This window comes from Benincasa hispida, chromosome 12 (genome assembly GCF_027475165.1).
Source record: "Benincasa hispida cultivar pf3 chromosome 12, pf3_genome.v1.1, whole genome shotgun sequence".
NCBI lineage: Eukaryota > Viridiplantae > Streptophyta > Magnoliopsida > Cucurbitales > Cucurbitaceae > Benincasa > Benincasa hispida.
Genome location: NC_143489.1, coordinates 81,651,169 through 81,723,257, shown reverse-complemented (window position 1 = coordinate 81,723,257; position 72,089 = coordinate 81,651,169). Strand labels below are relative to the sequence as shown.

The 72,089-nt window shown below is 35.0% G+C and overlaps 3 protein-coding genes across 6 annotated transcripts; 2 read left to right on the top strand and 1 right to left on the bottom strand.

Annotated features, from left to right (window-relative positions):
* Positions 1-10,411: 10,411 nt before the first annotated feature.
* On the bottom strand, positions 10,412-16,017 carry LOC120068399 (Fcf2 pre-rRNA processing protein). Of its 2 annotated transcripts, none has more exons than XM_039020153.2 (6): positions 15,288-16,017; positions 14,955-15,184; positions 14,726-14,786; positions 11,648-11,725; positions 11,404-11,519; positions 10,412-10,946 (listed from the first exon to the last, which is right to left on the bottom strand). In XM_039020153.2, the coding sequence occupies exons 2-6, from the start codon at positions 15,182-15,184 to the stop codon at positions 10,838-10,840; spliced, it is 594 nt and encodes a 197-aa protein (XP_038876081.1). In that variant the 5' UTR covers positions 15,288-16,017; the 3' UTR covers positions 10,412-10,837. The 2 variants fall into 2 exon arrangements, with proteins under 2 accessions (XP_038876081.1, XP_038876082.1); XM_039020154.2 differs by having other exon boundaries at positions 15,343-15,506.
* A 1,317-nt stretch (positions 16,018-17,334) lies between these two features.
* On the top strand, positions 17,335-26,828 carry LOC120067951 (uncharacterized). Of its 3 annotated transcripts, none has more exons than XM_039019599.2 (14): positions 17,335-17,643; positions 18,292-18,365; positions 19,687-19,764; positions 22,219-22,294; positions 23,791-23,855; positions 24,223-24,324; positions 24,511-24,600; positions 24,674-24,748; positions 24,852-24,884; positions 25,025-25,105; positions 25,478-25,540; positions 25,668-25,742; positions 26,164-26,217; positions 26,295-26,828. In XM_039019599.2, the coding sequence occupies exons 1-14, from the start codon at positions 17,601-17,603 to the stop codon at positions 26,502-26,504; spliced, it is 1,119 nt and encodes a 372-aa protein (XP_038875527.2). In that variant the 5' UTR covers positions 17,335-17,600; the 3' UTR covers positions 26,505-26,828. The 3 variants fall into 3 exon arrangements, with proteins under 3 accessions (XP_038875527.2, XP_090164741.1, XP_038875528.2); XM_090308615.1 differs by having other exon boundaries at positions 17,360-17,654; XM_039019600.2 differs by having other exon boundaries at positions 17,402-18,180.
* A 2,306-nt stretch (positions 26,829-29,134) lies between these two features.
* EMB2813 (DNA primase, large subunit family) lies at positions 29,135-38,213 on the top strand. The gene is made up of 19 exons (XM_039050686.2): positions 29,135-29,310; positions 29,683-29,744; positions 29,856-29,959; positions 30,056-30,137; positions 30,243-30,302; positions 30,472-30,529; positions 31,517-31,536; positions 32,525-32,608; positions 32,767-32,831; positions 33,089-33,137; positions 33,226-33,273; positions 33,353-33,442; positions 33,601-33,660; positions 34,294-34,353; positions 34,883-34,957; positions 35,589-35,674; positions 36,915-37,008; positions 37,087-37,194; positions 37,833-38,213. The coding sequence occupies exons 1-19, from the start codon at positions 29,175-29,177 to the stop codon at positions 37,848-37,850; spliced, it is 1,359 nt and encodes a 452-aa protein (XP_038906614.2). The 5' UTR covers positions 29,135-29,174; the 3' UTR covers positions 37,851-38,213.
* The last annotated feature ends 33,876 nt before the right edge of the window (positions 38,214-72,089 follow it).

Here is a 72,089-nt window from a genome sequence, read left to right as displayed (position 1 = left end):
ACAATTTAGGATCTTATCAACCCCGACTTCAAACTAATACCTATAATAATGGTATCAATTTAGATATAAACTTGTATATAAGTAAATCGAATTTGATTTATAACTATTTTCACTTAATTTTGTTTTTTAATAACATCTATTTTCACTTAAATCTATTAAAAATCAGCCCAAAATCAGTTTGGTATTATTATTCTAAGTCATAATTCCTCCAAAATGCCAGAGAGTACAGAAAAATTAGATGAAAGAGAGTATGAGAAACCATTTGTATTAATCTCAATATTATATCCATCTTATTCCAAAAGTTATATTTAATATCACGTTAATCATTCACTTATTCAAACATAACTCAACTAATATCAAGTATGCACCAGTAACCTTGAGTTCGTACATTCATCTTTATACATCTCACTTTCATAATATAAGAAGAATTTGTCATGTGACAAAATACGACTGAACAATTTAGTGAAATTTACAAAGATAAGTGCTACCCAAAATGCACTTAGTATTTTTGGGCTTGACATACTTTCTCCTCTCGACTTACCACAACAGATATCCTCATAAATCCAAGTCCCATTAAAAATGATTTTAAAAATTCCATAAAAGAAAAAGAGTCTAATATTTATTTTATTTTATTTTTAAAAAATATCCATTAATATTAGAATGTGTTTGAAATACACTTTCAATTGTTTAATTTAAAAAATAAATCATTTTGAAAGAAATTGGAGTGTTTGACAACCATACAAAGTAGTTTTTGAAGGAACTCTTATTCAAGAGTACCTACAAGCAGAAGCGGATCTATCCAATTCATTGTGACAGAATTACCACATATACATTCAAACGTACTAAAATGCATTCATGATGCTAAAGAGATCGAGAGATCATACCAGTTGAAGATTTCTTCTTCACAGCAAATCTAAAACTCAATCGTCTACCTCGAACAGTCTCCACACGAACAGAAGAAAACGGAGATGACACCACCACTCAGAGCCCTCAGTATTCTTGGAGTGAGAATCTAAAGTGTGGGCTTTGTTCGGATTTGGTAGAGGAAAAGAGGAAGAGGGATCGTATACAACGATTAAGCAAGTGAGAGATGAGCTCGTATATCGTATAGACAAAATGCTTGATCGTTTAGATGAAGTATACGATCGTGTAGGAAAAAGGTAAGCGATCGTCTAAACGATCGTGTAGGAAAAAAGGTAAGCGATCTTCTAAACGATCGTGTAGAAAAACTAAGCGATCGTCTATACAATCGTTTAGTAAATATCGAGAACTAAACGATCGCTTAGAAAAAGGTAAACGATCGTTTAGTAAATAGCGTGCGTGGGTGTAATCGTTAAGCGATCGCTTAGTAATATCATATAGGTAAGCGATCGTGCAGGCACTATCGTATAGACATTGATTTTCTAAGCGATGACACACTTTTTAACACAATGTCCGCGCATCTCATGCTTAACACACCATGAGCTATTTATGCATCTCAAAGTGATCTTTCAACTCACTCATCCGTTATTAAAACAGAAGAGACACCTCATTTCCCTTTTAACCGTCCAATGAATGTGATCACATCATATTTATAACATATAAATTAATATTATACATTAATTATAGTATTTTTCCTCCACTAGTTATCAATCAAATTTATATCCAATTTCCTCTAAATTAATGTATCTCATACATAAAGTTAATTATATCATATATAATTAACTAGTTCAATTATATCATATATAATCAAACTCCCTTTTGTCAATTTAAACATTTCAAACTGACCCAAAAACTAACTTTTAACTTGTATCCAAGCTACCAGTGGGATCTTATGGACCTAAGGTTCGAAGCTCTAACGGTACGTGAATAGTTGACTAAAATCTTTAGTCACGATATCCATCATCCGTTAACTACCAGACATTCCACTAAAGACTGATAGTTGAACTCTTCTTGCTATAGATATATTTCTATGTCCATTAGATATAACCAATCATCAGTACGATGACCTTTCACATATGCTCGTAATTACAGCAACCAATTTACCATTTTTCCCCTGTAATTACAACTTCCTCCTTAAGTACCACTGATCCCTCTAATGAACAATACAATATAGTCCTACTATGTGTGAACACCTCTCGGGCTATGAGAAAGGGCGTGGCACCACATCGTTCAAGCCGGGATCAGCCCTTAAGAGAGCAATCTATCTACTTACCCCTGCTTCGAGGAAAGAGTGAACTTCATCTTGTGAAGCTGAGTTCCCAGCTCCCAAATTAGACAAATCCCCAAAGTGGTAGGTTTGAGTCAACGCTCTGGCCACTCACGCACATGCAAATCAAAGGACCGTACTCAATGGCAAAAGTTCCCAACTCACTTAGGATTGAGGTCATATTTGTTGGATTTTATGTCCTAAAACTCGTAGTTTGTAAATTGATAAACATATTTTGTTTTGTTTTTTGATAAAACTGTTATTGAAAATCTTTAGTAAAATTAAATTCTATATACATGAATCCAATAAACTAAGGATCCGAGGCTATTAAGTTTAAGTTTGAACTTTATGTAGTGACATAAATGTGGATCAAGTTCAAATATATAGCCAAAATGGTTATAGTATATGAATAAGATTGGGCGCCTTATTCTGGGGACACTATGGATGCGGCCCATTTTGTAGTTAGTACAAACGATGTGATCCTAAACCGTTCATATGGAGACATGAAAGTGGGGGCATCCTATGTAAAGAGTTTACATAAGACTGAACCATGAAATAGTCACTTTTTACGTTCTAAATACCGTTTTATGTATAAAACTGACTATTTTGTTAATTGATGACCTAGGTAACTTAATCTTAATCCTGAGCTAACTATGAACTCCTGTTCACTCGGAATTATCCTTAGATCTGCATAGGTGAGGGCAGCTCATTATCGCTGGCCCAATAAGCCTCCCATTTCAGGGGTAAGATCAGGTGGATAGCTGGGAACATAGGGTGCAAGACGGAATTCACTCCTACCCGTTATAGGGATAGTAGATAGGTTGTTCCCTTTAGTACTGAATCCAGGTCTTGAACAAGGGGCCCCACCCTCTCCTTGGCCCGAGAGGGGTTCGGTTTATAGGTTGGACCTTAAACCAATTGTTCATTAGAGGATCAGTGGAACTTAAGGAACAAGATGTAGTCTTGGGGGTAAAACGGTTTTTATGACCCAGCCGAGATTATGAACAACTTGTGAAGGATTAGCTTACTAATCATGGTTATATCATATGGACACAAATACATCTATAATGAGGGGAGTGCTATAGTGGAATGACCCGTTAGTTAACGAATATTGATTAGTTCCGTCTAAAAGAGTTTTAGCCCGCTAATCTCAGATCGTTGGAGCCCATGATCTATAGGTCCATTAGGTTCCCCTACTAGCTCATATGGAATAAACTTAGAACAGTATGATAGAATGATTCGAATTAGGTAAAAAGAGAGAAACCGAAAAGTATATGTGATATAGTGGTCGGTTTTCAGTTTAGAGATCCAGCTTTAATGATTAAATGTGATTTAAATATCAAGAATATGAATATGTTCATATTCGAAAGCTCGAAAATAATGGAAATGGTCAAAGATGTAAAAGGTCAAATAATTGAATTTTGACTTTGAAAAGTCAAACTTTAACCGGCCTTATATTCAAATGTGATTTGAATTTTGAGAAAATGAATACGGATTCATGCTCGGGAGGTCAAAATTAGTCAACACAGAAAAAATCATAAAAAGTCAAAATGTTAGTGGGAAAATCCAAACTTTTGTTGGATAATTCCACTAACAAGATAGTGGGCTAGGTGTTGGCTTATAGTGGAGACATCAAACCCACTTAGATAGTCGATTTTAAGGTGTTGGGTTTCTATGAATTTGTTTCATGCAAATTTTGCATGGCTTTTTTCTATAAATTTGGGGCTTTCAAATTGGATAGAAAACTTTTGACATTTTGCCAAAAATTAGTTTCTAAATTGGGCTGAAAAAAAAACCAAAACCAAAACCAATCTATTTCTTGTTTCCATCTCTTTCTCTCTCTCGGTTTCTTCATCCATCGGGTCCCACAACCTGGTTCTGAGTCCAGAGGATAGTAGGTCAGCTCTAGTGGTTGTCTGGTTCGTGTTCGAGCGGAGATAGAAGCGTTTCGGGAGCTACAAACGTTGTATTATATCCCTTTTTAATTTACTTTTTTTCCCCTATATTTGCATGCTATTTTCCTTTTATTAGAAGCAAATAATTAGATCCTTATTCCATTGCATATGTCTCTTGTTCCATCATGTAGTATCAGAGCATGCTTTAATTTTACTCAATTGCATGTGATGGGTATCATTTTATTAGATAAAATTGAGATTGAAAACTAAAATGGTTTTTAGGTTTTGGCAATTAAATTAAGTTTTTTTTGTAGTATTAATTTGTAATTACTCACATGTTTATGAGCATTAATGTGTGAAAAATGGTCTGTAATTTTGTTAGAGTCATTAGAGTTGAAATTAGGTTGTAATTACTCGGTTCCGGGAGAGAGGATAGCTTCAAAATGAAGGAAATTTTTTGTTCCAGACCTGTTTCAGCCATCAGACTCGACGACCCGCTCGCTAGCCCGAGATCCGACCCGGTTCGGAGTAGCCCTGCGCGCCAGCTATCGACGAAGCACTCCGGCCCGTTTCGTGACCCGACCCAGTTTCTCCGCCAGCTCCATCTGACCCGGTTCGAAGCTGCCTTGCGCGTTCGCCCGCCTCCGCAACCCGCGCGTCCGTGCAGTTTTCGTCAACACCTCCCCCTGCGTGCTTCCGTTGACCGCGCTAGCGAGCGTTAACCAGCCAGTCTGGATCGGTTCTGTTGAGTCGGTTTGACCATTCAACCTAGTTTTTGGAATTTTTGGGCCGATTCGGGAGTTTTTTTTTTTGCCAGTTCGAGTTGATTCAAAAGTTTTGAAGCTAGTTCGAGAGCGATTTTTTGTACTACACCAAATTATTATTGTAATAATTTAGTTGTTAGCTTAATTTAAAAGTCATAACTAATCCATTTTAGGGTGTTTAATTAATTATGCATGTTGATGTATGCTTTAATTATTTTTTGAATCTTGTTGTGCATATAATATGCCATATAGATTTAAAATCCCACCATAGGTTAACATGTACATGCATTTGATATATGTTATAATTGTTATAATGTATATAGTATGAATGTTAAGTTTTTTTTAATATAAAGTGTTATATTAAAGCATGATCATTGAGTATGGATGTATGTTATAGATGAATGCTCTAGGGTTATAATTGTTATAATTTATTTTATAATTGTTATAAAATAACCTAGACTTCTAAAATCTATAATAAAGATAAGATGCATGCTCACTTAGGGTTAACCATCGAGCAATCCCAAATTTCATAGAAAATAGGTCGATATCTTGTAAAACCGAAGTTACAAGAAAATCACCGGGCAAGATCTTGGCAAAAAGTCAGATAAAATGACTAAAGTTGAAGGTTTTTAAGTTTACGATTTACGAAACACCTATTACCTGGAGATCGAGCTAGCGTTTGAGTTAGGTTAAAGCGGTTTTATGAGCATGCGTGAGCGGTGTGAGGTAATAAAATTTGTTTATCACATAGACATCGTAGGTTAAAAATCCAGTATAAAAGTTATACTCGGATGAATCACCTAGACTTAGGATATGTTTAAGTTAGCCGAAATGTATCGCTAAGTATTTTATACCCTAACCGTTTAGAACATTTCAGCTGGAGAGAAGTAATGTACTTTTAGCTCTAGCAACCCTAAGAGTTCACACCGTGAGATTCATGCTTGGCTTTGGGCCGCCCTGGGAGCGGACTCCATTTGGAGAGTGTTTGCATGAGTCAATACCAAGGTGAATAGAGGAAGTTGTTCATAGTAAGTGGGAGAAGGAAGTGTGTCAACACATCCTATGGTCTCTTCCATTAGGTCGCACCGTGAGATTCCTATAATGCGCCTGCATGTCTGCCCTGGAGCGACCTTACCAATCGGAGGGCTGTATTATAGGATTTGGAACTCCGCGAATTCTAGAAATTGATAGGGTCTCTCAGGTTCGTTTTCATTCTTGTCTTTCCAACTTCGGGAGCATAACGATTTCGATCTTTGAGGTCTGAAAATGGAGGGTCACACTTACGAAAATTACCAAGTGTTAGTAAATTCTCGACCAAAGTAGCGATAACTAAAGTGCTATAAGAATAAAGAGTTATTCTAGGGTTAACATCTAGTCAAGATTGCCTTGGTTCAAAAGAGGAATAATCGACTGCCCTTCGGTGGAGGTTACTCTAAACTTTTGAAATATCGTTGCAAAATATAATAATGAAGGGTACATTATTAATTTTTTTTTTTTTTTTGCTAAATTAAATTGGTTTCTTTGTGATTATAGTTTTTTTCCTAAAAGAATATGTTTATCCTTTTCAGCATGACTAGCTCTTTAGTTCAACTATTAGCTTCTGAAAAACTAAACGACGACAACTACTCAACATGGAAAATAAATCTGAATTCAACACTAGTAATAGATAACCTGAGATTTGTCTTAACTGAGGAATGTCCTAGGCCCTTACCTTGAAAGAAGTACAAGGTAAATATGATTTACTAGTTGCTGAAACATGTTTAGTGGAGTATGATACCTCAACCTAGATATTGGATTCAGGAGCCACTAATCATATTTGCTTCTCTTTTTAGGAAACTAGTTCCTGGAAAAAGCTTGAAGAAGGCGAGATCACCCTCAAGGTTGGAACAGGAGAGGTTGTCTCAGTCGAAGCAGTGGGAGACTTGAAGTTGTTTTTCAACGATAGATATATCATACTTAAAAATGTTTTGTATGCTCCTAAAATGAGACATAATTTAATATCTATCACATGTATATTGGAACAAATGTATAAAATATCTTTTGAAATTAATGAAGCGTTCATTTTCAGAAAAGGTATTCAAATTTGTTCTGCTATACTTGAAAACAACTTGTATAAGTTAAAACCAACTAAAGCAAAATTTGTCTTAAATACTAAGATGTTTAGAACAACCAAAACTCAGAATAAAAGACAAAAAGTTTCTTCTAATGCCTATCTATGGCACCTAAGACTTGGCCACATAAATCTCAAAAGGATTATATGACGAGACATGAACGGAACCTCATAAATTCCATCAATATTACTTATGGTCATCCTAGTGAAGTGAAGTCTCAGTCATGAACAGAGTTATATGACGAGACATTAACACTTCGAGGTTAGGTCTTATACAAACTCTTTAAATAAGACGCCCCCGGTCGCATGTCCACTATACGAATGATCAGGATCAGACCATTTGTGACAAGTCACAACACTTGTAACAATTCCACAAAGCGAGCCTCGTCCGTAGTGTTACCAGGATAAGGTTTCCCTTCTATATCCATATACTACAGACTATTTTGGTTGTCATTTAAGACATCACTTAAGACATTATCTACTTGTATGTCACTACATACATGCTTAAGTTACATAAAGACAACCAATGATATTAAGTTTATTGGTTTGTGGTAAAATAAAAAACATCTAAATGTGCAAAGTCAAGAAGTGGGGTAAATATCATATATATTATACATTACAAGTATTCTTACAAAATTGTTTACAAACTACAGGACACGAGACTTTAGGACACAAACTCTAACAGTTTTTTAAGTGTATTTTAATCATTTTTTTTATCAAAATTGTTTAAATAAAAACAATTTGTTTGAAAAATACATTTTTCTCAAACCAATTCAAACGAAACTTTAATCTCTCCAGAAGTGGAAAATTGGCTATTAATTGTACCTATACTTTAAAGATTAATCATAGGAAAATTAAAATTGCATGCAATGCACTCTACTCTATGTAACCATAGTTTCGCATTGGTTAGATGTTCTAATTTTCTTCTTTTACAAATATAATATGATGTTGATCTTTTGGGCAAAAATCAAAAGAAAGTGAAAAGAAAAATCTTCCGGATTTTTAATAGTTTTCAAAATATTTATGGGACATTTGGAATAAGGAGTTGGTTATTATTATAGTTGTGTTGGGATGTAGATTATTTTAGTTTGGATTATAATAGTACGTGTTTGAGGTGTAAAAAATAAAAAAAAATGATGAATGTAAAATAGTAAACATTGTTTTGAAATAGTGTTGACGGTAGTTAATTGAGAATACAAAATAATATTTACTGAGGTGATTATTATAGTCTTAGGATAGTTCTCGTCCCAAACACACTCTAAAGTTATATCTATGCCTATTCAATTTATACATTTTAAAATTTCTAATAAGTCTTTTTTTATATAGAAAAATCAATTAATTTTTCATTGTATATTTAATAGGTCACTTCGAGATGCCTTAAATTATTAACCACAAAAACTTATTATAAAAAAAGTGAAAATTCAATAACTTGTACACTAACTAAATAGATAAAGCCAAAATGCACAAAAGTTAGAAACAGACTTCTTAAAATTAGGTATAAAAATTAAATAGTCACAGCTCAAAAAGTTAACAAAAAGTCGAATGCTGATTTATACTTTTAAAGAAAATTGCAAACATACCTCTAAATTACAAGGACAACCATAACATCTTTAAACTTGCAATTTGATCCATCATCTTCCTTAAATTTATGAAATTTTATATTGAAGCCCTAGGATATTGAAAAATGTACAAACTAATTAATACAAAGTCTCAATGTAGATTCACATTGTCCAGACATGTAATATCAAGAGAAAAACTCTAAATTTCATAACATGACCAAACTTAAGGCATGTTTAGTTGTGATTCTAAAATGATTAAAATCACTTATGTTATTTTTAAAATTATTTTGAAACATGTGTTCGTTTAAAATCAATTTTGATGGTATGAAAATTACATTAAAAAAATATAAAATTAAACAATTTTACATGATTACAGAAAAATTTCAAAATGATTTTAAACATAATTAAAATGATTTTGAACCGTTGACAATTCCAGGTGAACTGCCGCCAACTATTATGCAATCTACATATGGCAGCCAATCATAGAAATTGTAGTGACTGTTGAGCAATAAACTGATGTAACAATGAAGACTAAAAATTGAACCACAATAAATAAGTCATGTTGAGAGTTAGGAAAAACAAATCGTTTTTTATCGTTTTTCTTTTTGTAATTGATGTTTCCATGACTGAACCCACTTTTTATATCGTTTCTATTATTTTCATCACAACTTAACTCTTCCACCATAAACTCGTGATTATATGTTTTACCCACTTGGCCAATACAAAGTCAACAATAGTAATTGAAGCAATTATAATGAACACCAAACACCAAAACTGACGAGATAATGAGCGAGTGGCCCAACCTATATGCATAACGTCTACACGCGAATATGACGTAAGCAAATGGATCAATTTTAAAAATTAAAAAGTAGATCAAATCTCATTTCAATCCAATATTTTAAACCATTTGAACGACAATTCCCTCACACTAAAACTTTTAATTTAATTTTAAAAAAGAAAAAAAAAATCTTTTTGATCCCGAACTTTTTAAAATAGGTGCATTTAATTCATAATGTTTCAAATTGACCACTTGGTCTCCGAGTGTTCATAAAATTGAGTAAATAGATGATATGGCAAGATAATTTGAAAAAAATGTATTTTTTAATATTTACCACCTCTAGTTGCAACAAATAGGTTATGGCCACACTCCCTTCTCTCTGACTTCATCTCTTTTACTTTGGAGCCTAATTCTAACTTCATCTTTTCTACTTTGGAGCCTAATTCTCTGTTTTCGGGGCTCAATTCTCCAAAATCTCAACCTCACTACTATTCCCTTTTCCTCTAAACTCCCAAGCTTCGAATCCCCATTGCCTGTCTACACTACTTCTCCCATTGTCTACCAAGAGATTTGAGCCCTATTAGATAAGTTATGAAGCTCTTGAAGCAATTCTTATAATGCATAAATACAGCAATGTTTTGAATGGCAAATTTAGAGTTAGGAGATAATTGGACTGTCCAACTATTACTCTAGGATTTTGATAAAACGAAGATGAGGGGAGGGAGAACAACAGAGACGAGAGAAAGAAGAGAGGCAATAAATATTAAAAAATACATTTTTTTTCAAATCATAGATGTGTTGGTTGAATAAACCTTTTACGCCTATCTCCCTAAAAACTCACCATCGAATTGGCCAATTTGAAACACTAGGGATTAAATGCACATATTCTAAAAATCTCAATGACCAAAAGATATTTTTTCCTTAAAAAAAACAAAACAAAACATAGTTGAGTTAAAAATGATAAACAACAATCGTAACAAATCTACAACTTTCTCTTCCTTTTAATCGTTATCAGGCAAATCTACCCAACAATGACGACTAAACCTTAGTAAAGTTGGACCGAATAACTCTTGAAATCAAGAGTCATCACCAATCAAACCATCTGATTATCAAACTGTTACCATTTAACTTTTGTCTTCTCAACTCTATAAAATTCACTTTTAAAAACAAAACGTCAGTAATGAGCTATGTTCGTAGTTCTACATGGTTTATGGACAGCACGTCCGTTCCCCAAAAAGCACTTTCTTCCAAACCTTTTTTCTCCAAGAATATGTTACACTTAGAGACAGATAAGCATAATTTCTCAGTTACAGGTTGAATAAAAAACCTGAAGAACATTTCTACTCCTATTACAGATCATCAATTCAATAGGGGGAGGAACATTTGGAGGACTTTATCTAGCCCATAAATCATGTTGAGCCGGCAGTACTAATCATGAATTCACATACTTTTGTATCACACTGGGTCACAGCCCCCACCTAACTTGGTTTTTGATCCTGCTGTATTTATCTGGCTTACACGTCAAAAATTTGAGTGAACTTAACTAGTTCCTCCTATCCTTTGCTCGTTTTCGAGAATGACGACCCCTTATTTTCCATTTATCATTGCCGGCAGGTCGATTCTGCTCTTCAATTTCTTGAACTTTGCGTTTTCTGCAAGAGGTTTTTGAAAGAACATAAGCACAACAAAATGCTTGAGATAATGCACCAGAATTGTTACATTCTGACTTGAAACAAAAGAATCTTCGAAATTATGAAGTGAAGGTCAATGAAAGGACTGGTTAAGGAGACATTATCACTACAATCTTTATTGATAGATACAAAAATGATAAGATAAAAGTCGGATCAAGATTGTATATAGTCGCTTCTTAAATTGCGCACATGCTTTACCAATGTTGCATTAGAATACGCTTTACATTTTACAGATCTAAGTTTAACTTCTTCACGTGCATAAAAAATGGCGTCCCCCATGCAAGTGATTCTTAGGTCGCAGCCATAGCTTAGGAATGAATAATTTGTAGAATTCAAAATGGGTAGCCATGTACTTCCCCATTTCTTTTCCTTCACTGGAACATTTTGCAATAGCAAGAGAACGTGATAAAGATCAAACCTGTACTGAGTGAGGGCCTGGTCGGATAGCAGTTCGTCTGCAAGCGTTGCTTTCCTTTCCTTCTTTGTTAATCTACCCGAGAAGAAGTCCAAAGAAGACTCAACCACAGTTCCCACCTGATAAATACTTACAACATTATATAGGTCTAAAGCAGATGGACACTGTGAATTACGTCTAATTAGAAAATTTTACTTTTGCCCATGTATAAAATTAGTAAAATACTTGTGAAATATTAAAAGCTTGCCTGGAAATATTTGGGAAGTGTTTTTGATTTTGAATCACCCTTCTTGTAGTGTCTCTTGGGATCAATGACACTCCTCAGCTATAATCATCAAAAGAAATAGAGATGCAGAAGTCGATCAAACAAATTTTCTTCAGTGGGGAATAGATGATAATAGACACGTAAATAGATAGATGGACCACTGAAATCAATTACAATTGTAAATATAAATATTATCCACCAGTTGAATATCTCTCTTTCTTCCACAAATTCAAGATTACAAATGCAATGGTGAGGGAAAAAAATCTACACAAGCTAGTCCATATGCACTCCGATGTCCAACATCAGGTTTAAGAGCCCCACGAAACAAAGGTTCAACAACTTTTAACAAGAAAAAAATGAAAGAATATAAGAGCATACAACAACATTAACAATAATAAAAGTTATTATTATTATTATTATCTAAAAAAGAAAAGAAACTGCAATTCTGTAGAAAAGAACTCCAATCAAATAAAATAAGACCTAGCAAATAATTGCAAAAGGAATTTGTCACCAATAGCAAAGAGACATTAAATTTCAGAAGGGATCAACCCCTTTAAAAATCCTATTATTCTCTCCACTCATAAACCCCACAATAAAGCGCACACACCAGCTTGCCCTAAAAAAATTTCCTACCCCAAAACGGTGAATGGAGGAGAAACTTCTTGATTGTATCACTGAAACCTCAAACACACCAAAAAAAGTAATTCCATACTGAAACAATAATCACAACTCCAAAATAGATTATTCAAATCTTCCCTTGCCGATGCAGCATAAGGTGGTAGGAACTAGTACAATATCAAACCATATTAAAACATAAAAGATGAAAACTTACAAGATAGCTAAGGCCCTGTTTGGTAACTATTTGATTTTTTATTTTCAGTTTTTGAAAATTAAGCCTACAAACACCCCTACCACCTACAATTTTTTTACTTTGTTACCTGTTTTTTTCCCATGTTTCCAAAAATCAAGTCAAATTTAAAAAACTAAAAAAACTTGTTTTTGTTTTCTGAATTTGGCTAAGAATTCAACTCTTATACTTAAGAAAGATGCAAACCAGAGTAAGAAGATGAGATAAAATAAGCTTAATTTTAAAAAATCAAAAACAAAAAAACGAAATAGTTACCAAACAGGGGCCTAAGAAAATTTGAGGTACTTAGACCCTCGCCTCTTGAGATCTCTTTCAAGCCCTAATTCACTCACCAAAACAATGCTAACTTCCCCTTTCTTCATCCTCTCTCTTTATAACCAAATACACCAACAACTTTTCTTACTTTTTTTTTTAGTGTCCGGGCTAGCATACACGCACATCGACTAATCTCACAGAACAACCACCTGACCTTACAAAATTTGGATATCAAGGAAATTAATAGGATATTAAATTCTAGGTAGGTAGCCACCATGAATTGAACCCACAACCTCTTAGCCCTTTTTGAAGATCATGCCCCCATGTTTACCACTAGGCCCATCCACGATGGTTACTAACAACTTCTTTAACTAATTGCTAGAATACCCTTAATAACATTCCTATCATTACCCGCCTCTCAAACACACCTTGTGACGGCCTATTAGGTACCTTTCCTTTTTATTTTTCTTTTCTTCTTTGTTGTACATCCCCGATCCCTCCATTGCCACTTTAGTCTTCACAACGTTGGCGCCAACGTCTCTTTCAGGTTTTCATCCCCAACCTTCAAAACAATAGTCGTCAATGATCTCCCTTTGGACGTATTTGTCCAATGATTCTCCTTGCTGACATATCTCCCTCATATACTTTGCCTCTTTCGCCTTGGACGTATTTTGCACCCTTTGTTAGGTTTTCAAATATTAGCAAATTATCGACTGACTTTCTCAATCCTTCATCCTCGATGTTTTTCCAATCACCCTGTCTTTAAGTGAGTCATACATCCTCTCTGCATGTTTTCTTCGCTTTCGTACAACCTCATTCTTCCTTAACAAATACTTACCCTTTTTCTTTTTCTTTTTTCTGCTTCTATATGAGGACTTTCCTCTTCAACCAGCTCTTATTTCTTCTTTGCTTGATTGATTCCCCTTTCACTTTGCCTTGGCTAGATACGACACTTGATTCTTGCTTTTATTCCTTTGCTAATTCAATTTCCCCCTTCAATCATTTGAGTTTATCTTGAAAAGATTGGAATAACGACTTTATGTTCTCTTGCCATCAATCTATCAACTCCTTCGACCCTTCACATACACCCTTCACTATTTAATCACTCAAACTTCATGGCCATAACCAAAGAACTCTATACCAATTTGGTAGGGAGCATTATAAGATCAAACTATCTTGGAATGTTAATGTAAAGGATGAAAGCTTACAAGAAAGCCAAGTAATTCAAGGTACTTGAACCCTCCCTAGAGATCTCTCTAAAGCTCTAATTCACTCTCCAAAATATGTGCAACTTTCCCCTTCTTCATCCTCTCAACTTATAACCAAATACCCTAACAACTTCTTTAACTAAGTGCTAATATGCCCCTAATGACATGTCTATCAAAAGGCCCAAGTATAGAAGGCATCTTCCTCGAGAGCCTATCAAAGTTATTAATTCTTCCATGAATAACTTGGGAGACAGATAAAGAACTTCATCTTTTTAGATTTTCACCTTCCAAATAAACGAGAAAATGAACTCCATAGAAGAAGAATGGTATGGTAAGTAATAAAAGAAAGAACTACAAGAAAAGCCCTCTAGAGGTTAGGGGCGCCGAATACATATGTCTTTCATGTGGCCTCAAAATGTATTATAATTTCCCTATACAATCCTAAGAAATCAAATATGTAGAAACATGACACTCTAATTAGTCGTTACATGCATCATAACAATCATATATATTCATTGTCCTCGCTCTAGAATAACATTAATTCTTGAAGGTTTAGAACCCGATATATTTACATAAAACACACAAAATAAACCCATCTCACGGCAGAGGAGCTCTGTAGCATGATTATAACTCTCGACACGAGGTCAAAGTTACCAGCTTGCTATCTATATGTGTGGAATAGAAAACTGACGAAGAGTAAAATGGATAGTACATCAGAGACATTCTCACCTTCAACAAGCGCAAATCTTTTTCCACTTCAGGGGTCATGGTTTGTGCTGGCATGTCAAACCTAGTTACAATAACAAGCTTGTAGGTTACAGAATTTAGAACATCGACTACTATGGTTAATCAGCATTCAAATGACATTAGAACCGTGGGAAAGGAGAAAAAAGCCTTTGTTTTTTTTTTCCAGGAATCAATAGCAAAACTGCTGAAATTTATAGAAAAGAGCATATACCAATTCCTCCCAGCCGTGTCGCGAACTTGCTTTCTCAATAACTTGTTCAGCTTTTTTGGGTTGTTTGGTGGAACAAACAACCCATCTACAAGCTCTGAATTGGTTTTCCAAACAAGACCGTTTTCTGCTTGAGTATTTGATTTGTCACAAGCTTTAGTTCTGATCCCCGATGAAGAGGCTGGCAGCTTTGGCTCCCAAGAGAGGCCAATGATAGGCTTTTTTTCTGACATCTACAACAAATAAAAGAAAAAAAAAAAAAAAAACAATCAACTCCTGGTCAGTTCGGTTTTTGGTTTCGGGCCAATATATTTTTAAAAAATTTCTGCTACGCACGACTTCCACGACGAACGGTGGACGGCGGCTAGCACGGCAACCCCACGAAAACAACCTCCAAGTGAACAAACCCACGGCTTAACCCGTCTGGCCCAGTGCAAGATCGGGAGACTGAGGAAGATTGAGGGAGGTTGGGTAGGAAACAGCAAGAGAGTGAGAAAGCGAGGGTTTGTGACGCCCTCTTTTCACGAGGGTTTGCGAGAGATAGGAAGCGGTCTTCTTTTTTCAAAATAATAATAGTAATAAATAATTAAAATAAATTGTGGTTTTTTTTAGTGCAGTAGGGTGGAAGATTTGAAAATAAATAATAACTATTGCTGGTTGGACCCTTTTTTTTTTTTTTTTTTTTGTTAAACAGAGATTTCATAAGGCCATCGAATAGGAAGACTCGAACGAAAACAATCGACGTGAACTGTATTCACCAACTAGCCATAAAAATCAGAATCTCAAAAGTCTCGAGGAACCAACAATAACGTATGTGATTTTGTACAACATATTGATCTTGGGAAGACAGGAAGTGAACGACAAGATACCCAGCAAACCAGTCAAACTGTTGATCTCGTCCAATGAGTTTTTCACCTCTAATACAATCACATAGAACCTTGTTGATTGAATCCACCACCTTTTGTGCATAACAATAGACGGTGGTCGATGGGGAGCCCCAAGAGAGGGAGAGTAAAAGTTGGAGCCATTCACAAATAGTTTGAACTTATCTTGACGGGGTACTCATAAAATGTTTTCTTTAAAATCAAGCATATTGAAGATCATAAAGGGTAACATACCACCCAACCCAAATCACTTATTTTCATATTAGAGTTTTAAATAGTGTTAGACATTCGACTTCCAACTCATTTAGAGAGAGGGACTCCACAAAAGCTTTACACCCACCAACGCGTTAGGTATTCATATAGTTCCACAAACACCAACCAATCGTGATAGCCTTGTTCGAATGGTCAACTAATTACTAATCCAACCACAAATAGTCTGTTGGTGTCCAGTCTCCTTACTCGTTAATAAATTACTTTTCATTTTAAATTTTGGGTCACTCCACTATAAACATATCATTACATTGTCATACACTGTGGGATAAGACAATTATCTACAATATGTTAAAAGTTATTGTAGGGTCAATGATTTGTTTCACATGCAATAAATATTATATGTTAAGTAATATTCATATGAGCAAGATGTTCGTGATACAATACCATATCAGGGAAGAAATTAACGAGTAATATGTATAATACAACATATTACGATATGCTATTATAAAAATAATAATTATACAATTTACGATAGAAAACACGTTCATAAAAACTTGCACGGTATTATATCTTACATAGGTGGAACCCATAATCTCGTAGCGTTTTATCAAAAGAATGTTCCTGGTTTACCAGGACCCATGATGATTTTTTAAATAGCCTTGTGATTAAAGATATATTATCACTTAAAATTTCAAAACCATTTAAATTATAATTTAAAATTTAAATCTAAAACCAATCATTGATCAAAATCATTGTTTCCAAATTTATGTATTAGCAAATCAAATGCACATTTGAAAAACACAAGTATCTAAAAAAACAATATTTTTTAATAAAGAAATTAAAAAACGAGAAAAAAAAACCAAGGACTAAAACTACAACTCCGTGCATCACAAAAAATAATGTAAGCCAACGAGGGAACTATCAATCCACTCTCTTGAACATTAAGAATAGTCCAATTCAATAACTTACGAACAACCAAATTAGGAGAATAAAGAATAAATCTAACCCAAAAATATGATTATATAAGGTTTTATCATCCACACTATAAATCTTCTTCAAACTAACTCCATATAAAGAGTGATGCGACAGAGTTAACGTGAATATCATTATAACTCGTAAATTAATTAGACAAAATTTTAAAAAGCCGTTTCATATTTAAGTCAAGAACAACTATGTACTTGAAATAACAAATAATTTTGGTATCATCCCTTTATCTTAAAAAAATTAAAATAAAAAGGATGATGAATAAATAAGAAATAAAAATGTTTAAAGTAAAGAAATATAAAGGGGGAATATCGTAAATTACCAATTAGCACAATTTGATTTTTGCGAGGTCTCATTAATTTCCTTCTTGGCGAATAGGGTTGCTACGTTGCAAACTTGCAGCTTGGGTGAAATTTTGCCACCGGAGGCTCCTCGTCGTCCACCGACCACAATCCGCCGTGACTCCACTGGGCGAGCTTCCATTTTCACGAACGTTCCGATGCTCAACCTCCACTGCACCGCGTAGTCACCGCAGCACCATTCTCATTCACACATCGTTGCCACTTCCATGGCGATTCCTTTTGGGAAGATCACCATTCTCGTTGGAGCTGGTTCATACACAGTAAACTTAGTATTTTATTTTTTCTGGTTACTGAATGTGACACGCTGTAATTTATTGCTTGCTTGATCGTGGTTCGGGGCAGGGAAGTTTGATGAATAAAAACTATAGTTTCAGTTGTGTGGGAAGGTCGATACTTGGTCTGATTGCGTGGTTTGATTGTGGCGATTGGTTGTCTTCTGTGCCGGAATCTTAGCATTGAGGTCATGTGTTAGCTCGAGGATCTTCCAATATGATCGACGTATATAGTGAACTCGTGCTTGTTTAATTTTCCAATGTCGATTTTTTTTTTAACCCTAATACGAGTGGAACCACTGTTTGTTTGAGTTTAGCATCGGTGTCTTACTTGACTTTATAGTTAAAGCTTTCGTGTGCTGTAGTCGAGTCTGCATACCATGAATTGCCAATCTGTTTGTCTGGTTGAGTTTCAAGGAAGTACGAGCTTGAGTTTCAGATGCTGAAAACATTGCGAGTGGGAGACGTCTTGGATTTCTGTCGTACTTGCACTAAATCATCATGCCATTTGACGGTTACTTTTTGAAAATGCATTGTTAATTGTATTGTTTGCAATGCTAGTTCGTCAGCTTTACCCGAGTCATAGAGAAAATTGGTGCAAATCACGCATGGTCTATTATTTCAGGTATTGTTGGCTCTGTTCTGGCAAAAGAGGGACGGCTACCATATGTATCGGATTTTGCCTCAGGTGCCTTTAAGGTAATCTTCTGTATGATAACTTTCTTCTTATTTCTAGCACGAATGGTTGAAAAATGTGAATTTTGCAGTTGAGTTTTTTTCTTCTCTCTGGGGGGTAAGGATGCTGAAGCAGAGTGATAAAAATAAAATAGAGTGGAAACCAGTAGAATCCTCTAGAGCATCTTAGAAACTGAACTAGTGCTTTAGACTCGAGTAAAGTAAACAAATCTGAACACATATATTATTGTTGGCATCTGATTACTTTGATTGACATGCTTACCAAAATATTTTACAAAAGCTATATTTAAAGAAGAACATAGCTCATCTAGGGACAAGCAAACATAATGAATTGAGACTTAGATGTGGAAATTCAATTGGCATTGGTACCTAGTTTTTATCCAAAAAAAAAAAAAAAAAAAAAAAAAAAAAAAAGAAGAACAGGAATTAGTATCCAGTCAGAACACAGTTTCAAGTCACTGGCTGCTAACTTGAGCTTTTCGTTATAGGTTTTGTTTTGGCAGATTTCTTATTTCCCCTCTGTATAAATGCACAACTATTAAAATGGTTTCACATATATTTCTTCTCCTTTGATAGAAGGTGTTCTTTTCTCCCTTTTTTTTTTTGTTATGCATTAGTCTCATTTGGACTTGATAAAAAAAACACAGTCTTTTCTGTTTATTTTTTTTAAATATTATACATAACGGTTGTTTGGTTGGAGATGCCTCTTTGTAAACCTTCCAACTAATCAACCGCCAGTTTTCTAATATTAAACCAACAAAGAACGGACAGTTTGGTCGATTTTTTCGGATTCTTACCTTCATTTAAACTTAGGATCTTAAATAATTTACCTGCTGTTAAGAAACTGTTTTCAGCTCAAAACCATGCACTTGCATTGTTTTCCATTTCATAACCAAAGGACATGACATGCCTTGTACTCAAAGTAGATGTGGATTCCAGTTATGGCTCATGGGAGGGTTATTGAGACTCTGCTGTTCTTGACTGGAGAATGATTGAGTAATAATTTAAATTACTGGATTAATGCAACCTAGCAGCTTAAATATTAGGATCAATAGTGATGGGATGGGTTTTTCCTCCTATTTATCTCGGTTAATTTGATGCTCTGTGATTGCATATTGATGTTTTGTTCTTGACCTTTGTTTGTATTCTCTATGAAATGAACCTTCTTAAATTGCAGACGTTGTATCTTTTGTTTTTTGTTTTTGTTTATTTATTCATCTGTCTACATATTGTCTGCCAGTACATTTTCCCCTCACTTTTCCAAATTGTTTGTCATTCCTGTGAATTTTTGTGGTCTTAAATTTTTGCTGTCTTCTATTCACAGATTGCTCTAAAGCGTATTCGTCAAGATGACTCTGGCACTACAAAAAGCAAACCACGGAATGATTCTTTAATGGCTCAGGTGTGTTCTTGAACTGATGATCTTGAACAAAGTGATTTAATTGTTAATTGTTTCAAACAATTGTGACTAGCTACGGTTCTCAATGAAGGAAAGGTTCCAACTATTCTCTCTTACCATTAACAATTTCCATAAAATTTGAGATTGCCATTTCTAGTCTATTTTTTAAGTTTCTTTCAGCAGCCTTTCCCCCTTCATTTTACCATGTGCTCAAGTTATAACTTTTCTTATGAGTTTTTGGCATTATTGATGCAAGAACACAAAGTATGAGGTTTACATGCTTATTACCAAATTGTTGCTTTCTATTTTTTGCGCTCTGCTAATGTTGACGTGTTTGCTGTTGTCAAATACAAAAGAAATCCTTGGGATGACCAAGAAGATATTTGTTGTACATTGTAGCAATAAGAATCCACCGAAGTCAAGTCATATTAAAATATCTGTTGATTTCTCTTTGGAAAACCAGAGAGTAGCTCAAACTGCACAATTTTGTAGAATTTTAGCTTTGCCTTTAAGCAACACCTCAAGGAATTCCTGAAGCACAAACCTAGATATCTGGGGAAGCAGAGCATTATATCTAACTGAGACAAAATGAAGGACCAAGCCTCATAAATTAGAGATATTTCTTATCAATGGAAGTTGGAAAGGTTTGCATAAAGAATTCTGAATAGAGAGACTCAGCTAGGTCCATCCCCTGCCCTTCTTGGTTTTTGGGTTTGACAGAAACAAGGCCAGATCGCAGTGATATATATATATATATATAATTAAATTTTTTGAAAAATTTAATAGCTTTTTTCCATGATAATTGGGATTGTATCGAAATGAAACTTTTCTTTGCCTTATTCTAAAGAAGGAATAGGCTACGGAGGTTTGGGCTTTAGACCTATAGGTTATAGGCTTGTGACTAGTGTGTATAAGGTCAGTGCCAAAGTGTTGGCTGATAGATATAGTAAGGTCTCAGGACAATTTTTGAATTGCAAAGGGCTTTTTCTGTGGGTAGATAGATCTTAGATCAAGTTCTCATTGCCAATGAGGCCATAGTGGATTATAAGATTCTATTAGTAGGAAAGAGTTATTATTATTATTTTATTTTTACAATAAACAACATAATGAAAAGGAATAAATGTTTAAGGGATACAAACCCCCAAAGGGAGTGAAAACAGAGAAAGAAAAAGAAAAATCATGAACCCAGAGGCAATTACAATCGAATAGAGCTTAGCCTTGGGAATAATTAATATATAAATGCTTCATGCACCATTAAAGTGACTCGCAAAGAGGTTTATCATTCACCCACCAGTCTTCCAAAAATGCATATTGGAGCCCTTCCCAACAAAGCATTTAATGAGGTAAAAGATGAAAATAATAAATTTATAAATGCTTCATGCATTATTTAAGTGACTCACAAAGAGGTTTTTCAATTTTCACTCACGCACCTGTCTTCTAGAAGTAGACAACCAAGGACTCCCCAACGAAGCATTTAATGGTTGAGGTAAAAGATGGGAAGCCAAAAGCCATCACTTTTGAGAGATTTTTATTAGGCCCTGTTGCACCACCATGTGCAACCCTCAAAAGGGTGTGGATCATAACTTTGTGCCACAAAGTGTCAAGCTCCATGAAGAATTGCCACAACCATTTGGCTAACAAAACAAAATCTCATTATGCGAACTAAAGCTCCCAGTCTCTAGGTCGTCCAATTCCCCCAGCTTCACCACCATTTCCCACTTAACCAAATGTGACCCTCCCCCCTCATCTGCCTCTTCCCTCAAGAAATTCCTCCTCACTCTTCAATTACACTTGCACACAAAGATCAGACTCGTAAAGAGAGATAAGAAATAACTAGGAAGCCCACTCAACATCTCCCTCTTGAGGTCTTTCTCCCAGAAGACAACCATTTCCGAATCTTATCCACCACCAGATTCCAAAACATTTTGCTTCTTGGGTTACATCCCAATGAAAGCCCAAGATATGAGGATGGAAGCTAACCAACCTCGCAACCAACCAAATAGGCCCAAGCACTTAGCTTAGAATGAAAAAAGTTAAGGAATAAAATAGAACATTTCCCCTATTAATCTCAAGTCCCAAAATCATTTCAAAAAAGGAAGAAACCATTGGTTGTTGATAACTCAACTAGAAGGCTGCATTTGCGAGAACCAAATGGTTTACTTTCATAGGTTTTTCATTCCTTTTCTAAAGTTTTATGACTAATATGATAGTCTTGTTGTTTTTTGCAACTTCAATAGTTGGTCTTGTTAGAAATTTTACTTTATTTTCTTTTAGTTTGAGTAAATGTGCCAATTAAGATCCACCTTCTTTTGTAATATTTTTTTCCCGTTGTTGTAACATGCTAACTTGATTATCTTTTCCATGACAATTTCATTTTGCATGTCGCCATATGATGTTTGTACTGTTCTTGTTGTTTCTAGAATGGCAGTTGGTTAATTACCATCATCTCACTTACAGGTAAAAAGCTTACGTGAAGAACTGCAAATGTTAGCATCAAATCGTCAAATGACAATTGTGACTACTGGCGAGAGAGGTCTTCTTTACCTATATTTAAGATTGCTTCTTGGTTCTTTCATGATCAAATGATTTTTGTTCTCTTAAAATTCTTGTTTTAAAGTTCCTTTTTGACAAAAAAAATATACAAGAAACAACTGTATCCAACTTTTCAAATTAGAAATTCCCCTTGAAACATTTCTGGGATAATTATTACAACATGCTTTCCTTTTCTTTTTTTGGAAAGAAACATTTCATTGATGAATGAAATAAGGGGAGGACCCCAGAAACCACAACATGCTTTCGTTTTCAAAAAATAAAAAATAAAAATTACAACATGTGATCAGCGATCTACGCCAACTGGAATTCTTTTTTGTAAATCTTTGGGGTTGCCTCATCTTTCCTTCTTTTGAAGAAAATTTCCTTTTCTTTAATAAAGAAAAAGTAGAAACAGTCGAAGGGTTACTTTTAATTTGGTTTTTTTTGGATGAGAAACATGAAACTAAAGGGCAAAAGATGCCGTGAAGAGTTGGTATATACATTTGTCCATTTGGAAGGTTTTGGTTTTTCTTTATATTCGTCCTGTTGCGTTTTGGGATGAGCTGCATTCTTTACCTTCTTATTACTTGAATAAAGTTTCAGTTCTCTATTAGAAAGTCTAGATGCTATATTTCTATTTTAATATGGCAAGAGATTGCTAACCTAAATTTTGCATGATGCTGGCAATCTGTTACTTCTCTCTGATTTGTTTTCAATGCTTCTGATTTAATGTAAGGCATGTTTTCAGAATATCTTAGCATGTCCATTGTTTAGGTTATTTAGTTTATTACATAATTGCTGGTGCCTCTATGTAATAAATAATAATATTCATTTTTCTCAATAACTTTCTTTTATAGTAAAAGAAACATTTCATTGATAAATGAAATCAGGGGTACACCCTAAACACCTAAAGGTGATTACAGAAGAAATTGCCAATTGATAACTAAAATAGATAAGCTATAATGTTTGAAAGGGTAAATCTGCCAAAAAGATTCTCGAAAAAGCTGTCCATTTCTTTCTCCCCACAAAGTCCAAAAGAAAGCACGCAGTAGGGCCAACCAAATCGTCTTCTTGGTACCACCAAAAGGATGACCCATCATTATAGAAACCAGAAGATCAAAATAGTATGGGACATGATATCAACCATCCAAAGGCCTTCAATTCAATATTCCAGAAACCAGCAGCAAAAGGGCATTGCAAAAATAGAATATCCAACTTAAGTTTGAATACTTGAATATTTCTCACTAGCTTTCTTTGCAGAATAATAATAACAATAATATTAATGAGTGCTTTCTGTGTATAATTAAACTACGTGACTGTTTTGTAATGTTATATGAATTTCTAATTTATGTTTGATTAGTGGCTTTTAATTCACAATGAGATTTCATGTCTCAGGAACTGCAACGTTTTCTTTTGTTTCATATTTCTTCTCTATAAACATTAACTTTTTCTTACCTTGCTATTATCTTTTAACTTTTGTAATTTTTTTGTACTCAGGAGGTAGAAAATATGGCGTAATAATTCTCGTGGTTGTAGTAGGATATGGGATCGTTTGGATGAAGGTAATTGTGTGATTCGTTTGTGTACCGTGATATTCCCGTAAAAAGTTGTTTCTTTTACAAAAAAAAAAGATATTCCAGTAAAAATTTGTTTGATATTCTTATTAAAAAATTCCTGTGATAACATGTTGTATTACTTCCAAACTCAAGTTGAAACTGGTGTAATTGATCATTTTCATATATTTATAACACCAAGACTCAATATTTTTAATCAGACAAAAAATGGAATATTTTAGTGGTAGTATGGACTAGCCTACGATTTCCTCTCTCTTGATTCTATGGCCCTTTGGACGTGCTGTGTTGCAAGTTGGGATTGTTTGCCTCTTTAGAACCTTTTGCATATATAAGGCACAGTACAATTTTTTTTCAGGGATGGAAACTTCCTGATATGATGTTTGCTACAAAGCGTAGTCTATCTGATGCTTGCAGTTCTGTTGCTAGGCAGCTCGAGAATGTTTACTCATCCATTTCGGTAATATCTTCTGCCTGAATGTACTTTTTATCCACAACAGCATTTTTTACTTAATTCTTGGGCTTGCAAGATTTTTTGAAATCTCATTTAAATTGCTGAACTCTGAATTATTGTAGAGTTTATTAGAAACATTTTGATTATTTCCAGTGAATCAATGGCTTTGTGACTTGTTATGTGATTGTCCAGGCTACAAAACGGAATTTATCTTCAAAAATGGACCACGTTGACAAAAGTTTGGATGAATCTTTGGATGTCACTGCTGATACAAAAGAAAAGGTATTGTTTTTCTAAAGATAGAAGGGTTAAAGATCATTGACTGAACATTATATTTTCTTTTTGTCCATGAAAGGTATCAGAACTACGAGGTAGATCGGATACTTTTGGCAGGGATATTAAATCCGTTCATCATGCAGTCCAGACTTTGGTAACTACTTATCGATAATTTAACTTTACCTTTTATTATTCCTTCTTTGTTATTTATCTTTCAAGTTTGAATTCAAGATTGACCTGTTCTTTGTATGCTATAGGAAAATAAACTTTGGAGTTTTGAAGGAAAGCAGGTGAACCTTCTTTTTTGTTTTGTTTTCATTGCAATATTTCATTTGATGTTCTATCGTTTTACTGTTGTTTCCAGGACGTATAGCCTAGGCAGTTGGTGGTGTTTAATAATGATTGTTTTGGATTTTGATTCTCTGCTTAGGACCGAACAATTGAAGGCCTTAAGAAATTGTGTAATTATGCTTGGAACATGGAGAATCGAAGGACTGTGGAGCGTACTCAGGCATGCATCAAATCCCTTGCTGTTTCTTTTTCTTCTTCTTTCTTTTTTTCTTTAATTTGAGGGGAGTGGACCTTCTTACGTGGTATCTTGCATTTCTTGTCACGCAAATGTAGAATTCTCACTGTGAAATTTGTTATTAGTTACAATTGTTTTTCATCTTGTAGAACTCCAGTGAAGTGATATTCTTGTCTGATATTCATTATTTTCTGAAGTGTCTTTGTGTCTTGCTCCATTAATCTGATCTGTATTGGTTCAGATCATGGTTCGATCATTAGTCGTTGTCTGGAAAATTTACATCATTGAGATCTAGAAATGTGAATCTTTAAATACATACATTCACACACCTTTTGCATATAACTGTGAACTTTGCAGGCAATTCCTTCTAGTTCCTCCAGGCAAGCTCCTGAACTCCCTCCAACAACACCGTCGCCCAAGGTAAATTATGAGCATTTATCTGTTTGATCATGCTTTCACAGAAATAATATCAGAATGGTGAGAGATTTGATACTAGATAGGCGTAAATAGCACTTTCTGATTGTTGCATTTTTCTGTTTTTCATCAGCAAAATCGGTCGTTGCCGATTGGTTTTTCACCAGAAGCGCTGTCTCCCTCCGAGTCAAATGCTTCTTCTAACCAGGTTAGTTAATTTTACCCTTGAATAGATGACTGCATTCTTTGAAAACGTGAAAAAAAAAACTGGCAAGATTTCGGGAAATGAATTCATATCATGTTGGCTGCATGCCTAAGTTATTTAAGATTACAAGTCTTTTGATAACCAAATATGACAATGTTAGACGATTGATTGTCCCTTCAAATCTGTACACGTAAGCTATCTAAATATTAAAAAGAAATACACCAATTTTCTCATGTGCAAATTTGTTTACGAATTGTTTGACTTGCAATAATTAATGTTAGCTTTTACATGCTTCGAATTTGAATTGCTCGAGCTTTTCCTCATGATTTATGGAACAGAGAAGCACACTATGAGTTTGGCTTGTGTCAAAAATACAATCATAACTTACCAAAACTGTTACACTTACGCTATGATTCAATCTCAGGCACAAGTTCAAAGGCGATCCCTTCAAAATACCGTCTCAGACCCTGGCTTGATGGTTGTCCTATATTCTGAATTCATTTCATAGCATTAATACATCTGTTCAATTCTAACACTTATTGGTATGCTTGGCAGTTAATAGGAGCTACAGATTCAACTGCTTCATCCGCTCCATCTGCTCCATCAAGCGGTAGCCTTGATACAATGTCGAATGGGACTGGTACATCCGATCCCGCCAAAAGTGAGGCCGGGAATTCTGGTCTTTCTGGACTTGGATTTCTTACCAGAACGAGGAGTGCAATGAGTGCAGTATTCCGACAGTCTCGCTCAAGTGTTCAATCTTGAGTAACCCTTCTTTTTGTAGAATTATCAATCAACCTGACCGGTCGCGGGTACTCTGAGGACTTGTTATATATCTAAAGCTAGCAGTGCCTAACCCAGATGAAGAAGGTTTCGTATAGTTTCTGGTGGGTACAGAATTTTGTAGTTATGATTACAAAGCTCCTTTCTTTTTCTTCATTTTCTTTTCTTCTTTTTCTTTTTGTTTTAGGTTTCAAGGTGGTTATTCTATTTTTTTTACTGTCTTAGATAATAAAATGTTATAAATTGTAATGTTATTGATGGATTCTGAAGCCTTTTCCCCCTTCTTAATCTTTGGGGTTCTTTGCTTGTTCTTGGTTTTGGTCCGTGGAGTTTTGATTTTTTATCCTTTGGCCTTTTTTCCCCTTGGTATTTTGCCCCGTCAAATTATTTTCCTCGTTATTTTGAATTAGGACAATGACCTTAAACAAAGTTCTGTAGGTTGTGCAACTGTGTCCTTGTGCTTTAAAGAGAGATTTTGAACCGGATCATGACATGTTCATAATCTGCAAATTCATGTAGAAAAGAATGCTGTATTAAACTGAAAGTTCTCAGTACCATGGTTAGGAATCCATTTGATAAGGTTTTATCTATTAGTTTTGTGATCAATAAATAAATGTTTGTCTAACATATGCTTAAAATAACGAATCAGTTTCTTGTCTCAAATGTATATGTATTTATTCCATATTAACATTTTGAGTTGTCTTGTTCTTTAACTACAAAAATTCTGTTTAATTGGTCCCTGAACCTAAAATGATGGACAAATTTTTATATTGTCAATTGTGTTTACTACATGTTATTAACAATTATTTTTTAGCATATAAGTTTGGTTACTAGAATAATTTTTTTTTTAAAAAAAGATAATTTAAAACAAACACAATTAAAACTAAACCATACGCCCAACTATTTGATAATTTTAAATTTTTTTAGAGCAAGTTCATATTCAAAATTTAGCAGATATAACACATCTATTAGTTGAGCTTTGCTCTCAAGTTGGGTATGTTTTGAAAAACAACCAAGTTTGCTAGTTGTAAATTTTTACACAATATTTATAAATTATTGAATTCTTAGTCAATTGATTCTTAATAATAACTTAAAACAAACAGTTTGTTTGGCTTTTAAATTATTTTAAGAAAAATATTACATAGTACAAAATCATGAGTAGATAAGCTTATTCTTAAAATTTTTTGACACTAAAAAGATGGTCATGATTTATGAAAAGGTTAAATTATAAGTCCAGTCATTAACTTTCATGTTTGTACCAATTTGGTTCATAATTTTTAAGAATTGTCATATAGATCACTCAATTAAAATATTACGAGTTTTCAAATTTGTAGCTAAAATGTTTCTAAACTTTGAAAAATATAATAAGTCTTTAAATTTTATTAAAAAAATTATTTGAAGTTTTAAATTTGCATATGATAAATTGCTATGATTAATCTTGAGCTTTTAATTTCATTTTTTTAGTATAATAGGGGTAGAGAGTTCGAATCGCAAATCTGTTGGTTCATAACACATACTATGTCATCTAAGTCATGTTCTCTTTATCAATTTTGTGTCTATCATTGAACTATTTTACATTTTTAAAATCTATCAAACCTATTAAACAATAATTGAAAATCTGACGTCAATTCTAGGTAAATTGATTTTTTAAAAGAGGTTGAATATAGCCAAATCTATTAAGTCGAGAGTCCTATTTTATATTTTTAAAATAATAAGACCTAATCAACACATAAAATAAAAGTTTTATCAACTTATTAAATACATTTTAAAATTTGAACACTTATTTATCACAAACGTGGAAAATTAGGGACTATTACGTAATTTAATCGTTTTCTTCCACTCAAGAGAGACTTTCGGCCCATTTAAGAGCCCAAATATCCAAAGCCCATCTGGCAAAGGAATCGTTTCCCGCCTTTTCCAATTCCCGCCATTTCCAGGTGCTAAAACTCCTACTGAACCGGAAAAACCCGACCGGCTTGGTCGGTTAGAAAGAAATCTGGACTTTAAAAGTGAAAAAACCGAATATTTTGGTTTGATTTGGTTTAATTTTCAGTTTAAAAAATTAATAAATCAAACCTAATTGAATCCAACTTGTATAAATATTAAACTAAAAAACATACTACTTATTAATAAAACAATGTCCTTTTCTCTAAAAGGAACTTTTATTTCACATTTAATTATTTGTCATTGCAAGATTCAAATACTAAAATATTAATTATGCTTTTCGTTGCAAGATTGCGTAATCTACAAGCCATCTGAAAGTGTTTTAAAAGAGAAATACATGATATAGAAATTAAGCAGATTCATTTAATTCAATAAATATAAAAATAAAAGATTTAGCATAAACAAACTACTAAACACAAATATATATTTTAGTTTAGAAAATGCAAACCTTCCTCACCTTCTCCTTTCTTTTCTATTTCTCAATGCTAGCTTGTATTGTACCATCGGTTAGTGATCTCGAGTGACGACACCGAACCAGCCGTTCGGTTCAAAATCTGAAGATCGGTTCGGTTATCTAGTGTTGAACCAACCAAGCCATGGGTCCATCCCGGTTCAGGCGGAACCCACGATTATTGGTTTAGTTTTCTATGGCGCGTTTTAGACTCCATCAATTCACAGCTTCAGTGGCAAAAATCAGTAGAGACTGCCATGGAACCCCATCGTTCTCAGAGAAAATCTTCCATCACAACCACTTCCACTACCACTCTTCCCATCTACCGCTCTGCTCCTCCTCTTGAAGTCAGGCTTGAAGATTTCGAGCTTTATGCCATAGATCGTCTTCGAGGTTCCACATTTCTCTCTGCCTCGCTTTTCTTTTTCTAATCTTATGCTCATCATCTTCTTAAATTTCGATTGCTGTTTATTGGGTTGGTGGAAATTTATGATTTTGAGCGATTTCGATGGAGTAAGATTTGCCTGATTATAGCATTGCTAAACGAAGCAATATAATTTTGGGGGTGGGGAAATGATGGGAGTTTGAATTGTTTTTGTTAGTTAGAGATTTGAATTGAGGGAGGTTGGTGGCTTTATATTTGGACGAATTGGTGGATATTCATGAGTTGATGTTATATGCCATAAGTGGTGTTATCTTCATCAAATGCTTTTCTAGAAGAATTCTGAACCGTAGTCTTTACCCGCCATCGTTGTCTGAGTGCAGTTCTTAAAGGGATTTCTGATGGGTTATCCAGAGGAAAGAAATCTGAAGAAATGGAGAAACTGGTGATGTTTGATTTTTATTTTATTTTTATCACTTTTTAAACACTAGTATTTTTCCAACTCTTGTTTGTTTGTTTGTTTGTTTCTTTATATTGTTATTTTTACACTGTACAGGTTAGAGAATTGTTGAAAACCCATATGAAACATCCACAGGCATCTGAGGTTGTGAACAAGGATATTATATCTCACTTTGTTCTGCGCCTTGTATACTGCAGAACGTAAGCTTACCCCCTTCTTCTTCTTCTTCTTCTTCTCTCTTTCTTTTGTTTTTTTTGGCTTAGCTTTTGTTTATCATTATTTTGGCTTGGTTTCAGGGAGGACTTGAGAAAATGGTTTCTTTCTATGGAAACTATGCTATTCCGACATCGTTTTCTTTCTGAAAGTCCTGAATCTCAGGTAGTTATTTTATCCATTCTTTAGTGCTCTCTTCATGCTCGTTCAATTGTCCAATTTAGCGATGGGCTATGGCTCAGTGTACATTTTTTTTTTCTTCATTTGCAGAAGCAGGTCTTTGCGGAGCTTGGTCTCTCATACAAAGCAATCAGTTATGCAGAATTTGAGGTAGTTTAGATATTTAAATTTCGTTGGCGATAATATCAAATATTTTATAGTCCCAAGCTATCACATTGATCAAAATGATACAACCTTCTTAGCTTGTGAAATGCGGTAGGCCTCTCCTTCTTGTTCATGAGTCTTCTTTCAAATAACTTCGACATTTTCCTTCTTTTAGGCTGTAAAGGACAAATTGGTTCAAGTTGCTCGGTTGATTGATCAGCCTGTACCAAGTGGTAAGAATCACAGGTTTCACTTTTAATCTTCAGTCCCGTTCAATTCATCTTGTGAGATAATTTTTGAGGGTATATTGAAAAACCTCTATGTATTAGCTTAAGATTTTGGGTTTAGTGGTTATGTACCTTAACCTAATAGATAAACATAACATATGTAGTTTTTAAAATAAGATTGCAAACCTCTATGTATTAGCTTAAGATTTTGGGTTTAGTGGTTATGTACCTTAACCTAATAGATAAACATAACATATGTAGTTTTAGTTTTTAAAATAAGATTGCAAACCACTCTACTTTTAGATAGATAAGAAATTTTGATGTTCTCTTGTAATATGTAATATGTAGGAGTTAATTTGTAGTTTCTTTAGGTATTGTTTGATTAGTTTAAGTCTCAGATTTTCTTGGTTTTGTCCTCATTGTGCTGCATTGAAAGCAATAATTGATTATGGATAAATGGGAATGTTTTTTTTTTTAATCTTTCTTTTATAATTTGTGTTCTTTTGTAATCTTTTGTACTTTTTTGAGTTTGGTATCGTTTTATTATATGAATGAAAAATTTTGTTTTCTGTTTAATAATAATAATAAAAAAAAGAATTGACTGGGTAAATCAGCCAGTTGGATATTGTCCCACTCGATTCCCATCTTCCAATTCTGTCATTTTCATTTTTCACCCACATGTTTCTACTTCTTCCCTGTCTCCTGTGTCAAATGCTGTAGATTTAGTCGCATCTGTCAACTATATATGTACTTTTTATATCACTTTAGTAGCAAAACTTTTAATTATCTTACTAACTTAAATCATCGCTAAACTCAAAAGTTCAAGTTAATCATCAAGTTCTTTTTCTTTTTGGGTGGGCATCCTTGTATCTTTACAGTGTGTTTGCTATCATGGTTTTGTGGACTGTAAAGTGTGTAAGTTTATTTTCATGAGGATGCTTCCTTGTATTGTTGTCCTTACTTATGCTTATGTCCTATTTTCTGTTTTTGCAGGTGATGCTATATACTATAAGGTTTGTCTTCTGTTTAGTTAGGGATTTCTCCTAATATACATCGCGGCTGCTATCTCAATGTGATATTAAAATTATTTTATTTTAGTTCAGGAAGTGGACTGTAGGAATCGGTAATTCAGTTGATGTCCATATGAATTGTAGAGATGAAACTGTCCATCTTTAGATAATATTAAGATCCACTGTTTTCTCTGGGTCGAAAATTGATATCCGACACTAAATTTTGACCATTGTATCTATTGTAACTCAAGGAAAAAGAAAAGTTTTGTAGATAGATGGATTGTTTTCTTTAGTTCTGTGACTTCTGTCATCTGTTTGGAAAAAGGAAAAAGGCCCTGATGGATGGATTATTTTACCACTGATGACTACTTGAAAACGTTGGTGTCATTTGGATAGGATAACATACACATGCTATGACATGCATGCATTCATACATGGATGAATGGTGGATCCAATTTGGTAACACGACCCTTTTCCTAAGAAAAAGAAGTAATGGGACCCTTTTCTTGATCTATGAACTATGTAGATGGTTGCTCGCTTTGATTTTGTAGATCTGTATGGACTGTTAAATGTCCTATGGAAGTTTGAAGTCTTTGGATAGTCTATTTTTTTTGTTGAGAGGGAATGAGTGCACACTGCACACAATAAAGTTCCATGGAGCCTACAGAAGAATCTTCTTTGTTGTAGATGAGCCTGTTACGGAACTATGGGATCTTAATTCCTTCTGTTGCCTTTTATTGGAGTGCTGTCTCTAAATTTTTCTTAAATTGTTCTGTTTGCAATATTGCACCTGAATTTCTTGTATCCCATGTCTGGGTAAGTTGGATGTCTTTTGTTCCTGCTGATGTGGATGCTTGGTTTTTTGAACTTCCAAGTGATCGTGATTGAGTATTTTGTGTCCCTACAAAAAGAAGAAAAAAGAAATGAAAAGAAAATCCAGCTTGTTGAATGTTCTTCTTTTCTAATCTTTTTCCTACCTAATCTTATGAAGGTTCCATGGGAAGAAGTTTCAGGACTTGTGGCTGGCCGAAGAGTATTTCTCCATAAAGGATATGCATATATTGCTATTTATCAGGTTAATATTATGCTTACAAATACGTGTAGATATTTATTTTCATTTCATCAATGAACTTTTTTTCTTAAAAATAAATGCATATATATCCATATTCAATTTTCTATGCACTTACTTGGTCTTAAAATAGTTATTTCTAATTTCCTCCATATAATTCTTAGGTGGTTTCCCTTGTTGCAACACAATTCCGCAGCTACCTATCAAAGGCCCTAAGTCTGACAAACAGGTTGTTAAAGAGAGCTTGAATTGGATCACGTTAAATTAAAATTTCCATCAATTGCCAGCTCATAAATAATTGCAGCATTTATGAATGGAACACTTTTTCTTATTACAGAAAGATAAGAAAATAGGGATGGACGACGTAGGATAATTTCATTTTCTCAAAATTTTTATTTATATTATGAAACTTCGAAAGATCCAAGCAAGTACATGATGAAAATTTTATTTTTTAAATGTCTAAAAGCTAATAAATTTTGTTGCCAGGAAGTGGACATCTACGATAAGAGAACAAGAGAAAGATCGGTTGACCCCAGTGAGTATTATTCATAGTGAACCATGTGAAGTGTATTGTAAAGAACTATTTTATTTGTGGTGCTTGACGTATTTTAAATGCTGTATAGATAGTAGAAGCCCTTTGCACGAGCTACCTGGGTCCTGACTACTCACAGGTAGTTTATTTAATTAAAGTGGCTACTTTATCACATGATGTAATCTGATCTGGTTCTTTGTCGCTTAATATCTCTCCAGCCAAGAGAGTATGCTGATATATCAATAAAAGACCTTGACCAAATAGCTAAAAGTTCATTTCCTCTTTGCATGCGGCACCTATTTGAAAAGGTTAGAAGACTGGCCCTAAAACTTGGCCTAGTTAATCTGGAGTTACTCTCTCTCTCTCTCTCTCTCTCTCTCTTCCTTCCTGCTATTTCTTCTTGTTTTTGGTACATAATATTGAATATATTGATCAATTTTTATTTCTTTATTTTACTCACGCCCAGCTGAAAGAAGATCATCATTTGAAGCATGGAGGGAGGATGCAATTAGGTCTCTTTCTTAAGGTTGTACAATGTAGTTATTTACATTTTGAAGTACTTTTCACTTTTTCTTCTGTTTGGTATTATAATCACTAAAGGTTCGAGTGAATTGAATAATTATCTTTCATTCACTAAATATATATAAATAGACAAATGCTGAATTGTCTCGTCTTTCTAAATGAAGAGCTGAATTGCTCTTATAAATATGAAATTGTGCACATGTTCCTCTATCCCCTTTTATTGATCGGTTAAGATTTTCTTAATGAATGAATAATGATGATATCAGCTACTTTTGTTATCATTTGATACAAAACTAGCGTTCCTTTCTAGGAAAAGATATCAAAGCAGGAATATCACTTTTTGTACCTAAACTAAAAGCTACCGAGATTACAGAAAAGCTGTATTTCTAGGATCAAAACCATAGGAACACCCCAAAAAAAAAGTTATCGACTGGTTTGAAGGTTTAAGCAGTAAATGCTGTTTAATTTAGATGATCAATGATATTTGTATCGTGAGGAGAATCAACCATTATGAATAAATAATATGTAGTTGATTGAAGTATGGTTGGTATTGTTGATAGAAGTATTTATGTGCAACGCTCCTCTTATTATTGGTATGAAGCCTTTCAATCTTCACTCTTCAACTCTTCACATGCAGGGTGTTGGCTTGAAGCTTGATGATGCCCTGGCTTTCTGGAGAGCTGAGTTCTCCCAGAGAGTAAGCATAACATTACTCTTTTAAGTGTTCTGCAATGGAATAAACATCCGTAAATACGGCAGTACAGGAGCATGATGGTTTTTCTTTTTCTCCTTTACTTGTTCAAAGATGAATATTAAATATTTTCTTTGTTTTTTTCCTTGATAAGCTATATATTGGAACATGATGACCAGTCATGATTGTTTATTTATTTATTTTTATCAATTGTGTTTCTTTTCGTTAAAGTTATAATTATGTTGCACTTCAATTATATAAGAAGTAAATTTATATCCTAATTTTCTTTCATAAATATCTATTGATACAAGATTTCAAAGTTTCTTCATAGGAGTTTACATGAATACTCTCAACTAAAATTAATTATAATTGGACTATGATTACAAAATAAGTTAGATTAAGAGCACTGGGAGGTGCAATAGGACTTAGTCAGCTTTTCTTGTCACTTAATATTATACTTTATTTCTTCTTAGCCCTGTCCTCACTGATCATATTCACACTCATTCGTAGCTATTGCTTTATCCTTATATTGTAGGTTGGTGCCGAGAGGTTTGACAAAGAATATGCATACGGTATCAGGCATAATTATGGAAAAGAAGGCAAGAGAGTGGTAAGAGACAACCTTTGAAAAGTCTTTAAGAGGCAGACTTGTTTTTGAAACAGGAAAATATTAAGATGCAGAATTAGTAGGGTCTACATATATAAATTTTTGTTTTAGAAAACTTCAAATATTTTTGTATCTTTTTTGACATTTTTAATGACCTGTTTCTCTAGGACATTATTCAATTATTTCCTCTTGTTATGTTTGATTTGGTCTCTCTTGATTTATATAATTTTGGGTTCTCTCTTGATTTGTATCTATAATTCATCCATCTTTCTCTTCTACTTTATTTGACTTCCATTTCTTATCTATGCCTCACATCAGATCTATTATGTTGTTTGCATGACCTAAGCTTGTCAAAATATTTACTAGTAATGCAGTATGATAATAACAGATGTCAGATTTAAGTTTTTAATATAATCTCTTCCATTAATGTTCCCCTATTTTGCCTTTTTGTGGATTAAAAATTCTGACAGAAAGTTGTCCACATACATAACTATGTACTTCAGTACTGTGATTTATTTATATCATCGTCCGATTATGTTATTTTTGCTTTTGTATGTTGGAAGAGCCATTGAGGAACCTCCTGCGTACAGGCAATTTCTATATAGAATTATGATCTATTTCCTATCTTTACTAGGATTATTCGCCTTATTCCTGTCAAAAAATAATCTCATCATCACCTAGTGTTGGAGATCATCATGGATGTCCCTATAGACATTTCAGGTACGCTTCTTGAAACAATTTGCTGATATCTTGAATTTTAGGCTGAAGAGATTTAACCAATATATTTGTATATATGTTGCACAGAAAGGAACCCGTGTTTTGTATTCACAAGTTGTTTTTATGATAAATTAATAGACCTTTAATTTGAAATAGTAGAAGATCACGAATAGAGGTTTAGAGCAACAACAAGGCCTGTCAGGAAACTAAGTTAATTAGGCATGCTAAAGGTAGTTTGGGATTTTGGTGCATGATTCTATTAGTAAGGATTATACTAGAAGCAGTGTTTTAAAAGCCCTCCTGGGCATGCACTTAGACGCTAGGCGTAGGTCTTGCACCTCACCTTGAAAAGGTGAGGCTCACAATATAAGGCGTGCATCTTTTGTGAAGTCCCAAGGCTTGAGCCTTGAGCCTTGGGGCTTTTTTCATTATTTTTCAAAATTGAGCCTTGGGGCTTTTTGTATTATTTTTCAAAATTAGTAGCAATTAGGATTTTTTCTTCTTTATTAACTAAAAAAATCAATTTTACTAACGCTAAATGCATTTTTTTTCACTTAAACCACTTTTTCTTTATTATGTAGTACTTTTATATATCACCTCACAAAAAAATGTCCACGCTTTTTTTGCACATTGTGCTTAATCCCAAGAATACTATTGCACTTTATTGTGCCTTAAGTTTTAAAAAACACAAGTCAGAGGCACATGCAGAGAAGGAAGAAAAAAATATCGAGTAGGTAGGAAGAGAGGGTTAATTTTCATGCTAATTATGTAGGAGTTTTGTAGGCTTGAACATTCCTAATTAGTTCTTTTCAACTTGTAGCCCACCTTGAGCTAGTTTTTATCTCAAGGAAGCACTAAGAAAAGGTAGCAAGGTTTCAGGTCTAACATCTTGATAATAAGTAAAACCAGATATCCAGTGATATGGCAGGATAGAAAGTATAGAATTTAAGTTATAGAATTTAAGTTGGTAATTAAGTCGCTCCAAATGAATGTGCATTAATTAACTGTGGCTGTGTTGAAAAAGCTAGCTATCTTTTAGTGAGGGATGGTGTCAATACAAACGATTCAATGATGCAAGAGCAAGTAAATCTTCATGTATCTACTGTCTGGATGATGTTTTTGCCATTTTCTGCTTCACTTTGTTTCATTATTCTTGATTATCAGTTTCTTAATTACAACGTAGAAGTTACACTACTTTCAGATTTGTTTTTCTCATTGTTTGACATATCAATTTCTTTAACAGTGAAGATAACTTAAAAGCAGCTCTTGGTAAAATGGGAGTAAATAACCGGACAATGGACGAGATAATGGACAAAGTGCAAAATAGACACTACCAGGTTCTCAATTTACTGCCTTTTAATTTTTATGTTATGTCAGTTGGGAATAATGTTAATAGTTGTCTCATGTATCTTTAGTTGGCATGTACCTTGACATTTGAATCGATCTATGGCTCGTCGTGTGATGCTGGGATTAATCATCCAAACCAGTACTTCATTGATAGTCAAAAGGTCCTGCAATCTAAGGTAGAACATTGTCCTCTACAAGTGCTTTAGTTTTCCTATTGTGGATAATATTCTGTGACCGTGCCTTGATGAGTTCTTCACATCTTAGCCTTGTTTAGTTGGTAGTATTATTGGTGCACATACCAAAGCCTACCTACTGCAAATTCAACTACGCATGCTCCATTGTCGTGCTGCTCATGTAACTTCATCATGTTGTAATTTTGATGTTTTCTTCTTCTATTGACAGTGAATTTTGTTACCATATGCATCATATTGTCCTTGTGAGTTTGACTTTTGTATGCAACTTAGGCTGACCGCATGATCCATTCTGAACTCAGTGGCTGCTGCCCTACTATGAGTTACTTATTTAGTTATTCAGGGAGATAACGTAGGTAAATTGAGGGTCATCAATATGTTCTCGAGTTGGCCACTTTGTCAAGAAATACCATTCTGTGAGATGTTCTCCCATCAAAGAATAAGTTCACTGCTTTTATTCTTACACAAATTAAAACCCAACAGCTAAAGTGTGTAACCAAGTTATATTATTTAGCTACCATGAACCAAAGTTAGGGCCTTATATCTTGTTTTAGGCAAAGTTGTCAACAAAGCATACAATTCAAAATTGAAACTTAAATAATACCTGCACTTGTTATCTGCAGAACAATTCAACAGCCTAGTAAAACACGTTCAAGCACCTCAATTGGGAACCTACTTGGGATTCTCCAGGTTTGTCCTTTTTGATACCTACTCATATTGTTTGGTATCAAATCACATTTCATGCAGCCTTTTTGTTCCACTGGGAAATTCTCTTACAAGGTGAATGGGTCAAACCAGGTGTTTTTCCCATCAAGATCTTTAACCTTAAAAATAGAATTGTAAATTTATACATGTAAAGTTCTCAACTGGATCCTAGATGTTCTTTTTCCTTCAAGGTGGTAGCTTGATGGATGTGGTTTTTGTTGCTCCAGATAGTTGTATTGTGGAAATCTTCAATATTTTATTTCATCATGCTCTTGTAATATTTGGAGCCTTCTACTCTAGTTCTTTGGTCCTTGTTTCATTTCTCTAGCAGTTTGTATCCTTCAACATTTTGTTTTGGTAAGGATTGCATAGACCCTTTCTAATTGTATGTGTCCATCTATATATATGACTTTAGCATATGTGAGGAGGATGAGGATTCAAACTTTTAACCTTTAGATGAAGCATACGATTTATTTGTTATTTTTTAAGCTGTGTTCAAGTTAACAAAATAGTAATATTTATGATTGCTAGTTATCACGGATTTTAGATCCATATGATAATAATTATTATTTTACCAATATGAACAAAATAGCAATGTTATAGCATGTTACTTGTTTGTGCTCGTATTTGTGTGAGTTAAGTATGGTGTTGTGATGTGTGTTGTTATGAGATGCATCTTGATGATCTATGATGTATCTTATGGGAATTTTCTCTCTTTCTTGGCTCCAACTTTGTGGTACCTGTTTACGTTTGAGTTGCTTTTGTTGTCTAAAAAGAGAACTATTTATTAATATGATGTTTGTCTTTTAAAATATAAGTACAAACTTTTACACCGTTCTAATTTACTTTGAAATTTATAATTCTCTTATTGCAATTTATTCCTAATTGTCTTTCAATATCTGTAACTAATATACTTTAGTTATGTAAACAATATTTAATTATAATTTCAACTCGATTATTAATAACAAAATTAAAATAGTACTAATTATATAGGGGCAATACAAAAATCTCCAATTTAAGAAACTTTTAACATTTAATATAATACAAATACTTAAAACCAAGATAATATTGGATAAAAGGAAATAACACCAAGATTATAATGAAAACGAACTAGAGTTGTACTTTTTCACATGAGATTAGGATGAGATGGGTTGAACTCGATTCATTAAGTCCATGGTCTTTTTAGCTTGTTGCCAACTTTACCCAAAGCCCTAGTTGTGTAATGTCTTTATGCTGATTGAAACCTTAGTTTAGTTCACCTTTGACCCGAGTTGCCTCGACTTTAATCTATTTTTACCTGAGTCCAAATTCACTCCTAACAAAACTAGTTAGGAAATTATTACAGATGCCAAACTGTGCATTATTGAAATGTACTTTTTTTAAGGTGAGATATTTAAAGCCTCCTACTCTATTATCAAAATGTATTATCCTGAAATAAATTGATAAAGTAAGTTCTTAAACTTGTAGTTTTAAAGTTTCGACTGTCGAGTAACTTAGAAGAACTATGTTTTTAGGAGTTTCATCTAAAACTTTGTGAATCTGAACGAACATAATTTAATCAGTTTTTGGTAATTAATAATGGTTCAATTAAAATTTTAAAACTAGCACATAAACATTATTTCCCCCAACCCTTGAATAATGGTAAAAGAATGGTTGAACATAAATTATCTAAGTGATAAGTCATAAAAAATAAAGGTACATTTTGTTGATATAGATAGTAGTTATCAATTCTTTTAAGTATTTTTATTTTTAAAATCTTACTCATTCAGATGTGATTTTGGTTTATTCATGTATACCACTCATCAAATGTGATCTTCACTTATTCATGTGCTCATCTTAAACTAGAACGTTTTGTTCGAAACTCATTTCTATCTATAATTTGTTATGATTTTAAATTATTGTGTGAAGTCCAACACTTCATTTAGTGAGATCTTTTAAAATTAAATTTAGTATTCAAGCTAAACCTTGGAGAGCAATTATTGTAGTATGGACAATTTATTGTACTTCCCTTATTGTTGAATCACATTAATGTTTCAATAGATGGTAGGTGTTTTTTATCCGTACCATATTATAAACCGTCACAAGTTGGTGACGTCATAATTAATGTTTATTTTGTTTGTTATTGTTGCAATCACTTATAAAATTGTTGGAGGGTGTGTGAATAATCTCACCCATAGATTAAAATATTGATGTTGGTATCGATATTAAGATTTCTAGGACGATCATTCAAACCGTGTAAATTGAATAGATTAGGAAATTGAATCAAAACTGAATTAATGTGATTTGGTTCAATTTAATATAATTTTCAAATCGATTTTAGCGGTCCGGTACGATTTCAAAATTGAAAATCGAAATGAAATCAAACAGAACCGAACTTCTTTACTTTACACTTGTCACTGCCCACACTCCCTTTCCCCTTTTCTTCAAATCCCAATCATCTCTCACTCCCTCCGCCCAACCAAGGAATGTCAGCCGTCAGATTGGAGATCGTCGGAGTCCTCCCCTCCTCCGTCAGTTTGTCTCCATCCAGCCAAGGAACACTTAGCGTTTTCATATGAGTTTCGATCGTCTCTCACTCTTTTGTTGAGTATTGACGGTATAAAAAGACTTACTGAGCTCAAATTTCTCAAATTTCAGCCAGGAATAGAAGACTAATTTCTCAAATTTCAGTTTGCTAAGCTTGATATCAATGAGCTTGACCGCAAAAATATGAAAAAAAAACATTCATTTTTATAATCCATTGTGTCTTCTTTGAAATAATTTTGCTTCACTCACCTTCATTCTTTTTCATCTTTCTACTTTTACTTTAAGAAAGGAAGAGAGAGGCGTCTTCCCTCTGCTTTTACTTTAGAAAAGAAAGAGAGAGACTTCAATTTGTTGCATGTTTTAGAGAAAACCCAAATTTGGTAAAACTCTTTTAATGTGATTATAATGATGATTGATGTGCTATTTTTAGTATGGCAATCATAGTGTGGGCATTTTAATTTTCATATTTAGAAAATATGAAAAAAAATACAAATAAAGCAGAATCGTGAAACCAAATCCACCGCACCGAAATTATGCGATTCGATTTGGTTCTATTTGAAAAGAACAAGTGGTTAGGTTCAATTTTATATAATAAATTTTTTAAAATTTGTTCAAACCGAACCGAATTAAACCGTGAATATCTTTAGAGATTTCAATATTACGGACACATATCGATAATATCGATATCGACAAATATTCATGTTAGTCACAAATAAAATTTATTCAAACTAAGTCACAAGTATTGTTATTAGTATTTATATTCATATTTCACTAAATAGATAATATTTTTTCTTTATGTTTAACAAGTATTTATAAAAGACGTTAGAGATATTAATAGATATTTAATATCCATATCGAACTCTTCGATTTATGGATATACTAATAAATATATTGACATGTCAACGAATATTTTCATCTTTGATCTTGCATTAGTTAAAAATAGCGAAGGTCATAAAAAAAATCAGGCAATAGATAAGAGTTGTTCAAAAATATGAATGTAACACCTTCACTCGTATGAAGCCCATGAAATTTGTTAATTGAAAGCTTAAAGTTATTCATTTAGGCCCTGTTTGGTAATCATTTGATTTTTTATTTTTGTTTTTAAAAATTATTTCATCCACATTTTTTTTACAATAATTTGCATCTTTTTTAAATACATAACCAAATTCCAAAAACAAAAACAATTTTTTGAAAGTTACTTTTTTTAGTTCTTAAAATTCTGGCTTGACTTTTCAAACCATTGGTGAAAAATAGATAACAAAGGGAGAAATTTGGAGGTGAAAATAGTGTCAATAGGCTTAATTTTTAAAAATAAAAATAAAAAATAAAATGATTACCAAATGAGACCTTCATTTTCTTTTGAGAATGTAATCATGCATTATTTTGTAGGGAGGACTAACTTCTTCACTAATGGAAGTCCAAGGCTTTTTTTTTTCTTATTTCTGGGTGGAATTTAACAGTAAATTTTGTGTGAGGTTGTTTAAATTGAAAATAAATAATATTATACTAGTGTAGAAATATCGAGAGATTAGTTGTTCTATTAAAAATGTATAGTATTGTGAATATTATAATAATAAATAGATGCCCATTGCTTAGTATCCCAAAGCCATGTGTCACCCTTCATATTGTCCATGTACCTTGTAATTATTCATGCTTGGTGTTTATGTAAATCCACATCCAACTTGCCACTTTACATTTGATGGATCATAAAATCACACATGTATTAGTGAGAACACTTCAAAATTTCACTAATTTACATATTATCCAATTTTATAATTATAGTTATTTTATGTTTTTAGTTATTTTATTTTATACTAGTTTTATATATTTAATATTATTATATAAATATATTATTATATTATATTTTCTCCATATTTGTGTTCCCATTATGCTCCAATTTCACAACACATTATCAATACGAGCTCCTATCGTTTTTTCCCTCTTTACTATAATTAATAAATTTAATATTATTTTACATATTCAATATTTATTAAATTTTTAACATAAGTACAATATTTTATGATAATGCTGCCATGATAAATCTCACAAAATTAGAATTTGTCGCCTTTGATATTAATGACAATAATTATTGGGATTAGTGTCCTAATACTCCCGGTAGTCTAGTAGTTTGTAACATATTGTTATTAATAAAATAAATGTTATTTTATAAGCATTTACTCAAATCCAATAAACTAAGATCCGTGATTATTTCATGTAACTTAAGCATGTATGTGGAGATATACAAGTGGATCATACTTAAGTAATAACCTAAATGGTCTGTAGTAGATGGATAAAGGAGGGATACCTTATCTTGATGACACTACGGATACGATCCGCTTTGTAGATGTTACAAGTGTTGTAAAGTGCTACAAATGGTCTGGTCCTGACCATTCATGTGGAGACATGCAAGCAGAGGTATCTTATACAAAAAGTTTGTATAAGACCGGACTACGAAATGATTAGTCTCTTTATATAACAACGTTGATAATTGAGACTTACATTTCACTAAAATGATAATAGGTGACATGACCTTAATCCTGAATGAGTTGGAAAATCCTGTCTATAAGGGCGGTCCTTTGATTTGTATGGGTGAGAGTGGCTAGATTGCCAACTCAACAAGTTTACCATTTGGAGATTCGTCTGATTAGGGAGCTGGGAACTTAGTTACACAAGACGAAATTCACTCATTCCTTGAAGCAGGGGTAAGTAGATAAATTGCTCCCTTAAAGGCTTATTTCGAGTCTTGAACATAGTGACCACACCCTCTCTTGGCCCGAGAGGACTTAGTCATAATAGGACTATGACTTATTATTCATTAGAGGAATCAGTGGTACTTAAGGAGTTAGATGTAACTACACGGGGCAAAACGGTGAATTGGCTCAGTTGTACTTATGAGCGATTTGTGAAGGGTCATCGCACTATTGATTGGTCATATGGATACAGAAATATATTTGTAGTGCGAAGAGTGCAGCTGTCGGTCTTTAGTGGGGTGACCAACAGTTAATGGATGGTGGATCTCGTGATTAAAGAGTTTAATTAGTTATTCACGTACCGTTGGAGCTTCAAGCTACAGGTCTATGAGGTCCCCTTGATAACTTAATGGGTTCAAGTTGAGAATCAGATTTTGGGTTAATTTGAAATGTTCAAATTAACAAGAGAAAACTCAATTATATGTGATATAATTGATATGATGTAGTTGATACATTATCATTGGAGGAATCAATATAAATATGATTTATACTATATACCATAAAATAGAAAAAGAACTATGGTTTATATGTTTCATATGAAGAAATATTAAAACTATGAGTTATAAATATAATATGATAAGTTGGTTATTATGTTTATTTATAACATATTAATTATATGACAATTAATTATTCTTTTTCTCTAATAGCCGAATTGAGTGGGAGGTTATTGAAGTTTTATGGTAACTGTGAGATAAAAGGAAAATTGTTTTCCAAGTCAAGATGATGATTCATTATTGCATCGTTTCACAAAATGAAACTATCGTGTAAAAGTGTTTTACAAAACGATAGTGTCTCACAACCTATACAATCAGGAGTTACGAGTTTACCATACGATAGTTACTCGGATCGAGTAGTAAAGTCTATACGATAGACTTCGTCTTTCTAAACGATCGAGTATCTAGTTAATGCGATAGGCTTCATCTCCCACTTACTTGATCTTCCACCTCCTGCTTTCCTCAATTCAAAATCATACAGAGCCCACAACTTCTGGATTCTCACACCGAGAATACCAAGGTAACACTTATGGTGGTGTTCCTGTTCAGTTCGAGGATTGAGTTGGACTCATTAGTGATCAAGGATTCACCAGTTCGTGTTGTTAGCTTTTCTGTTTGTTGAGATCGTGTTCTGATCGAGTTGCTGAACGATCGAGAGATACTTAAAGAAAGGTTCTTCAAAGGTTTGCATACTCTATCCCTTGTTTGTTTTTTTAAGAAGCATGCTTGTAATTTACTATTTATGCATAATCGTTTTTGTTTAGATTGTAATTATTTGTGTTCATTCTCAATTGGTATCAATTGTACTTACAAGCATGCTTCTTAAAAGAAATACCAGGAGAATTAGGACACCAATCCCATCAATCTCCCATTTGTCCTAATGACTCAGAAGACTAATGTACAATACAGAAACAATACAATATACAATAAACTAGGGCATACTTTATACTCTAGTATCATCTCCCACTTGCTCTAGACAAGGTGCCGCATGTTCTGTAGACTTAGACTCTCCAGATGACCCTTGAACACTTGAGCTGTGAGAGCCTTTGTAAACGAATTGGCAACATTGTGCTCCGACGTGGTCTTTGTGACTATCACATCACCGCGATGCACAATCTCCCTGATCAAATGATACTTCCGTTCTATGTGCTTGCCTCTTTGGTGACTCTGAGGTTCCTTAGAATGTGCCACAACCCCGCTATTATCACAATAGAGAGTGATCGACAAAGACATATTTGGAACAACTTCCAAATTGGTAAGGAACTTCCTAAGCCAAACAGCCTCTTTAGTAGCTTCACAAGCGGTTATGTATTCGGCTTCTATATTGGAGTCCGCGATGTATCCTTGCTTGATGCTTCGCCAAACTACAACCCTTCCATTCAAAGTGAATAGTGACCTTGATGTCGATTTTCGAGAATCTCTATCAATCTGAAAGTCAGAGTTTGTGTATCTTGTAAGAATCAAATTCTTATCTCCATACATGAGCATATAGTCCATCGTTTTTCTAAGATACTTGAGGATCGTTTTGACCGCCGTCCAGTGATCGAATCCTGGATTGGATTGATATCGACTGACAATCCCTACTGCATAGCAAATGTCAAGTCTAGTATATAAAATTGCATACATAAGACTACCAATAACTGATGCATAGGGAATCCATCTCATTTCCTCAACCTGTTGAGGTGGTTTAGGACACTGTTCCTTAGACAAAACAATTTCATGTTTGAAAGGTAATAAACCTTTCTTGGAATTCTGTATCGAGTATTTGATCAACATCTTGTCAATGTACGATGCCTGAGACAAGGCAAACCTTTTGTTCTTACGATTTCGAATGATTTGGATCCCTGGAACAAACTGTGCCTTTCCTAAATCTTTCATTTGGATTTGGGCGGCTAGCCATTTCTTAATGTTAATCACAAAACCTACATCATTCCCAATGAGTAGGATATCATCCATATACAGCACAAGGAAAGCTACTGAGCTGTTGATGATTTTCTTGTAAACATAAGGCTCATCAACATTCTGATCAAAGCCAAATGATTTGATCGCACTATTAAATTGAATGTTCCAATATCTAGATGCTTGTTTCAGTCCATAAATGGACCTATTAAGGTTGCAAACCTTTTGCTCTTGATCTGGAACAATGAACCCTTTTGGTTGAACCATGTAGATGGTCTTTTCAAGATTACCATTCAAAAATGTAGTATTGACGTCTGTTTTTCGTATCTCATAATCATAAAATGTGGCTATGGACAAGAGAATTTTGATAGAATTCAACATGACAACATGTGAGAAAGTTTCCTCATAGTCTACTTCCTCGACTTGGGTATAACCCTTCGCCACAAGTCTAGCCTTAAAAGTTTGCACCTTTCCATCTACACCTCTTTTTCTCTTATAGATCCACTTACACCCTATAGGTTTTACCCCATTAGGCTGATCCACAAGTTCTTAGACAGAATTGAAGTACATAGACTCCATTTTCTGATTCATGGCTTTAATCCACTCATCTTTGTCAACATCCTCCATTGCTTGCTTATAAGACAATGGATCCTCAACTCCATCATCAGATATGATGTTTTGGACTTCAGTCAAACCCATGTAGTGATCTGATGGGTTCCCAACTCTTTCATTAAGTCGATCTAGTGGGTTCCCAACCCTCCCACTACGTCGAGGCAATCTCAACTCTTGAGATGGTTGACTAGATGAATCGACATAAAAAACTCTTATTGATCTATCAGTCTGTTAAACAACTCTTGTTGAACTCTCAGTATTCTCATTAGAAATCTCATATTAGAAATCTCATTTAAAACAAGCTTACTTTGTGGCTTATGATCCCATATGTGGTCTTGTTCCAAGAAGATATCATTTATCGATACAAACACCTTGTTCTCACTTAGATCATAGAAGTATCTACCCCTCGTTTCTTTGGGGTAGCCTACAAATAGGTAACCTTTTGAACGAGGTTCCAACTTTTTAGGGTTAGCCACAAGTACGTGGGCCAGACATTTCCAAATCCTAAAGTGGCGTAAACTATCTTTATGACCTCTTCTTAACTCAAAAAGTGTTTCAGAAACATTTTTTGAAGGAATATTGTTCAAAATATAAACTGCAGTCTCCACTACAAATCCCCAAAACGAGTCTGGAAGTTGAGCATAACTCATCATAGACCGAACTATGTCCAACAGGGTTCTGTTTCTCCTTTCTGATACACCATTCTGTGGTGGTGTACTTAGGGCTGAGAATTGGGACGTGATTCCATATGCTATCATATAGTTTTGGAATTCTAAGTTTGTATACTCTCCATCACGATTAGATCGTAGCGTTTTTATCTTCTTACCTAACAAATTTTCAACTTCAGCCTTATACTCCTTGAACTTTTCAAAAGCGTCAAACTTATGTTGTATTAGGTATAGATACTCATATCTTGAATAATTATCTATGAAAGAGATGAAATATTCATAACCACCTCGAGTTCTAACACTCATCGAATCACAGAGGTTTGAATGTATAAGCTCCAAGGTTTTCTTGACTCTATAACCTTTTCCAGTAAAAGGTCGTTTAGTCATCTTGCCTTCAAGGCATGATTCACATATCAGCAAAGATTTTTCTTCTAAACCATTTAGAAGTCCACATTTCACCAACTTCTTAATCCTATTGAGATTGATGTGACCTAACCTTAGATGCCAAAGATGAGCGTTTTCCTTAGAAAACACCCTTGGTCTTTTTATAGTTGTTGCTATTTTGACAGTATTAAGCAAGGCTTTTATGAGTAACGACCTTAGTACATACAAGTTATTTTCCATTAAATCAAAACCAAACTCCATACCATTCTTAAAAATAAACACTTTATTCTTAGGAAAGGAGATGGAATAACCTTGTTCAATCAGACAAGAAACTGAAATTAAGTTTCCTTGATATGAGGAACTACATAAACATTATCCAGTAACAAATAACGTTTCTTGTCCAAAAATAACTTTAGCTTGCCTATAGCAACAGCTGAAACAACCTCACCAGTATCGACTTGAAGATTTAACTCTCTAGCTTCCAACGTTTTTCAAGAACTAAATCCTTGATAGGAAGAACTTACGTGGTTAGTAGCACCTGAATCAAGTATCCAGGTAGAATCATCATTCTCTACCAAACACGTTTCCAAGATAAATAAATCACATTTATCGTCTTTAGACTTCTTCCTCTTTTGGAGATTAGTGGGATCAGCATCAGAACCTATATAAGCTCCAAGTTCCATTTCAGAGAACAATTCTCCTCGATGAACTTCATCAGAGTCAGCAACAATTGCTTTCTCTTTTAGTCCCTTGACATTCAAGAAAGACTGGAGATTATTTTTGGAACTGTTATTACTGGTTTCTTTGTTATCAATCCCATTTTGCTCAAAAAGTGAGAACTGGCATTCAAACAATTCTTGTTATGAGTTCATGATCTCACATGTAATGATCATGTTCTCAACTCTTTTGGCCAATGCATCAGGTATGCTAGCCAAAATGTGAAGTCGGGCCAACGAATTAGCCTTCATTCACACCTTATATGCATTACAAACATTTCATGGTGCATCAGGGGTGAAGACTTGAGGACACTCCTCAACCATGACAAACTTGAGATCGTTTACCACGAAATACGTTTTAATAGACTCTTTCCAGTGTATGTAATCGGTCAAATTAGAAAAGGAAACTAACGAAAATTGTACAGTGACATGTTGCTGGAAAAACAAACACATTGATCTACGTTAGATTTTAGCAAATACTCTTTGAAACAAATCCAATATGGTTTAGCAAAATCTAAATGAACCTCGTGTGACATCTAGTTTTACAATGATGCTTCAATGGTTTAGGACAAAAGCCATCAAAGGGTAGTTAATTTATCCCTCCTCTGAATTGAGATACTCTTAACCAATCATTACATCAAAACGACTCTTGTTCCTATAACGATTAACCATCATTGATTTGATAAAAAAATCATTAACTTGCTCGACAATTTTTCGTAAGTGTGACCCTTTATTTTAGATCCTAGAGTTTCGCCCCAAGCAGTCAATCTGAAGGGAAAAAATCCAATTAGGGAAAAAACTAAAGCGAGCTATCCATTTATGGAGTTCACTTTGATATTGACCAACACAAACCATCCGAAGGGGGACACTCCTAGGCGCCATGAGGCCGTGCAAGAAGATCTCACTGTGCAAACAATTGAAGGAGACTGCATAACATGTTAACACACATCCTTCACCCACTTACTATAAATACTCTCTCTGTTCACCTTGATATTGACCCATGCAAACACCATCCGAAGGGGGATGCTCCCAGGGCACCAGAGGCCAAGAATGAATCTCACGGTGTGAATATTCAGGGAGAAATGTAAGTGGAATTGACATATCATTTATATCTTTTCCTCCCAGTGAGTATTTTAAAACCTAAGGTTTAGTTTACTTTGAAAAAATACGGCTAATTATTTTAACTAAGTGACTGTTTAGGTGTGCCCAAAAGTAACTCTTACTTTGGAAAGTTAAACAACTTTTGATCATAATCTATTAAATACTTTAACCAACTCTTTGATCAACTGTTGCATGCTTGCAGCAAATCTATCTAATTCACCTTTCCAGGTAGGTTTCCAGGTAGGGGTGTGCTGTTTCCGTTAGCTTTATTCTTCAGGATTTGAGGCTAATTATCCCAGTTCATTAACTTTTTTCTAATGTACATGAGATGTATGTTTGTTTATATGCCATAATATATGACATATAGATTTAAAATCCACCTTATCAATAATTATTTGTCATCGGTACTTGATGCCAGAATCCACTTGGATGCTATGAATCTTGGGGAGACTATTAAAGAAGAAAATACGACATCCAGTCAGGACAAAGTAAAAACTATGATTTTCCTTCGCCATCATATCCATGAGGGATTGAAAATGGGGTATTTTACAATAAAAGATCCCCGTGTCTTGTGAAAAAATTTGAAAGAGAGATATGATCATCAAAAAAAGTTATTCTTCCTAAAGCTTGTTATGAGTGGATGCACTTGAGGCTACAAGATTTCAAATTAGTAAGTGATTACAACTCTGCATTATTTAAAATCAATTCAAAATTGTTGTTATGTGGAGAAAAAAATTATTGATTCTGATATATTAGAAAAGACATTTTATACATTTCATGTCTCGAATATGCTCCTGCAACAACAATATTGAGAGAGAGGTTTTAAATAGTCTTCTGAGTTAATTTCATGTCTTCTCGTGGCTGAATAAAATAACGAGTTATTGATAAAAATATCATGAATCTCGACCAACCAGAATGACACCATTCCCTGAAGTGAATGCTGTGAATTTTAATAATAATCATGGTCGAGGTTGTGACCGTGGCAGAGGAAGAAATAATTATTATTTTCATGGTGGTTGTTTTAATCATTCAAATTTCAAAAGAACCACACAAAATGATGATCACAAAGGAAAAACTCCACAAGATAAGAGCTCAAAAAGTGTTGAAAATAAATGCTTCTAATGCGGAATGACTGGGCATTGGTCACATACTTGCCGTACGTTAAAACACTTAGTTGACCTCTATCAAACCTCCCTGAAGGAAAAGAGAAGAATGTGGAAGCAAATTTTGCATACCAGGATAGTGATATATTTGATCCATCTCATATGACAAATTTGGATGTGGCAGACTTCTTTGAATCTCCTGAAGAGAAGATTGATACAGTTGATGGAACATCAAGTGTTTCTTTTGATTTGAGAATATCTGGACTTAATGTTATTATTTTCTCTTACCTATCTTCAAATTTTTTTTGGGTAACTTTTGTATATTTTAAATGTTGTTTTTCTTATTGTAGTTATTTTCTTTTAATGAAGAAACATGGATCATTTTCATATGTTAGGTGATTAAAAAATGAGCAAAGAAGATCTATGTCTGACAGTCAGTTCAACTACACACACAATATTTATAAATAAAAAACAATTTTCCAAATTGACAATGCTGAAAAGAAGTAAATACAATATCAGGTTCTGTAAACTCGATCGAAGGTTTTGGAAAAGCAAATATTATTTTTCGTAGAGGAACAAAATTTACAATTGACAATGCATTGTTCTCTAATCAATCAAAGAGAAATCTTCTAAGTTTTAAAGATATACGTTGCAAAATGGTTATCATATTAAGACTGATAGTAAGAACAGTGTGGAATATCCATATATCATATCCACCGTCTCAAATGAAAATGGTATATTAGAAGAATTGCCTGCTTTATCTTTTGAATTGTATTATGCTCATATACGAGTAATTGAAACATATGCAACAATGAACTTGAAGTTCATGAATCCAGACATAGTTACAATTTGGCATGACCGATTGGGTCATCCATCTATAATGATGAGGAGAATTATTGAGAATTCAAATGGACACCCATTGAAGAACCTGAAGATTCTTCAATCTAATGAATTATCATGTGATGCTTGCTCTCAAGGAAAATTGATATTTAGACCATCACCAACTAAAGTGGGGACTGAATCACCTGTATTTTTAGAACGAATTCATGGTGATATATGTGGACCCATTAACCCACTAAGTGGACCATTTAGATATTTTATGATATTAATAGATGCGCTTAGCAGATGGTCACAAGTGTGCTTATTATCAAGTTGAAATCTTACATTTGCAAGATTACTTGCTCAAATAATTAAGTTAAGAGCACAATTTCCTGATTATACAATTAAGACCATTTGTCTTGATAATGCTGGTGAATTTACATCCCAAGCCTTTGATAATTATTGTATGTCATTTAGGATAAGTGTTGAACATCCTGTAGGTCATATTCATACATAAAATGGTTTAGCAGAATCATTTATAAAATGTTTGCAATTAATTGCAAGATCATTACTTATGGGAGCTAAGTTTTCTTTATCTGTATGGGGACATGCTATTTTTCATGCAACGTCACTTGTACGCATTAGGCCAGTAGCTTATTATAAGTACTCGCCATTACAATTAGCTTATGGCCATGAGCCAAATATTTCCCATCTGAGAATTTTTGGGTGTGCAGTATATGTTCCAATTGCTCCACCATAAAACACTAAGATGGATCCTCAAAGAAGTTAGGAATATATGCTGGATATGATTCTCCATCAATTATTAAATATCTTGAACCCCTGAGGATGATGTATTTACTGCACGATTTGCTGATTGTCATTTTAATGAGACAAACTTTTCAACATTAGGGAGAGGAATTATGAAGTTGGAAAAAGAAATTACATGGAATGCATCGTTATTGTCTCATTTAGATCCTCATACAGATCAATATGAACTTGAAGTCTAGAAAATAATTCATTTGTAAAATATAGCAAATCAATTACCAGATGCATTTATAGATGCAAAAAAGTAACTAAGTCACATATACCAACTGCAAATGTTCCATAAAAAATTGATATCCCAACACAAGTTGTCACTAATGAGTCTGGAACACGTTAGAAGCGTGGTAGACCAGTGGGTTCCAAAGATAAAAATTCTCAAAAAGGAAAAATAATTAATAGTGAAAAAGACTTGGTTGAGGATGTAAATATCCATGAAGAAATCCTCGACATGACTAGCGAGGAAGGTGAAATACCTAAAAATAATAATGAGATTTCAATAAACTAAGTCATGTCAGGAAAAAGATGAAATCGTACTAATGTAATTATTGACAACATTTTTGCATATAATATTGCTCTTGATATTATATTTGAAAATGAGGATCCTGACCCAAAATTTGTTGAAGAATGTCGACGTAGAGAATATTGGCTTTAGTGGAAAGAAACAATTGAGGCAGAATTAAACTCACTTTCAAAAAGTCAGGTTTTTGGACCAGTAGTCCGCATACCAAAAGGTGTTAAACCTGTGGGATACAAATAGATATTTATGAGGAAAAGAAATGAAAATAATGAGGTCACAAGATATAAAGCAAGACTAGTTGCACAAGGTTTTTCACAAAGACCTGGTATTGATTATAAGAAAACATATTCTCTAGTGGTGGATGCAATTACACTAAGATATTTAATTGGCTTGACTATGTATAAAAGTCTGGATATGCATCTTATGGATGTATCGCAACATATTTATATAGGATCTCTTGATAATGATATTTATATGAGAATCTCAGAAGGATTTAAGGTACCTGAAACATATACATCAAATTCTCGGGAATGATATTCAATAAAATTATAGAGATCACTATATGGATTGAAACAATCAGAACGGATGTGGCACAATCGCCTGAGTGGATATTTATTGAAAGAAGGATATCAAAATAATCCAATATGTCTGTATGTTTTTATAAGGAAATCACAATCAAAATTTGCTATTATAACTGTATATGTTGATGATTTGAATATAATTGGTACTCTTGAAGAGCTTTCAAAGGCAATAGAATATCTTAAGAAAGAATTTGAGATGAAAGATCTCGGAAAAACAAGATTTTGTCTTGGTTTGCAAATTGAACATTTAGCATATGAAATATTTATTCATCAATCAACTTATACAGGAAAATTTTTTAAAAGATTTTATATAGACAAAGCACATCCATTAAATATTCCAATGAAAGTCCATTTATCAGATATAAAGAAAGATATATTTCGATCTCGAGAAGATAATGAAGAACTTCTTAGTCCTGAAGTACCATATCTTAGTGCAATTGATGTACTTATATATCTTGCTAATAATACAAGATTAGATATTTAATTTTCAGTAAATTTATTAGCTAGATATAGTTCTTCTCTTACAAAAAGATAAACCATAACTCTTTTTCTATTCCATGGTCCTTTATGTAAATCTCATTTACATTAACACTCCACTTGATGTATCTCATACACCACATCGATCAATATCAAATATAATCGAAATACCTCTTATCAATTTGAACATTTCAAACCAACACCAAGAACTGATTCTTAACTTGAATCCATTGAGCTACCAAGGGGACCTTATGGACTTGTAGCTCGAAGCTCCAACGGTACGTGAATAACTAACTAAACTCTTTAATCACGAGATCCACCATCCTTAACTGCCAAACACTCCATTAAAGACCGACAACTCAACTCTCCTTACTACAGATATATTATGTGTCCATCTTAACCAATCGTCAGTGCAACAACCCTTCACAGATCGCTCGTAAGTATAGCTCAGCCAATAACCGTTATGCCTCTATAGTTATATCTAACTCCTTAAATACTATTGATTCCTCTAATGAACATAAGTCATAGTCCTAGTATGACCAAGCCCTCTCTTCCAAAGAGAAGCTGTGGCCATTATGTTCAAGCCCCGGAATCAGCTCTTAAGAAAGCAATCTATCTACTTCTGCTTCGGGGAAGGAGTGAATTCCATCTTGTGTAATTGAGTTCCCAGCTCCCAGATCAGACAAGTCCCTAAAAAGGTAGGCATGTTGAGTTGGCAATCTGGCTACTCTCACCCATACTAATCAAAGGACCACTCTCAAAGGCAGGAGTTCCCATAACACTCAGAATTGAGGTCATGTCACCAATGGTCATTTAAGTGAGATGTAAGTCTCCAGATCAATGGTGCTATATATAGAGACGAATCATCTCGTGGTCCAGTCTTATATAAACTCTTTGTATAGGACACCCCTGCTTGCATGTCTTCACATGAATGGTCAGGATCTATCATATGTAGTAGTTTACAACACTTGCAAACCTCTACAAAATGGGCCGTATCCGTAGTGTCACCAGTATCAGGTATCCCACCTTAATCCTTATACTACAGACGTATTTAGGTTATCATTTAAGGCATGATCCACTTTTATATCTTATATACACGCTTAAGTTTACATACGATAACCATGGAGCTTTGTTTATTGGATATGAGTAAATGCCAAAATGAAATAACTTTTATTTTATTCATAACAATGTGTATATTACAAATAACGAGACTCCGGGAGAATTAGAACACCAATCCCAACACCCCCCGCCACGCCTCGACCCCATTTCCAACCCTAGGGTGATGCATGTAAACATTCTCTTTTAGTGTACAATTCAAGAAGACATTATTGAAATCAATCTACCGTAGGACCCACCTATTTGTAACAGTAAGGAATAACACAATATGAATAGTTGCCGGTTTCACAACTGGATTTAACATTTCAAAAAAGTCCACACCAGGGCTTTGATGAAACTCTTTGGCAACTGAACTGACCCATCAAAATTTTGTTTCAATCGGAAAACCCATTTGCATCCTACCACACTAAGTTGAGGAGAAGGAGGAAGAAGTGACTAGGTTTGGGTTTGACAAAGTTCCCCAATTTCATCATCCATGGCATCACACCATAGGGGAAAGTTTAATGCCTTGCTAACCTTTGTGGGTTCATGAAGAGACAAATCGGATGTGCTAGATGACGTCCAACCTTTTGGATAGAAGATGCCTGCTTTGCCTAAGGTTATCATCGAATGACTATTAACGGTTGTTGGTGGAGGAAATTATGGGACAAAAACTGTAGGAACAGAAGGCACAGAACTAGAGCTTGAAAGAGGTGAAGAAGGTTTCAAAGGAAGGTGTATCGAGGAAGAAGGTGTAGAGCGCAGATCATGTATTGTAGGGCTAGGGTTGAGAGTAAAGTCAACAGGCTGAATGGGTGATGAGATGTGGTTGACTGAACTAGGCTCAATTGGGCTAGAATAATCAGACAAATCATTGAGTGAAGCAGACACTGGGCTAACAAAAGCTAGGCCATGATTAAAAGAAGGTAAAGTAGCCAAATCAGGTGATGAAGAGAGTCTGGGTCCAAACCATGTAAGAGTCGAGGAACCCACCTCTTGGGTCAAAGAGGGAGACAAATGGGCCGAATGTGTTTTAAAGCCTTCTTTGAAGGGGAATAACATTTCAAGATATATAACATGCCTGGAAATAACTATATTTCCGGATTCCATGAGACAATGGCTCCCTTTATGAATAAGAGACAACCCAAGAAAAATACAACATTTATCGTGAGGCCCAAATTTGTGAAGTTGATAAGGCCTACAGTTTTGATAGTAGGCACATCCAAACACTCAGAGAGCTGACACATCGATCTTCTTGTCAAGAAGAACTTCCATTGGCGACTGATTCTGGAGAATAACAGAAGGCAAACCATTAATAAGTAAAACAACTTGTTGAAAAGCATACCACTAATAACCAAGAGGCATGGATGCTTGAGTGAGTAGGGTAAGACCACATTCAACTATATGTTTGTGTTTTCTCTCTACACGCTCGTTCTGAGCTGAGGTATAGGGACATGACATTTGATATTGAATACCAAGCATATTACATATATGAATAATTGGTTTATATTCTCTTCATCCATCCATTTGAATAATGCGAATTGTCTTTTGAAATTGTGTATTGACCATGGCTTGAAACTGAGAGAAAGCATGAACCTATGGGGGTTGGTGCCCTAAATCTTGTAGGGTCATATAGTTTGTAATTGCAATATACAAACATTTTATTTATGTAATAAAATATGTGATGTTTTATTTCAAAATTAGTTCCATTAACCACAAACCAATAAACTAACATCCAAGGTTATATTGTAGTTTAAACACGTACGTAGAGACATACGAGTGGATCATGTTTAAGTGATAACCTAAATGGTCTGTAGTAGATGGATTAGACTGGATACCTTATCTTGGTGACACTACAAGTATGGCCCACTTTGTAGATGTTACAATTGTTGTAGAGTACTATAAATGATCTGATCCTGATCATTCATGTGGAGACATGTGCGGGGGATATTCTATATCAAAGATTTTGTATAAGACCGAACCATGAAATGTTTAGTCTCATTATATAACATCGTTCATAATATAGACTTACATTTCACCAGGATGACCATAGGTAACATGACCTGAATCTTGAATGAGTTGTGAACTCCTGCCTATGAAGGTGGTCCTTTGATTTGTATGGGTGAGAGTGGCCAGATCACTGACTAACCAAGCCTACCATTTTAAAGATTTGTCTGATTGGAGAGCTGGGAACACAACTACACAAGAAGGAATTCACTTCTACCCCAATGTCGAGGCAAGTAGATAAATTACTCCCTTAAGGGCTGATTGCGAGGCTTGAACAATGTGGTGCCACACCCTCTCCTGGCTCGAGAGGGGTTTATTCATAGTTGGACTATGATCTATTGTTCATTAGAGGGATCAATGGTACTTAAGGAGTTAGATGTAACTACAGGGGAAAAACGGTAATTTTGGTTCAACTGTACTTACGAGCATTTTGTCAAGGGTCATTGTACTGCTGATTGGTTATTTCCAATGGACACAGAAATATATCTGTAGTGCGAAGAGTGCAATTGTTGGTCTTTAATGAAGTGCCTTACAGTTAATGGATGGCGAATAGTTTAATAAAGAGTTTTATTCATTATTCACGTACCATTGGAAGTTCAAGTTACAGGTCCATGAGGTCCTCTCGGTAGCTCAGTAGGAATTAATGAGAATCAATTTTTGGATTAATTTGAATTATTCAAATTAATTATATATGATATAATTAAGTTAAATTAATTATATATGATATAATTGTTATAATGTATTTGATACATTATAATATAAAGTTTATTTGAGAGGAAATAAATATTTTGAACATGATTCAAATATTTATTATGTGAATTGGATTCATATTATTAAATTTAATATAAATGTGAATTATATTAAAGCCAATTTGTGAGATAGAAGAAACTATAGATTATATTGTATATGATACAATATTAAAAACTATAGGTTATATGTTATATATGATATAACATATAGTTATGTATATATGTATAATAAATTAGTTATTATATATATATATATATATATATATATATATTATATTAATTTATTAAAATTAAATTAAATTATTTAATTTAATTTAATTTAATTTTAAATTAAATTAAAGGGAGGGAAATAACTTCCCTCCCCTTAATTCTCTCCACATCACATTGGTGGGTGGATGCCAGAGTAATGGGATTAATCTTCTACCTGGATTACTCATAGTAGCACAGTGTGTGTTTTTTCTGCATCATCCCTTCTCCTTCTCTCTCACTATTCAATCTCCCTTCCCTCACCAAATTCATCGGAGCACCACAAACTCCAAGATTCTCACCTAAGAATACCGAGGTCATCTTGTGGTCGTGTCCTTTTCGGTTTTTGGATTTCGTTTGAAGAACGTCTTCAAAGGTAAGAGTTTTCAAACCTTATTTGTTTTTTTGTTGTAATTAGCATGTTGTATTTTTATATGTAAACGCATCATTGTTTATTCCTCTGTAAAATTGTTGGAAAGATCCGCTTCCGCTTAAGGATCTCTCACAAGGGTTCCGTCAATCGGTATCAGAGCTTTCAGGTTTTGATCCCAAATTCCTAATTTTTATGAATTGTTTTTATAGTTTTGGTAGGTTTTAGTTTCTGCAATCTGTGATTTTTTTATATGATGAATTGTTGTTGAATGTGGTATTGCATTGATGGATATTTTTGGGATTGGACATTAGAATTTATGACTTTCTTCTATGAATTTCAATCTGTAAAGGCCCATGTTTTGGGGCATTTTATTGTGCAATCGAGTTTGTATTCTATTGTTGAGTCGTTCATGGTGTTCTCGTTCGATTCTAGAGAAAACTAGGTGAAAAACGATGGAATTTCGAACGAGTTCGAAACAATAAATAGGTATCTGTACTGTAGCTCGCAATTCTGTGCCCTAGAGTTGCGACGTTGCGATGCAGCGGACAGAAGAAAATTTTCGTAGCGTTGCAATGCTAGGGCACAGTGTTACGACGCTCCGAGATGGAAGTTTCACACTGTTCAGCTCCGGTTCGCCCGTGACCTATGTTCTGCTAATCTGGATTGGCTCGTGGGTTGTACGATTTGAGCATTTTTGGCTTATCTAGACTGGTTCTTGGTCTGGTTCGAGCGGTTCAAGTTCCGGTTCACCTGTTCCAAACTGGATGGCTATTATTTTTGTAATAGTCATTTTTTAAAATTTCTTTTAGATGTCTAATCCCGGCCCATCAACTGTTGTTTTAATATACATGTGATGTATGTTTTATTGTTATATATATGTCATATTATATGTCATATAGAATTAAAACCCACCATAGATTATGCATTTAATTTCATGCATCATTTATATTATAAGTGTTATAATATATGTAAATACATGATTTATTTGATATAGCATGTTCATGCATCATATAATATAAATGTTATAATATATGCATATATGAATTAATAGCATATTCATGCATTATTTATATTATAATTGTTATAATATATGGTTCAATGCATGTATGAATGTATGCTATTGTTGTTGGGGTTGATGCCCTAGATCTCGTATGGTCATATAGTTTGTAAATATTATTGAACAAACTCATTGTATATTTAATAAAATATATGATATTTTATTCATTGTCTATAAAATATATGATATTTTAATTGCATTAACCACAAACCAATAAACTAACATCCAAGGTTATCTTTGTAACTTAAACATGTATGAAGAGACATACAGGTGGACCATGTATGAAGAGGCATACTCCATACCCCAGTATCATCTCCCATTTGCCCTAGAAAGGTGTTGCATGTCCTGTAGACCCAAGCTCTCTAGATGACCCTCGAACACTTTAGCCGTGAGAGCCTTTGTAAATGGATTAGCAGCGTTGTGCTCCAATGCGATCTTCGTGACTATCACATCATCGCGATGAACAATCTCCTTGATCAAACGATACTTCCATTCGATATGCTTACCTCTTCGGTGACTCCTAGGTTCCTTAGAATTTGCCACAGCCCCGATGTTATCACAATAGAGTGTGATCGGCAAAGACATATTTGGAACAACTTCCAAATTGGTAAGAAGTTTCTAAGGCAAACAACCTCTTTAGCAGCTTCACAAGCGGCTACATATTCAACTTCCATAGTAGAGTCCGCGATACATCCTTGCTTGATGCTTCGCCAAACTACAATCCCTCCATTTAGAGTGAACACTGACCCTGATGTCGATTTTCGAGAAGCTCTATCAGTCTGAAAGTCAGAGTCTGTGTATCTTGTAAGGATCAAATTCTTATCTCCATACACGAGCATATAGTCTCTCGTTCTTCAAAGATACTTGGGAATCGTTTTGACCGCCATCCAGTGATCTAATCCTAGATTGGACTGATATCGACTGACAAACCTTATTGCATAGCAAATTTCAGGTCTAGTACATAACATTGCATACATGAGCCTACCAACAACCAGATGTATAGGAAATCTGTCTCATTTCCTCAACCTCTTGAGGTGTTTTAGGATACTGTTCCTTAGACAAAATAATTCTATGCTTGAAGGGTAATAAACCCCTCTTGGAATTCTACATCGAGTACCTGATCAACATCTTGTCAATGTACGATCCTGAGACAAGGCCAACCTTTTGTTCTTACGATCCCGAATGATCTGGATCCCTAGAACAAAATGTGCCTCTCCCAAATCTTTCATTTGGAATTGGGTGGCTAGCCACTTCTTAATGTCAATCTGAAAACCTACATCATTCCCAATGAGTAGGATATCATCCACATATAGCACTAGGAAATCTACTGAGTTGTTGATGATTTTCTTATAAACACAAGGCTCATCAACATTCTAATCAGAGCCAAATGATTCAATCGCACTATCAAATCTAATGTTCCAAGATCTAGATGTTTGTTTCAGCCCATAAATGGACCTATTAAGCTTGCAAATTCTTTGCTCTTGATTTGAAACAATGAACCCCTCTAGTTGAGCCATGTAAATGGCCTCCTCAAGATTACCATTCAGAAAGGTAATCTTGACATCCATTTGCCATATCTTATAATCATAAAGTGTGGCTATAGACATGAGAATCCTGATAGACTTCAACATGACAATAGGTGAGAAAGTTTCCTCATAGTCTACTCCCTCAACCTAGGTATAACCCTTTGACACGAGTCTAGCCTTAAAGGTCCGCACCTTTCCATCTATTCCTCGTTTTCTCTTGTAGATTCACTTAAAACCTATAGATTTTACCCCATCAGGTTGATCCACAAGTTCGCAGACGGAATTGAAGTACATAGACTCCATTTCTTGATTCATGGCTTTAGTCCATTCATCCTTGTCAACATCTTCCATTGCTTGCTTATAAGACAATGGATCCTCAACCCCCATCACCGGACATGATGTTTTGGGCTTCAATCAAACCTGTGTAGCGTTCTGGTGGGTTCGCAACCCTCCCACTACATCGAGGCAGTCTCAACTCTTGAGATGGTTGACTAGATGAACCAATATCAACAACTCTTATTGATCTATCAGTCTGTTCAACAACTCTTGTTGAACTCTAAGTAGTCTTATTAGAAATCACATTTAAAACAAGCTTCGTGGTTTATGATCCCTTATGTGTTCTTCTTCTAAGAAGATGGAATTTGTCGACACAAATACTTTGTTCTCACTTATATCAAAGAAGCATCCACCCCTCGTTTCTTTGGGGTAGCCAACAAAGAGGCAAACTTTCGAACGCAGTTCCAATTTTTTAGAATTAGCCACAAACACAAACAATTGACGGAAATCTAAACATAGATATCCTGTGAGCAGCGGAAGTGGAACGTGTTGGGGTTGATGCCCGAAAGTCTCGTGTCCTGTAGTTTGTAAACAGTTTGTATGAACGCTTTTGTTGTATAATATATGATATTTTACTTTACATCTTGTATTTTGCTCAGATGCATGTTTTATTTGCTTAACCACAAACCGATAAACAAAAAATCCTTGGTTATCTGTATGTAACTCAAGCATGTATTTAGTGACATACAAGTGGATCATGTCTTGAGTGATAACCAAAATGGTATGTAGTAAATGGATATAGGATGGAAACCTTATCTTGGTAACGCTATGGATATAGCCCGCTTTGTAGAATAGTCACAAGTGTTGTGATTTGTCACAGATGGTCTGATCTTGATCATTCGTGTTGGGTACATGTGAGTGGGGGCGTCCTATACAAAGAGTTTGTATAAGAATTGACCACGAAGTGCTAACGTCTCGTTATATAACACCATTCATGACAGAGACTTCACTTCACTAGGATGACCATAGGTAACATGACCTCAATCCTGAATGAGTTGGGAACTCGTGCCATTGAGGGCGATCCTTTGATTTGTATGGGTGCGAGTGGCCAGGTCACCAATTCCAACCTACCAATTTGGGGATTCATCTGATTTAGGAGCCAGGAACTCAACTACACAAGATGGAATTCACTTCTTTCTTGAGGCGGGGGTAAGTAGATAGATAGCTCCCTTAAGGGCTGATTTCAGGGCTTGAACGATATGGCATCACACACCTTCTCTTGGCCCGAGAGGTGTTCACACATAGTTGGACTATGTTGTATTGTTCATTGGAGGAATCAGTGGTACTTAAGAAGTGAGATGTAACTACAGGGGCAAAACGATAATTTAGTCCAGCTGTACTTACGAGCATCTGTGAAGGGTCATCATACTCATTATTAGTTATATCCGATGGACATAAAAATATATATGTGGTAAGAAGAGTTCAGCCGTTAGTTTTTAGTGGAATGCCTAACAATTAACGGATGGTAGATCTCGTGGCCAAATAGTTTAGTCAGCTATTCATGGACCATTGGAGCTTCGAGCCACAGGTCATTAGGTCCCCTGGGTAGCTTGGATAAAGTCGAGAATCAGTGTTTGGGTTAATTTAAAATGTTCAAATTGACAAGAGGAAGTTCGATTATATATGATATAATTGAACTGGTTAATTATATGTGATATATTTGGCTAAATGTATGAGATATATTATTTTGAAGAATATTAGATATAAATATGATTTATATCAAGTAGCGGAGAAATTACTATAGTAGATATGTGATATCAAACTATAGAGTAAAATATAAAATGATTATATTTATTAAAATTTAATTGGTTAATCATATGATAATTAACCCAAAATCTCACTCGGATGTGCGTTAGTGGGAACAACGTCGGTTATTGTAACCGATGAATAAAAATGAATTTTGTTTCATTTTGAAGAGTTTGAAGTTCGGAAAAAGATCGAAGGAGCATGTTGGTGTGAAAACATAATCGATCGCTTAAAATCGAGAGCCTATACGATAGTCGCTCAACACCTAAACGATCGCCTACCTAGTGCCTAAACGATCACACACTAAACAACTAGTTAGCTTTCCTAAACGAACGTATAGTGTGTCGTGTTTGGTAAATGATCGCCTTCTGTTTTCTAAACGATCGTTCAGTAAAATCTACACGATCGTGTAGTTTTTTCTAAACGATAAGCATCTTGCTATATGATAGCTTCATATTCCCTACCAAACTCACCAAAGACCACTGCTTTGGGTTCTCACTTCGAGAATACCTGGGGCTCTTTTCTGATGGTTTCGTCCCCGCTGCGTTCGTGCTACTGTAGTCGAAGCATCTGCTGGGCATTGGTTGATCGGGTAGAGGTCATCCATTGCGTTGAGTTCCAAAGTTTGAAGACCATCTTCAACTAGTATGAGAACTCTCTCCCTTGTTTTTTCTTGTTCAAAGCATGCTATTAATTACTATTTGTTTGCATAACTGTGCGTTTGATTGTATCTGATGTATTTTGGTCACTGTGAAATTGGAGCGATCTGAACGCACTCATGGAACTCTTCGTGAAGAGATCCTTTAATTGGTATTAGAGCCAGGTTCTGATACTCCAATTTCATATGTTGCAACGAAATGACATTTACGTTTTTGGTGAGTGCATTTCTATAGTATTTAATCGTTAAATTGCTGTGGATGTGCAGGATTAATGGATGTTTTCGTGGATGATTAACCTCAGTTTGATTTAATTCTTTTACATTTGTGGTAGTTTGTAAAGGCCCCTGCATTTTTGGATATTAATAATCGTTATCGAGCCTGTATTCAAATTCTGTTTGAAGTTTTGAGTCGTTCGTGAAGAAAATCGGAGAAAGCGTTGCGGTTCTTCGAGGAAGGAGGCGATCAAGGATTGATCGCGTCGTGCAGACGATGGAGTATGCGATTACTGTTGATCACATCGTGCAGACGATGGGGTACGCGATCGCTGTTGATTGCATCGGTTGAACAATGAGGCATGCGATCAAGGGTTGATCGAATCTTATTGACGATTGGGTACATGATCATAGAGTATCGGGTCGGTAGACGATGGGATGCTCTCGTATCGTTTAATGCGCACGTGCACTAGGTGTTTGTTTAGGTCAGCAAGCTTCATCGCTTAGTAATTGACTAAACGATCGCTTAGTAACCCAAGGTAAATCGTTTACCTGTCGTCGTGTTAAGTGATCACATAGATGATCAGGCTTCACAACCTCGTTGTCGTGTACGCGATCGTTTAATTTTGCTTCTATCATTTAGTGCGCCAAAGTTTACTGCACGATGGAGTCCTCCTGGTGGTTTAAGACCTGGTTCGCCTGTGAATCGATTTGCTCAATGAAAAATGTAATAGATAGGGTTATTTTATTCCGTTTTTTTTAAAAGGCTCATCCCACTCCATTAATCCTTTATATATTACATGCAATGTATTTTTTTAATGTCATATGTTATGAACATATAGTAAATCCCACCTCCTTAGGTTATGCAATGGTCATGCATCATCTCTTTATTGTAATTGTTATAATTTAGAGAAACATGATTTAATTATGTAAGAGCATGCTCATGCATCATATAATATAAGAGTTATATTTATGCATGCATAAAAAGCATTGACATGCATCGTCTTTATATTATAATTGTTATAGTATAAGGGTGAATGATAGCATGTTTTCTTGGTTATTACGCATTATAGAAAAGTTATATATAGTAATGACCGGACATTGCATGAAGCATGACACATAGGTTTCTTTATAACAAAGACATGCATGCTCAGTTAGGTTTAATTCATGGTTTTAAAGTGTTTAAAACTTGGATCACATAGACCTAAGATCACGGTTCTAATATGATTAGCAACCCTAAGGCTTTAATCTTTTAATCATTTTAATAGGATTAAATTGGCTAATAAAAGGTTAAAGTGTAGCAAATCTATCTACAAGGGACCTTTTGTCTAAGGCGGGTTCTGTCTAGACTGAGGTATTTAAGTTGACGGAAACGTAACACCCCTACCTGGGAACTTACCTGGAAAGGTGAATTAGATAGATTTGATGCATGCATGCAATTAAGGACAATCCATTAAAGTGTTTAAATGTGACTACTTGAACTTGTTCATATTTCATAGACAAACGTTGTTTATGAGCAGAGTTTAAAAAGACGACTTAGACTACAATCATTTGCTAGATTGTCTAGGTTAATGAACCCTAGGTAGAACATTTAGTGGGAGGTACTTTGGGCATTTATAATGGGCATAAATGCATGTTATTACAACGCAAAGTTATAAAACAATGCAGGATTGCGATAATAAAAATATACAATATTGCGTTCAAAAGCATTAAGTTCACAACATTGAGATCGCATGCGTCCATCGCATTAAAACAACTAACTTATATATTTTTGTGCAGAAAATGCGTTGACACAAGGTGAAAATGCGATCCCAAGAAATTAACGTCCAAGCGCATTAAGAGATTGCATTGATGCAAGGCTATACGATCATTTGTGCTCGTGAATACTGCTCAAGAAGGTGGCCGCATAGAGCCGGTGCATCATGGTGGGCGCATCTGGGTGAAAGCATAATAAATCACGATGGGACAGAACGCTGATGACGGTCAATTTCGAATTAAGTTGACAAGCCCTTAACAACCACTATAGAAAGTACACTCAATTTTTCGGTGACAAATATTCGGCGCATCAAATAGAGAATTAATGCCATCTCATCAGTGCAATCATAAGAGAGAAGAGGCTTCTCATCGTGAAGTCTATAAATACCGAAGGCCACCTTTAGTGAAGGTGTTCGTTTAGTTAGATAATTTTCTCGATAGATAGAAGTAGCCTTGTTCATAGTTTTCTTTTACATAGAAGGCAAAAGCGAGTGAAGGGAGATTATACCGAGAGATTATTCCGGTGAACTTGGAAGAGTGTCGAGGAACGTTGAAACCAGAGAGAGGGCCGACTCTTGCGGAAGCAAGAACATCTTTTGGGCAGAATAGAGATAACACAGTGTAAAAGCCTTCGGAAGCAAGAAATTGCTACCAGGCTCTCTACCCTTATTTCCATTGTCACTTTGTACTCTGAACTTATTTATAGAAATGGAAACTGCATCTTGATAACTTGTAGAAATATAAGTTATTTATATTGCCTTATCTAGATATTGCAGCCAAAAGAGAAAAAATATGCGCCAATTGTATGAAAATTAGCTTAGAAATACAATAATTCTGAATTATCACAATTACACCCACTAACATCATTAAGATGGAAGCAAATGAGATTTCTACTTTGTTTTGCAGGAAACCAAGTCACCGTTTGCGATTAAGGCTCAAGACAAACTGACCAACGCATCTCTGTCACATTGCGCCCATCAATCAACAATGAAAAGATGATTAATGCAATGATGGAGCAATGCGATAGTCGATCCAGAGCTGACTTTCAACCGCATGCGGTAATAAAAACAACATGGCATGCGAACACTCGATCGAAAGATGTAGATGAGTAACCAAATGCGGAGGATTGAGCCACGTGTATGCCTAACGGTTGTGCAGATTTGACGGTCTGATTGCATAACAGAAGAAATAATATCCCTCCATCTTCGGAATTTCCTTAACAACAAGTGGGGACCATAAGGCCGGAGTCAAAGATCTTCACCTATAAATACTCCATAGAATTCACAGAAATAGAGGCTACTTGATACGGGGCTAATTGCTGCTATTATATTGAGAAAAAGGCTGAGCTAAGTGTTAAACTGAAGAAATCCAGGAAGAAGAAGAGACAAGGCCGAGTGGTGAGTCTCAGTGTTAATCTGCCATATCCCTGCTGGGAAGCTCTATACCCAGATCCTTGCTACCGGTTAAGTAAGCCTGAGAGGGAAGCTCATCCTTCCACATGATCCATCCATTCTGGCAAGCAAATCTCCATCCAAATCGGTGCCGAGACGTTGGCACTTATTTGTATTTTTTTCTATCTCTTTTCATCATTGTATCTCATCTTCTTTATCTCTTCATTCACATACCATGTATCAGACGTTAAATAGATATATTGAATGTCTCGATCGTTTTCATTACCGCTTCTCTGTCTATTTCAGTTCCTCCGTTTATTGTTTTCTTCATGAAGTGTTCTTAATCCCCTGGTAGTCAATATGAATTAAATGAGTACTAGATCTGTGTTAAAGAGATGATTGTGTTTAGCTAAGGCATGCTAGACGACATCTTCACCTGTGAGAGTAGAAGAAAGATCTGATCTATCGAGAGAAGGTCAAAAGAATGCATTAACTAGAGCGAGTAGTACTTCCAGAGATGGAAGCAACCTTGCGTTCATTACGTTCGTCTCTGTTTCACCACAGACATGTGGGAACGCGCCTGATCACTGAAAGGTGTACGCTAAGGGAAAAACGGAACCGTACTTGTAACTTTAATGCAATTAAGGAACTTGCGATGCTTATATTAGTTATCTTTCTTTTTCTACTTCGTACATAAGACTTGCCATCACATCACATGATCTGTGTATAATCTTCACAGCCAGCCTTGCTCTTAGTATTTTGTATCATGCTGCCTGTATCTTGTACCATCCTAGCTTAGGTTTACTACATTTTATTTTATTATCGCAATTTTTACTGCTTTCCTTTACTTTATCGCAACTTTATATACTTGTACACAAATACTTTTATTAAATTAAAAAACCTGGTCACATGTATCATAAACATAACGCAATAAACTCAAACAGTCCCTGTGTTCGATCTCGGATCACACCGAGAAACTTGCGGTGGAATTATACTTGGTTCCAACGTAAGGAAACTTGTGAAAACGCACAGCATACTACAAGAGCATCCATTAATAACGCATATCTAGAAGTAGTATTGCATGAATTGAGTCAAGTCAGGTCGTTAGTGCATATCAATGGACTTGTATCTCGTGTGTGCATCATTGTATAGCTCAATTCTTTGTCCAACACATCTTTATATCTGTTCATTCTCTGTACATTGCGCATGAGTAACTAAATCTGTCGAATGGGTTGAGAAGCACTTAGCTAGCATAACCTGAGATCTTCATTCTATGCAATTATATTGTATTATGTATGCGTCATTCGTCCATTAGAGATACTCGGGAGGGTAGTCTAAGGATAGAATCTAGGCTTGAAAGAGTCAGATTAGAATTTGCTTGGGAGAGTCAGATTAGAAATGCATAATCAAGAGATAGAAGCTTAGAAATAAGTTCTGTTTGCTATTAACGCATCGCAAGAGATAGGTTATGATTGTATGTGGTCACCTTGTCCTTGTGTGCATCTTGCATCATCGCATAGGCAAGAAGTAGAGACTTAGGAATAAGCTCTATAGAAATTATCGCATTCATCGCATAAGTCCTAAAATTAGGAGTCATCGCATTTGCATTGGAAAATGAATTGCGGTCGCATGAGTGTAACATGGTCGCATGGTTCGTTCGATGATCAGTTACACTTTCTTACCGTATTCATTTTGGGATTTTGCAGTGGAGACTGCGGTATACATACTCAAGTGTGTTCCCTCTAAGAGTGTTGCAAGAACACTTCTAGAGTTGTGGAACGGGTGTAAAGCTAGTTTACGTCACTTCCGCATTTGGGGTTACCCTGCACATATGCTTAAGGCTAATCCCAAGAAGTTGGAACCATGGTTAAGGATATGCCTCTTTGTAGGGTACCTAAAGGTACACGAGGAGGTTATTTTTATGATTCGACAGAAAATAGGGTGCTTGTTTCAACAAACACTACTTTCCTAGAGGAGGATCATATAAGGGAGCACAGTCCCCGAAGCAAGTCGTGTTGCGTGAGCTTTCTAATGAAACTACTGAAACTTCAACAAGAGTTGTTGAAGAGCCTACTACATCAACAAGAATTGTTGATGGGATGTGAAACCCAGATTTCCAGTTTTCCTACTTAAGCAGGTGATTAAGGGATTAACTAGGTGAAAGATAAATCCTATGTTAAAGTGAAGAAAATTTCTAAGTGTTGAATAGATTTTCCTTGAGTAGCTTTGAGTTAAGCTTTAGTTGATGAAAATTGACTAAGTGTTGGACTATGCATTGCTATGCATTGGCCATAAGATTTTGGAAAGATTACTTGGGCAAAGGGAGAATTGGAAGTAGGAGTGACAAATGCCTTGAAGGTTAGACCAACACATTAGACTCAATGGATGCGTTGGATGCGAAAGATGCGTTGGAAGGATGGTTGCATCCATGCAGCTGAAGGAAATGAAGTGATACATTGGAAGGGACCAATGCGGCTGAAGGAAGTGAAGTGATGCGTTGGAAGGCAGCCCATGCGTCGAGCGGTCGAAGCTAAGCGCCCTTGCCTAATGCGTCGAGCAGCCAGCCAAGCACCCGTGCCCATGCTCCGAGCGGCCATGCCAAGTGCACAGCCCATGCGTCGAAGTGTTCTGCTGAGCATCAATGCATCAAGCACACCCATGCGATCGAGCAAGTGAGTGATGGCCAGCGCCTATGCAGCACGCCCATGCGTCAGTGGCCAACGCCTATGCCAAGCGCCATGCGCCCATGCCGAGAAAGCATTGTGGTGATACCTAGTAAGCCATGCATCGAGGATGAGCGACCATCCTATGCATTGGTGATGGCTGGCTCTTGCGATGGCTAAGTTGGATTGTGATGGTAGTGAACTCGTTTGCTATGCGTTGATTATAGGCTATGCATTGAGTATGGACTATGCATTCAACATCCAAGAGTTGGACGCATATAAAGGATGAGATCACCTAGAAAACATCATCAAACCATGTGTCTTCTTGAGAGGAAGCCTTAAGCCTTAAGAATTTGAGGTTGCATCAGATTGGAAGCTCATGCGTTGGCTACATAGGACAAGGACACTTAGATTGCGTTGATCAAAGAATTGTGTTGTTAGTGTGAGGAGGAAACATTTGGACATGCAGTCAAGTAGAAGTTGTCGAATTTGGAGAAGGTTTGGACGCCTATAAATAGGGCCAAGGATTTCTTTTTCAGATCACAATTAAAAAATACAGTAAAAAGAGTGGGAGAGTTGGGCAAACCTTGTGTTGAGGCCAAAATCCATGCGTTGATCATAGAATTTCAAAGAGGACGCATTGGACAGTGAAGCCTAGAAAGTAACATCAACTTGGGACGAGGATTTCTCCCAATTTACTCGTGCGTTTGGAGTGTTCCAAAGCCATCTGAAAGATATGAGAGTCTAGTTTTCATGGTGGAGCTGCTGAAGAAGAAGCTTCAAGGAATCAGGCTGGAGAACGAGGAAAAGACAGAAGGGTCGAGCTGTCGGGTAAGCTAGGCTAGTCTTGATCTTTTGATGATTCCGGCCAAACCACGAGAATTTCTAAGTTAAGATTTTAGGGTAAGATTTCTGAGACATTTTAGAGCATATTTGTAGAAGGAAGTATCTCTAGATAAAGCCTATAACTATGAGTAATCCGAGATTTAAATTGAATATAGATTTTAGGGTTCAAAAGGGAGCCCGAGGTGACAAAGGAACTTCTAGAGAGAAAGGTTCCTAAACGATCAAGGTGAGAGACTAAAATATTTAAAATGTTTTAAGAAACCATGTGCTAAAGAAAGATCTTTCAGATAAAGACATGTTTTTAAGTTTTATAGAAAGTCATTGTAGGACTAGTTTTACTTGAAACTCGATACCGAAGGACATTGAGAAGCTATTTGAGTAGCTCGATACTGAAGGACACAGTTGAGAAGGTATCTGAGCAAAAGTACCCAAGTGTGGGGTAGTTCTTTTGATAAAAATCAGTTTTCTAGTCACTCACTAGGACTTTATAGCTCAAATGTTTTTCTTTTTCTACCCAGGTATCAGAAAGGTCAGGAGTTCCAGGGTGTTGCTAAGGTGAAGGTCTGCCACGTGCCACAGTTACACTTCCGGAGGGTTTTACAGTTGTTCTTGTAAACTTCGTTATTAAGTTTTGGAGTTATATAAATGTTAAGTTGTTGTAATAAAATGGGCCTACTTAATGAGTTGTAAGTTGAATTTTGTTCATTGGTATCAGAGTTATTTTCGCAAGAGTTATTAGGCAGTAAGTGTCAACAAAAGGGTTAATAACTGTTGCGGTCACGCCCTTCCTAAGGCTCGAATGGTGGTCTGGGGTGAGGTGTGACATGGGATTTCATCTAGTAGGTCGGTTCCACCTCAAGAGTTGAGGGAACCTCAACGTAGTGAGAGGGTTGCAAACCCACCCATTCACTATCTGGGTTTCACTGAAATTCTTGCTATTGTAGAAGATGGCGACGTTGAGGATCTGTTGTCTTATCGAAAGGAAATGGAGGATGTTGACTGGGATGAATAGGTCAAGGCCATGGATCTCGAGATGGAGTCGATGTACTTCAACTTAGTATAGGATCTTGTAGATTATTATGATGGGGTACGACCTATAGGTTGTAAATGGTTCTACAAGCGCAAACGAGGTGCTGATGGGAAGGTACAGACCTTCAATGCTTGATTTGTGGCAAAGGGTTATACCCAGGTAGAGAGAGTTGACAATGAGGAGACTTTCTCACCTGTTGCCATGTTAAAGTCGATCCGCATCCTTCTGTCCATTACAACTTATTATATTATGAGATCTGGAAAATGGACGTCAAGACGACCTTTCTAAATGGAAATCTTGAGGAGACCATTTATATGGTGCAACCTGAGGGATTCATAGCCCAAGGTCAAGAGCAAAAGATTTGCAAAATGAATCGGTCCATTTATAGACTGAAATAGCCGTCTCGATCTTGGAACATACGATTTGATACTGCGATTAAGTCGTATGGCTTTGACCAAAATGTTGATGAACCTTGTGTCTATAAGAAGATCATCAACGCTTCAGTAGTCTTCTTAGTGTTATACGTTGACGATATCCTACTCATTTGGAATGATGTAGGTCTACTGACTGCAGTTAAGAATTGGCTAGTGACCATATTTCAAATGAAATATTGGGGAGAGGCTCAGTTTGTTCTAGTATACAGATCTTTCGGGATTGTAAGAATAAAGTGCTACTACTGTCTCAGGCATCGTACATTGACAAGATGTTACTCAAGTACTCAATGCAGGACTTCAAAAGGCGCCTACTGCTTATCGTATAGATGAAATACTCGATCGTGAGTAAACGGAAGCCTATCGTATAGACTTTGCTACTGGATTGTGTAGCAACGATTAAGTGAGCAACTATCGTATAGTAAAGTCGTAGCTCGATCGTGTAAGCTCTCTATGTTATCACTTAGTAAAAACTCTTTTTACTTGATAGCCTTTTTCGTGAGATCAATCCGAGTGAATCAACCACTTCCCAATTTTGGAAAACCAAAATATTTTTATCTCATTGTTACTAAACTTCCAATAAC

What these genes read in the sequence shown, in the direction of transcription:
- EMB2813 (XM_039050686.2), top strand. Translation starts at nt 29,175, where the DNA reads ATGGAACCCCATCGTTCTCAGAGAAAATCTTCCATCACAACCACTTCC. An exon ending in TGCCATAGATCGTCTTCGAG is followed by an intron (nt 29,311 to 29,682) that starts GTTCCACATTTC and finishes GTCTGAGTGCAG; the next exon opens with TTCTTAAAGGGATTTCTGAT. An exon ending in CGCCTTGTATACTGCAGAAC is followed by an intron (nt 29,960 to 30,055) that starts GTAAGCTTACCC and finishes GCTTGGTTTCAG; the next exon opens with GGAGGACTTGAGAAAATGGT.
- LOC120067951 (XM_039019599.2), top strand. Translation starts at nt 17,601, where the DNA reads ATGGCGATTCCTTTTGGGAAGATCACCATTCTCGTTGGAGCTG. An exon ending in TTGCCTCAGGTGCCTTTAAG is followed by an intron (nt 18,366 to 19,686) that starts GTAATCTTCTGT and finishes TTCTATTCACAG; the next exon opens with ATTGCTCTAAAGCGTATTCG. An exon ending in ATGATTCTTTAATGGCTCAG is followed by an intron (nt 19,765 to 22,218) that starts GTGTGTTCTTGA and finishes TCTCACTTACAG; the next exon opens with GTAAAAAGCTTACGTGAAGA.
- LOC120068399 (XM_039020153.2), bottom strand. Translation starts at nt 15,184, where the DNA reads ATGTCAGAAAAAAAGCCTATCATTGGCCTCTCTTGGGAGCCAAAGCTG. An exon ending in AAGATTTGCGCTTGTTGAAG is followed by an intron (nt 11,726 to 14,725) that starts GTGAGAATGTCT and finishes TGATGATTATAG; the next exon opens with CTGAGGAGTGTCATTGATCC. An exon ending in CAGGCCCTCACTCAGTACAG is followed by an intron (nt 10,947 to 11,403) that starts GTTTGATCTTTA and finishes AACCTCTTGCAG; the next exon opens with AAAACGCAAAGTTCAAGAAA.